The following is a 60,624-nucleotide window of genomic DNA, read 5'->3' as shown; positions in this document are numbered from 1 at the left end:
AGCACTTTATTTGAATATTAAATTGATTTTAACTAACATAATTAGTATCTGCTGAGTTTTATATGATTTATGTTATTTTGTGTTGGCATGTTCGTTATTTCACAAAATTGTCGTTAAGTAATATAGTGTTAGTTTTAAATTTATTTATTTTTTGGATAAAAGCTGAAAAACTGAAACAGAATTGAAAACCAAAAGGAAGGGGGGGGGGGTACATATGTAATCTACATATAGATATTCTATTTGGATCCGCGGTTGAGCCGGTAAATCCGAAACCTATATAATTTGGATATACATATGTTTTTCATGTTTATCATAAGCTCTATTTTATTAATTTAAGAATCGGTAAAAAAACCAGGAAAAACTGATAACATTTTTTTAAAAAACTTCTGATGTATTTTATAGTAATACCTAAAACTATAAACTATTTGATTTGTCCTATTAAAACCCTAGAAAATCTGATAATAGTTTTTTTAAAAATGAGATTAATGAGACTTGTTTAGGGGGGGAGGGGGGGGGTACATATGTAATCTACATATAGATATTCTATTTGGATCCGCGGTTGAGCCGGTAAATCCGAAACCTATATAATTTGGATATGCATATGTTTTTCATGTTTATCATAAGCTCTATTTTATTAATTTAAGAATCGGTAAAAAAACCAGGAAAAACTGATAACATTTTTTTTAAAAACTTCTGATGTATTTTATAGTAATACATAAAACTATAAACTATTTGATTTGTCCTATTAAAACCCTAGAAAATCTGATAATAGTTTATTAAAAAATGAGATTAATGAGACTTGTTTAGGGTAAAGACTATAATAAAATATATACTCTATATTGTGTATATCATTTTCGTGTAGAACATGATATGGTCTAATAAATAACAGTTTATATGCCGTATAACTTTGTTATGTAAAAAAAAATGTGACGTAAAAAATTATTGTTAGAGCCGCGGTTGAGCCGGTAAATCCGAAACCTATATAATTTGGATATGCATATGTTTTCATGTTTATCATAAGCTCTATTTTATTAATTTAAAAATCGGTAAAATTACCAGGAAAAACTGATAACATCTTTTTTAAAAACTTCTGATGTATTTTATAGTAATTCATAAAACTATAAACTATTTGATTTGTCTTGTTAAAACCCTAGAAAATCTGATAATAGTTTTTAAAAAAATGAGATTAAAGAGACTTGTTTAGAGAAAATAGTATAATAAAATATATACTATATATTGTGTATATCATTTTCGTGTAGAACATGGCCTAATAAATAAAAGTTTATATGCCGTATAACTTTGTTATATACAAAAAAAATATGACGTAATAAATTATTGTTAGAGAAATTTTAGGTTACGAATCGTTAGTCAAATATTATGGTAAGACCAAAAATATTACTAATTAATGAAAGGGTGCAACAACTTTGTTTAGGTATATTTTTCAGAATGTTTCTCTTTTAATAGTTTAGATAAATATAAATGTTATTTTAAAGCATTTTATTTAAATTTTACTAAATATCTATGGTCTCTTAAATTTCACGGTCGACACTATCAAAATGACACATCAATTTCAAACCCATTTTATTAGCACTCCAGTTTCTACTGCCAACAAAGTGAATCTTCCATTTACATGACTTATATCTTTTATCCCGTATTTTTTAATAATTATGAATCAGTTTCTTTCTGCTAAAATAACTTCACACCATTTGAATTACCAATGCTAGAGTACTTCTGACAATTTATTGTCGCAGCATATGGTCATTGGTCCATCATGTGGTAGACCAAGTTCAGAGAGAAGTCCTCTGATCCAAATGAGTTCCTTAGTGATTGCTTTCATTGCACAGAACTCAGCTTCAGTGGAAGAGAGTGAAATAGCATCTTGTTTCTTTATTTTCTAACAAATAGGCGAAGTCCCAAACTGTATAATCCAGCCGGTTAGTGATCGACATGTGACCGGACATGCGCCCTAATCAGCATCACAATCCAGTTACATGAAGCGTAGTGTTGGCGCAAAAAATAACCCCTTTATATATTTGTTAATGTCCCTTAGAATTTCCGAAGTGGAATATATATCTCTAATACTCTTTTTCGAGATGATGGCTCTTATCGGCCAGAAATCTCGGAACTTTAGGACAGTTATACTCGGTCGAGCAAGTTAATTACGATCTTTTATACCCGGTCGGGAAGGGTTAAGTACGCCCTATAAACCCGGTCGGAATGGTATATTAATTAGGAGCTTAGGGTATTTTCGGATATAGGCTTTGATACCGTGTTAGATTCAAGTTTATTATGGGTTTCCTTCCGACTTAAAATCAATTTGCAATTAGTGGATTGACCCTAACCCTTTATATATTAGTTAATGTCTCTTAGAATTCGTGGGATATATATATCCCTAATAACTTCCGTTTTATAGAATAAGTTTTGAAATGAAAAAGATACAAAATTTTAAAGTGAATTCTAACCAAGAATTCGATTTTTTTTTGTTAGGGTAGCATCATCTATATTGGAAGGTAAATTTAAAATCTCTTATGATTTTGTTAATCATAAATATTCTGATTTCTGTTTTAATATAATACAAGTCCCGACTGCAAAAAATTACTCATGCACCGGTTACATCATATGACAAGTCATAAAACATACGAAAACTTAATATTTAAACAACCAAATGTTAACCCTGAATCGGAGTTAATAAAAATAAGATCAGACTGATAACTTAAGTCATAACTCCTCTACAAAGGAGCTTTCTTGAACCGCTTGCTCTCTGGAAAATGATGCCTCTACAATATGGAAAAACATGGAGTTAGTAAGAAATGGCATGCCTACAGTTTTTGTCTCTTGTAAAATCTATCAAATTAGTCATTAATAAAAAAGCTTGCCTGTACCCAGAAGAGTTGTAGGTTCTCGGAACGTTCAAAATGATCAAAAAAAAACAAATCATAACATGGGAGGTAACTGTGGAATAGAAGTAGTAAAACCTCCTAACTCTACTTAGAGAATTACCTTTTCTTCTTCTACACCACTTTGAGAGTTCTTCAAGCTGTCTCTTCTTATGTTTTCTTACTTTGACCAAAGCACCTTCAGCCTCTACACCACATTACCCTATGTATTACTTTCCATAATTTAACTATTAAAGAACTCTATAAACTTGAATACGGTAACTCACACGTTTAATCTCCCTCTTGCAAATATGTTTTCGGTAACCATCACTAGGGTTCATCACTTTCCCTACTTTTTTTTGGGTAAAACACTTTCCCTACTTTCGTCGTCTTCATCTTTTTTCTCTTCCTTCACTCTCTCGATCAATCTATCTCCGTTACATGAGTTAGTTCATGATATCAAAATAGGCTACTAGTGGGCTTTTATTTGTAAAAATGCCCATTACTGATTTTAGTTAGTTCATGATTTTAAAGTAAACATGCTAATAATAGTGGGCTTTTATTGTTAAAAGACCTTTATTTATTTTAATTTTACTTTATTGGTTAAACATGCAGCAAGAGAACTAAGAGATAGATAATCCTAAATGTGGTTGGGCCTTCTTTGTAGGCTTTAAATGTGATTACAAACCTGAAATCCATCATTTGACCCAAAAGAAAAAAAGTTATGATGAAAGTTTATGTTTTTAAAATTTGAAGAAAGTATCATATATTAGAGAATTTGAAAACAAAGATAAACTGAACCAGTTGATAAAAAAAAAGATAAACTGAACCATTTGTATACATTATTAATTCACTAGAGCTGGAAAAAAAAATTATAAGACGTCGGAAACAAAAGAGGAAGGAAAGAAAGAAGTAAAGAGAAAAAAATCATCAATGTAGTGGAAAACACTACCTCTTTACGGACAGGTACCGTACGGAATTCAATTGGTGGTACCTTTTTACAAAAATAAGATAAAATAAAAAGATCCTTTTATTAATTGAAAAGAATAAAACACAACAACAAAGGTCGCTTCACGTGGGTTGTGTTTTTGTTTCTTGGCTTGTGTGTGGTAAACTGTGAACTGTTTCTTCCCCTTGACACGTGTCGCTTTACGATGCTGACATCATATGGCTACAATTTTTTATGCACATGGGACATATAGCTGTTTCTCGGCCCATTCGCATTTATTCACCCATCTAGTATTATTATTTTTGTAATGAAATTGTTTTTTTACCAATGGTCATTTTCAACTCCTGCAGTTTACAAAGCTGTACTCTAAAGGTTGTACTCTTTTAAATGGCAACTAATTCTCACCAAAATATAAACTTGATTTAACGTTTTATCCGCTTACATTGTTGTCTTTATGTAATGATCTTTTTAAGTGTGTTAGTTGGGACAAAACTACTTCAATTAAATGTATTTGTATATGAATTTGAATCACAAGAAACATGTATGGGTTTCGTGTACGTTACTTGTTTTTGACCTATTTGCATGAAAGTTGGAGGCTTACACAAATGAAACATCTAACATAATAATGGTGTTTTGTTCTAAAAGTAATAATGGAGTTTTGGTTTTACTGATTTTTTTTGTCTAAATGTTAATTTTTACTGGATTTTTGTATTCAAGTACCTAAATATAAAGAGATCATTATTATTTTTTTATGAATCTGCCAAACATACTAGTAGCCAATAATTGCAAAGGTATAACGTTTAAAATAATCTAGCACCTACACACCATAGCACTTAATAGTTACAGCTGTGAAGACTGTAGTTACTGCTATTCCAAATAATAATCATATTTACTGCATTTCAAATAAAACCATTTCCTCTATCAAAAAGATAAAAATAAATTTACCTTAACCAAATTTATTTGAAGGACCACTTAATAATTAATTAATTAGTTAATTACCCATTGTAGTTAAAGATTTTGACGTAAAGGAGTAAAAATGTTGAAAAAGGCAAGACTTAAATTAATTAAATAGGAGAAAAAGGAAAGGATATTACAGTGGGGGCAGAGTGTGTGTGTTAGCTTCCCATACTGCCACTAACCTTTAGCGGTTTCCTCATCTTCTCCACTCTTCTTTCATTTCTTGTTTCTCTCAAACCCAAGAACACAAACAAGAAGGCCTTAACAATTACAGGTTCCTCTACACATCTAACATTTTTTTTTCTTGGTACTGAAGTTTTCTTCTAGTGTTTGCTTTTTCTGATAATTTGTCTGTTTCTTTTTTTGTTTTTTTCTTGGAGTAAGCAGAAGAATATGGGAGACAAGGAAGAGGTCCTTGAGGCTGTTCTGAAAGAAACAGTGGATCTGGTAACAGATCTACACTTTGTTCTGTTTCTATAATGTTTAAATTCTCTTGGACAAAAAGAGTCTTAAAGGTTTTTTTTTTATTTTATTTTAAGGAAAATGTGCCAATTGAAGAAGTTTTTGAGAGTCTGAGATGTAGCAGAGAAGGTCTCACTACAGCTGCTGCTGATGAGAGGCTTGCCCTCTTTGGTCACAACAAGCTTGAAGAGAAAAAGGTTATAGCTTTATGTGTCTTTTATCAATTTGAGAAAAAAAGGGTGTAACTTTGGATTCTATAGGTTCTGTTCTTGAATATTCCATGGCATATAGCTCCAAAAGGATTATACTTTCTATGTCTTAAGGAATAAAGTTTTCTTTTTTATTTTTGTAGGAAAGCAAATTTCTGAAGTTTCTAGGATTCATGTGGAACCCTCTCTCATGGGTGATGGAAGCTGCTGCCATTATGGCTATTGCACTTGCTAATGGAGGAGTGAGCATATTCTACACCCTCCTACATGTTTTCACTTTTTAAAGTTTAACTCTTTATTTATTTTCATTTTGTGTTCATGATTCCTCAGGGGAAGCCTCCTGATTGGCAAGACTTTGTTGGTATCATCACTCTGCTTGTGATAAACTCCACCATCAGTTTCATTGAGGAGAACAACGCTGGTAATGCTGCTGCTGCTCTCATGGCACGTCTTGCTCCCAAAGCAAAGGTTTGGTTTATCATTCTTGCTTAATGCTACCACTTGTTTTTTAAGCGTCTTTTAAGCATCTCTTGTCACAAACCTTTTGTGAAGGTACTGAGAGATGGAAGGTGGGGTGAGCAGGATGCTGCAATTCTTGTCCCTGGAGACATTATCAGCATCAAGCTTGGTGACATTGTTCCTGCTGATGCTCGCCTTCTCGAAGGAGACCCTCTTAAGATAGATCAGGTTCACCAATGTGTTACTTAATTACTTTAAGAATAATAATTTGTTACTGAAGCTTTTGTGAACCTTTTTGTTCTGTAGTCTTCTCTCACCGGTGAGTCTCTCCCAGTAACCAAAGGTCCAGGTGATGGAGTCTACTCAGGCTCCACTTGCAAACAAGGAGAGCTTGAAGCAGTTGTGATTGCAACTGGAGTCCATACCTTCTTTGGAAAAGCTGCTCATCTTGTTGATACAACCAACCAAGTTGGCCATTTTCAACAGGCAAGTATTCTTCTTCATATGGTATATGGTTTGGTTCAGAGTATATACTAATATGCTTTTGTTTTCTTGTGTTCAGGTCTTAACTGCCATTGGGAACTTCTGCATCTGCTCCATTGCAGTAGGGATGTTAATTGAGATTGTTGTCATGTATCCAATTCAACACCGAGCATACCGCCCTGGGATTGATAACCTCCTTGTCCTTCTCATTGGTGGTATCCCAATCGCCATGCCAACGGTTCTGTCTGTGACCATGGCCATTGGCTCTCATAGATTGTCTCAGCAGGGAGCAATCACCAAGAGGATGACAGCTATTGAGGAAATGGCTGGCATGGATGTGCTTTGCAGTGACAAGACCGGAACATTAACATTGAATAAACTCACTGTTGACAAGAATCTCATAGAGGTAACTTTTGGTTTGTTGCTTATTCTATGCACATTTTCTGAATGTGCACAAGTTTCTTGTAGGTGCAGATGAATGCTTATTACATGACATTTTCTGAATAAGCACAAGTTTTTTTTGTGTATAGGTTTTCACAAAAGGAGTGGATGCGGATGCTGTTGTCCTAATGGCAGCTCAAGCGTCTAGACTCGAGAACCAAGATGCTATAGATGCTGCTATAGTAGGGATGCTTGCAGACCCTAAAGAGGCAAGAGCTGGTGTTAGAGAGGTTCACTTTCTTCCATTCAACCCCACTGATAAGAGGACGGCTCTGACTTATATTGACAGTGATGGTAAAATGCATAGAGTCAGCAAAGGTGCACCTGAGCAAGTAAGCTATCTATTGGTTACTATTTATACCTTCTTTCTTAACAGTTTCTTGGTGCAAATAGCTGATTATGTTGACAATGTCTCAGATTCTAAGTCTTGCCCACAATAAGTCAGAGATTGAGAGGAGAGTTCATGCTGTTATCGACAAGTTTGCTGAAAGGGGTTTGAGGTCTCTTGCCGTGGCATACCAGGTAACTGGAGATACTTGCTCCTCAAGTTTGATACAAGATTCTAAATTTGGAAGCCTTTTTGCAGGAAGTTCCTGAAGGGACAAAGGAAAGTGCTGGAGGCCCTTGGCAATTTGTGGGCCTCATGCCTCTCTTTGACCCACCTAGACATGACAGTGCAGAGACAATCAGAAGAGCCTTAAACCTTGGTGTGAATGTCAAAATGATCACAGGTGAATACTTGGTTTCTTTGGCGTTTAAGAGCTTTGTGTTATGAACAAACGCAAATCAACTCGAAGAAAGCAAAGAAACTTAAGAGGAAAACCAATATATTGATTATGTGAATAAATAAATTTACAATCCTTTAGTCCGGTATTTATAGTAGCCTCAAAACCCGATTTATTAGTTTAAGAAACTTCCAGAATTAATACTTTGCTTCTCTCTTTTTTTTTATTAATTTATGTGTCATTGCTAAAGCCTCATGACACTCTGCAGGTGATCAGTTAGCTATAGGAAAAGAAACAGGACGCCGTTTAGGGATGGGAACCAACATGTACCCTTCATCTGCTTTGCTTGGACAGAACAAGGATGAGTCTATAGGTGCTTTACCAGTAGATGATCTCATAGAAAAAGCTGATGGCTTCGCTGGCGTCTTCCCTGGTAAGGTTTCTTTGCTTTTATCCTGCATATTCAACTCAGAACTAAACCATTTTGTCATGAAACTGCAGAGCATAAGTATGAGATAGTGAAGAGACTGCAAGCCAGGAAGCATATATGTGGGATGACTGGTGATGGAGTAAACGATGCTCCTGCTCTTAAAAAGGCTGACATTGGCATTGCAGTTGCTGATGCAACTGACGCAGCTCGTAGTGCTTCGGATATTGTTTTGACTGAGCCTGGTCTAAGTGTTATCATCAGTGCTGTCTTGACCAGCCGAGCTATCTTCCAGAGAATGAAAAACTATACTGTGAGTATAACCTTTCTTCTTAATCTCAATTGTTACTTTGTTTGGTAAAACCAATTAACTTGTGCTACCTTCTTGTTTTTATGGACAGATCTATGCTGTTTCCATCACAATCCGTATTGTTGTAAGTTACCATTTGAATATTTTTTTGTTTTTTTCCCACTTTCTATTACAAGTTGATGTTCATATGTATGCTACTTACTTGTTTCAGCTTGGCTTCATGCTGCTGGCTCTCATATGGAAGTTTGACTTCCCTCCCTTCATGGTTCTTATCATAGCAATCCTTAACGATGGTTCGTTCATTACTTTTTACATTCTTCAATCTAAATATCTTTAGAAGTGTTGTATTAATCAACCCTTGTGGCATTGACTCTTGTAGGAACTATTATGACAATATCAAAGGATAGGGTGAAACCTTCCCCTCTTCCAGATAGCTGGAAACTGTCAGAGATTTTTGCAACTGGTGTTGTGTTTGGGAGCTACATGGCAATGATGACAGTTATATTCTTCTGGGTTGCATATAAAACCGACTTCTTCCCGGTATAAATCTCTCTCTACTCTTCAGTGTTATATTTCTATGTGCCTCATTAACACATCAAACGCTTGTTTCAGAGAACGTTTGGAGTTTCAACCTTGGAGAAAACAGCACATGATGATTTCAGGAAGCTTGCCTCAGCAATATACTTACAAGTCAGCATTATAAGTCAGGCGCTTATCTTTGTGACTCGGTCAAGGAGCTGGTCCTATGTGGAACGTCCTGGGATGTTGCTTGTGATAGCTTTTATGCTTGCACAATTGGTCAGTGGTCAGCACTCAAGTTTATAAACTGCTGTTATGTTTTCTTGAAACCATTTTCTTGCAAACAGGTGGCTACTCTAATTGCAGTCTATGCAAATTGGAGCTTTGCTGCTATTGAAGGGATAGGGTGGGGGTGGGCTGGAGTCATTTGGCTTTACAACATTGTCTTCTACATTCCTCTTGACATCATCAAGTTCTTGATTCGGTATGCACTTAGTGGCAGAGCTTGGGATCTTGTTATTGAACAAAGGGTATGTATATCAAAGATTCTTTCCATTTATGATAGCTTTTTCTACACGTTTGATTATAATGGTCTCTGTGTATGTTTCCATAGATTGCATTCACTAGGAAGAAAGATTTTGGGAAAGAGCAAAGGGAGTTACAATGGGCACATGCGCAGAGGACGCTGCATGGGTTGCAAGCACCAGATGCTAAGATGTTCCCAGAGCGAACCCATTTCAACGAGCTGTCTCAAATGGCTGAAGAAGCTAAGAGAAGAGCAGAGATCGCTAGGTAAAAGACTCATCTACTCTACTCAAAACCTGAACATTGTTATATATCTCAGTGTCTTTTACACTTTGATAGGTTGAGGGAGCTTCACACACTCAAGGGTCACGTTGAATCTGTGGTGAGACTTAAAGGTCTTGACATTGAAACCATTCAACAGTCCTACACAGTCTGATAGAAGCCTAGAGAGAGCCTCTCAATGTCATTCAAGAAAGTGATGTCTCTGTTTGAAACTTTGATACAAAGTTGTTATGCATATAAGTATCAATTTCCTAAGTAGTGTTTTGTTGTGTTTGCTTTCCTTTTTAAGTTTGTTCTGTTGTGGTAATGATCAGAAGTAGAAAACATAATCCTTAAAATGCAAAACAAATTGTTATTCTGTAATACATCTGAACTTATGATCTCCTTCTCCTCCACAGTGATAGAAAAAAAAGAGATGTGATGTAATATAGCAAATCAGGAAAAAAGAAAAAGAGCTATAACAAGTATATGATTACTTAGCTTATTTCAAAGAGTCCAAAGAGTTGTAAATGGTATGAAGCTGACCAAAAACTAAGTCTAAAAGCTTCCAGAAGATGAGAAACCACATGATCATTAGACTTTGTTCTTGTCTTGTTGTTTGATCACATCTCCATTTGTTTCATAAGCTGTCACTTCATCATCACTTCCTTTGTACCTATACCATCTTGACATCACCAAGAAGTAAGCAAAATTAACCGCCAAGATTCCAGCGATCATGAAGTAAAACAAATCCAATCTTCCTTTGTTCAAATCTTCAGCCAACCAGTTACCGCCAGCCGAGTTCTGCGTCGTCCTGTGTACCGTTGCAATCAAGAAGCTGCCGAGGTAACTAGAAACTCCTCCTCCCACATAGAAGATGGAGCCGGCGAAACTCCTCATGTTCTCGGGGAACTGCTTGTAGTAAAACTCCATCTGTCCAATAGCTCCAAATGCCTCGGCTACACCCGCGAGTGTGAGCTGCGGTATCAGCCACATAGCTGACATTGAGGAGATTTCTCCCTTCCGTGGCGCCATACCGAGTGTTGGTTTAGTCAATGCGAAAGTCCTCCTCCGTTCCTCGACGAAACCAGACACTACCAAGCTCAAAAAGGCGAAGAAAATCCCGGTTCCTATCCTTTGCAAGAGCGTGATCCCGGTGTCTATACCGGTGATTCTTCTCAAGGTAGGCACGAGGACGCGGTCGTAGATTATGATGAAAACAGTCATTCCTGTCATCAAGAAGACCACATAGGTGGCTGCAGGGATCACAAACCCTCCAGAGCCTAAGCGACGATCGCTCTGGAGGGCTTGAAAGACAGGATAGGTCATCTGTTGCGTGATGGTCAAGTAATAGATCGATGAAGCAAACCATATAGGAAGCACTCTCACAATGCACTTCACTTCTTCAACTTGTTGCATTGTACATAGCTTCCATGGATCCGTAGGCTTACCATCAGCATCCAACTTGTCTTCAGGAGCCAAGATCGCCGCCTTATCAAGAAACCTACCAAAAACAGAAAGCTTGCTTTCTAAGTAAACAAAAGTGGAAAGATATTATTTATAACCGTGTGTCTTTACCTGAACTGGTCGGTGTACTTGAGCTTAGAGTTTGCGTAGTTTAGTGGGTAGTAATTGTAAAGGTTAACCCAAGGCTGCTTCACAGCCTTTAACCCACGTTTCTTGATAGCAACCGTTATAACTTGAGCTATACTAGCCAATGGACTACCTGAGGCTTTGATCTTGACATACAACTTATCACCCGCAAAGAAGATCACGCAGGCCAAGAACATTAACACGACAGGTATGGTTAAACCGATGGTCCAACTGACGTTAGACTGGATGTAGACAACTAGTGTCAGCGACAAGATCTGCGCGAACGTGAAGGTGAAGAAGTACCAGTTAAAGAAACTATCAATCCCTCTCTTCCCTGACTCGCTTTTAGGGTTAAACTGATCAGCTCCAAAAGCAAGATTACACGGTCTAATCCCACCTGCTCCCACCACAAGAAAGGCAAGACCCATTAGTAGAAAGGCTATCTGGCCGCCACTTGGGCCTGTACACGTGAGGGCTGTTCCGCATGGAGCTGGATGCAGTTGTGGTACTGCAGCAGTTAATAGTATCACAAGTGATCCCTACCAAAACAAGAACCAGATTTTTTTTTTTAGGTTTATAAACCAAGATTGCTTGTGGAGGAAGAAAAGGTTATAGAGGATGGATTATTACAAGAAAACATGCGATGACCGCGACGGTTAGTGTCTTGTAACGACCGAAGTAAGTGTCGCAAAGGAAGGCGGCAACGAAGGTTCCGAAGTTGATTGTGCCACTAAAGGCGTTGATGATTGTAGCAGCTGTGATACTCTTCATGTTGAAGACAGCAGTTAAGTAAACCAGAAGGTTTGATAGTGTTCCAATGATCCCAAGCTTCTCAAATGTCTCGTTTCCTGGTAATAACAACATGCAAGAAGAAAAGATCATAAGACTTTGACCTTAGCAACCAAACGAAGAATCAAACAAGAGATTCTTGATCATTTATGTGTTCTGAAACATCTTCAAACTCAAGATCTCACTCTTTTGGGTTAAATTACTGTTTGACTAAGTCAAAGCTTAAGACAACAACACAAAGAATCTCACCAATAATAAAATCAAACCAACAAAATATAGTTTCTAGAAACAGAGAAGAAAATTGTCAAAATTTAATTACAGGAAATTTCTAGAAATATAGTTTCTAAAACTTTGGAAATATACCAATCAAAGAAAATGATATATATTTTTTTTATCAAAAATTTATATTTTTTATATGTTTAAAACATATGCGTTACCTATGATGAAAGGCATGACTTTCCAGCCTCTATAAACGAGTTTGGTTTCCTGAACTTCTTCTTCAACAGAATCAACCGCCGTAGCAGAGCCGTCGTACACGGCGGAGGAAGGTTTCTGATGATCGGTGGACTCAACTTCCAGAGGCTTTCTCTCCATTTTGCTACTACTGAAGCAGTTTAAAGTTGTATTTTCTTTATTTTGTATTGTTGTCTCAAAAGGCTAATAATGATGACTCTGTTTTTTCTTCATCTTGGAGTTGTCTCTATATATAGTGGTAAAGAGGATGGTGGATGTGTCGGAATATAGACAAATTGGTAATTTGTGAATATGGCCGTGAAAGAGAACTGTGTTAGTGATTATAATATTGGTTTTAAATTAGTCAATTAAAGTATTTTTGTTTACAGAATTAAGCTTAAAAAAAAAAGAAGGTGAAAATGTAGATTCCATTACAAGTGTTGTGGCCCCATCATAATCACTCACTCTTTAATAACGGCACGTTCTTTTAAGCTCTCAATTTGTTTTCCATCATCCATTTTCGTATTTCTTTTTTTCTTTTTTTTTTTCATTTTCGTATTTCATTTATCTCTTCTTCTTCTATTTTTATGCTTTTTATTTGTCTTCATTTAATTTTAACAAATATATCATTAATATAAGAAATATCTCAAGAACATGCTCCATCTTATGAAAATTGGCTGTTTTAGTTTCCTTTTTATTTCATATAATATAATGTTATATATATTTCAGTTAGTCCTTGAAAAAATGCTGAAGTAAATGAAACTAAATTCAAATTATAAGGAGTAAATACTAACAAATAAGGTTGAAAACAATTCTTAGATATTTTTTGTATATATGAAAACTTAAATCATGAAACAACAATACTTTCAGAATCATTTAGTTAAGCAATGTAAATTTTTAACATCGTTTGCAGCTAACGCAAATATATGAAATAAATGATGGTAAACAACAAATTTTTTTGTAGTGAGCTAACCTGAAACACACATACAAATCTGTACTTAATTTCTATTCAATAGCGAATCTTCCACTATCTGATCGGTCCACCATGATTGGTTTAGTCAAATTAGTTGGTAAGAGATTATGATCTTCTAAAATTTGTATCTGCTAAAATTTAATGTTGGTGGATTGCGGGAGACAAAGTCAGACAAAATTTCTTTTAAAATCCACTAATTTTTTTTAGCCCGATTTATTGGTTCTTATTTTAATTTTAATTTTTTCTCAAATCATTTATTGGTTCTGTTCATTTGAAAAAGTCAAATTTTGTGTAATTAATAACCCATTTGAGCTTGGTTTTATTTGAGTTGAGTTACTTCCTGTTTTTTTTTTCCACTAAAAGGCAATGAAAATTTTAATTGTTTTTTCTCTATTTTTGAATACATTCATAAAAAGGCCAGTTCTCTACATTTTTCAGGAAATTGATGAAAATTAAATTAGTATCCTGGGAGATGTTAGTAAAAGTAGACCAGAATGAAAAAGAGAAAAACTGAGATGTTAGTAAAATTAATTAGACATGACACCAATAAGGATGGTCTCAATTTCCTCAACTTTAGCTTCCACAATTCAACTTTAATTTCTTCCATTTTACCAATTTGGTTCACAACTAAAATCCTCAAGCAAGAAATGCAGTTAACAAAAAAAATTTAAAAAAAACTTCTGACTAAGTTCAAGTATTTTGGCCTGTAAAATAATTTTATAAACATAGCGTTGTTTCATATTTATAGTTAGATAACAAAATATGATCAAAGAAAAACTTAATAATCTTCGTTTTATTTTCATTTAGGGCATCTCCATCCCTACTCCATTTTTTCCTCTAAAATGAAGTAAAAGTGAATATGGAGTAAGGAATGCTCCAACCCAACTCTATATATCACTCCATAATGGAATTTACTCCATAAATAGAGTAATCTATTTTTTGTTTGTTCATCACTCCATTATAGAGTAAGAAATGGAGTAAGGTTACATCAATTTTACTTCATATTCACTTTTACTCTATTTTAGAAGAAAAAATGGAGTTTTAGACCGAAGATGCTCTTAGTATCTTTTGGACCCAAAAATATGTTGTGATTGTCAGTTTGGAAAAATTCTATAGTACTTGGCCTCGTATTATTTTTCATAAAAGAAAACTGAAATTATAGATAAACGAAGCCATAGAGTATGATTATGCATTTGTGAAAGAAAAAAAACTTCTCGAATCCATCTTAATAATGCGTCTCTTGTGTTCCCCAAAAAAAAAAAGATAATGCGTCTCTAAGTAGCTAAATCAATTAATCATGTCTGCGACACCATCGTTACCTAATTAAAAGATAATGCGAATAAGATTTGAGAAAATGACGTTTGGAAAATGGTTTTTCTAAGTCGAAATGCATTTTATTTTAAAGCCCCAATTTACATTAGATTTTTTATATGTACAACTGAATTCTAGAATACCCAAGTTTAAGGCTAGCTAAACATAACTAATCCAACCAAGTCACGATACTTTGTTTCTTTGGTCGCCTTGTAAACTAATAAACAAAAATGTTTAAGATTTAAAACAAAAATGGTCGTATCATTTGATCGATTTTTTGCAGTTTTATTATTACTTTATACTAAATATATTTTAATTTCAGCAAGAAGAAAAAAACCTTGATTGACTCGGGAAAACGGTCATGTCCACTCTAGTACAAATAATTTTGTATAGTTTGTGAATTTTGAGAGTTGATAGATTTAAAAAAGTTATGTGGATTGTGAAAATTTATATACATTGACTTATGAAATTTTATCATAACTTTTCTAGATTGATATAGATTTTCATGAATTTGTATTACCTCTTTTTATCATTTTTTTGTAAGATAAATATAGAATATATTTATTTTCTAAATCATATAACATGATTTTTTTATTTTTTTGTTTTCAAATTAAAAAAAAAAATACTGATACATACAAAATTGAACAATTTTCTTAAATAGCCATTTTAAAAGATTTTGTCACAAAAAGAATATTAAAAAAAGAAAATAACCAAAAGAAGTTTCATTAAAAATATAAAAGACTATTTTACCCCTTACGGTATATAGATGTATAAGTAATAAAAAATAAAAAAATAAAAAGTTGTTTTATATGTATTTTTTCAAATTCGAACATTTTTATAATATTTGTAATTTTCCTATTTAAAAATAAATATTTTTTTCAAATATTTTTTTCAAATATTTTTTTTTGAAATTCGAATTTTTTTGAAACTATTTAAAAAAATATTTTAAAATTATTAAGATTTGTAAATGTAATTATTATTCTTTATATTAAAAATATAATATTTTTAAAAATAATTATATGTTCAAAAATGTAAAAGTATATAAATGTAATGAATTATAGTTTTGAACATATAATTTGAATTTAAGGTGCAATAAATATTTGGTAAGAATGATTATTTTGTTTCTTTTAGTATTTTTATCACAAGGATTTTGAAAATCACATGGATACATATAATATTTTGAAAGTTGAGTCTTATGAGTAAAAATGAATAGAATTCATCTCCCAATAACACTAGATTTAGTTAGAATTAGAGAATCAATAATAACTAAACTTTTTTTAATAACAAGAGATTTGAATGGATTTTAAAAATTCTTAAACCAATAATAATGAATTCTACTAAGATTTTTGAAATCCAAAAACCAATAATTCTCTCAATAACCCTCCCCCCCCCTAGTATTTGAAGTCAACTAGGTGGTTAGCTTGGTAGGCCGTTACACTTAGGATGAAATATATTGAGTATATAAGCAAACATGTGGAGCAAGGGATCTACTCCCTCCGTTCCATTAAGATAGATTTTTCTGAAAAAAAAAGTTTATTTTATAAAGATGTATTTTTGTGTTTTCTATGAAAAAATTGTACACTTCAAGAAAATTAATTGACTTTACTGAATTACTATTGATTAAAAATTAAAAATTACATAAAATAATGCATTTATAATGGTAGTTTAATGTGTTTTCTTAATATGTGTAAAAATATTAAAAAATCTATCTTTGTGAAACAGAGGGAGTATACAATAAGAAAATAGCAAAAGCGTTATTTCTTCAACTACTAAGAGCATATTCAATGTAAAATTCTATTTTTTCCTCCAAAATAGAGTAAAAGTGAAAATGAAATAAAATTGCTTCAACCCTACTCAATTTTCCACTCCATAATAGAGTGATGAACACAACAAAAAATAGATTACTCCATTTATGGAATAAATTTCATTATGGAAAGAGATATGCAATTGGGTTGGAGTATTTTTTACTCCATATTTACTTTTAATCTAATTTAGAAGAAAAAATGGAGTAAGGAAGAATATACCCTATACCGCCGATCAGATAAAAGAGTTGGAACGTGACTTGATAGTAAGTGGTATACCGTATACGTATCTACAAATCAAGTTCTTGCTCAATTTGAATTGTTGAATCAGACTGCTAGAAATGTTCCAAAACAAAAACGAATCGGACTACTAGCTCAAAAATAATAATAACAACGGTGTAGTTTGAGAGCAGACCACACACAGACACACTCGAACACATACGTATATACATGTAGGAAATAATCGTGTAAGCAACTACGCATGCGTTACATATGAAAAAGACCACCGCAAGCGTTGAAAACTTCGCTCATTTAAAGACTCTCTTTAGTTAGTAGCATTAATGTGTTTAAAAAAATTTTTAGTAGCATTAATAATTATATTAGTAACTAATACCATGAGGTTATGCTTGATCTATATTATTATATATACATACCCATTGTTTTTCACATTTTGTTTTTCCTTTGCTAGCTTGAAGATTCGTTTTAATACATTAAAAGTTTCACACTCCAAGATAAATTAGTGTCGTTTTGCGAAATGATATTTATGGACGATTTATAGGAAATACTTGAGTTGAATAGTTTCAAGTTCTGATCACGACTCTCGCTGTGTACGCAACAGTAATTCTTATTCCTGTTGAAATATTGTGGACTCACCCCAGGCTCCAATTTACTTGTAGATGAAATTCATGGGAATGATAATTACATTTTTAAAGATCTACTGACAATAATAAATTCATTTCAGTTCGATTTAAAGATTTGTCTATTGAAAAGCCGAGAAACTGTATATAGTCGTAGACCAAAATATTTCAATGAAGAGATCGTTCTTATTTTAACAAACCCTCTTTTATAGTAATGTCATTTTTTTTTTTTTGCTGTACAAAATATCGTTTTATGCTGTCAAGGCAATATGTTTAACCCTATTAATTTATCCTTTTATTTACAACAACGTAAACAGATTTAACACTCGGCTAATCAAGAGGGGGAGTCCCTATTAATTTATCTTATTAACTGGAAATATACTATTTAACATGCATCATACATTTTTCAAACTACCTCATTCAAACTCACAAATGGTTCCCAGTTTAACATGTATTGTACAAGATTCTCTTAAAATATATAATGTATTCAATTCATAGGCTGTATAGTATTGTTTACTCTGAATTTTGGCACTATCGAGTCAATGCTACAGCTACAATATTGAATCTGTTTCTTAAATAAAACCATAGTAAAACATAAATTCTTTGATGAAAGCTAACACGGGGGACATTGTTTTGTTTTCTTGGGCTAACCAGCTAACACGGGTTAAACATTTAAATCGTTTTTTTTTCATGACACATACGGTATTATATTACATTGTATAACAAGAAAAGGACAAATGTATTAAAATTGAATAAACAAAGACAATGGGTTCGGCACTGACGCGGTTACAATAATCTGAAGTGAGACCAAAATTGTACAAGCAATTATGCAAGAGTCAACCTTCATGCTCATTACATACGCATAACTGCCCAGACCTTTTTCATATAGGGCCATTTTCACGTGGTCAATGATGAAAAGTACGTATGAAACATTATCCTAATACATATGATATTATATGTAGAGCTCGGCACAAATGCTTGATACTCGGTTTATACTTGCTATTTGATTCGGTTTGGTTTAAAAACACAAGTATTTACTCCAATCAAATCGAGTAACAAGTAAACGGATTTTATTACTCGTAACTACAAGTCAAGTATCAAGTTTATTTTAATTTTTAGCCATTTGGTTTGTTACTTGGTTTATTACTTGTTATCTTTTACTAATTCAGTTATTTGTTATATATTATTTAGTTTATTAAATACTTAGTATATATTTTATTAGTTAATTAAAATTTATGTATTTTATGAGTGGTTACAATTGCTTGTTACTTGCCTATGTTCACTACTTGGTTGGTTGGTATTTGATTTTTAAAGTTGAATACTTGTTTTGACCAAGATGCGTATCAAGTAGTCTATTTAAACTACTTGCGAATACATACAAATACAAAATCATAAAATAAAACTAATTATTTGGTTTATTACTCATTTTTTAGTTGAATAAAGATATATTTTTCTAAATTATAGTAAAACAACTCGTTTATATTTTTTTATAAGTGAATCAAACATAAATGATATATTTATATAAGCATTTTGGAATTTTTCTTTCTTAATATAATCTATTTACGAATGACTAAAAAAAGGAAAAACAATGACACAATAAAAACAAAGACATATTATTTATATATAATAAATTTATTTACTTTTAAATTTCAAATAATTATCAAATAATTATTAAATAATTTACCAATAATTATAAAATAATTTACCAATAATTATCAAGTAATTTGTAAATAATTTACAACTAACAAGTAATAAAACAAGACAAGTAACTATCAAGTCTATCAATTTTTTCGCAAGTACTTGAAACTATAAGTACTCGTTTTTAACAAACTAAGTATAAGTCCTAAATTTTAATACTCGTACAAGCCAAGCCCAGTACTAAGTATACCGAAAATACCAAGTATTCGGCTTGTGCTTACCTCTAATTATATGGTCTGTCAAATAAAAATTACCTATATTTTGTATTTCTTTGATTTGAGTGATTTCAACCTGTAGATGAAGGGGATCGCAATGAAAAGCAGTACACCCTAGTGACAAGTGACAACTTGTTTTTAGGCTAATAGTTGAATATCAAAAGTCAAGAATAAAGTGAAAAACAATCTATTAATTTTTGTATACGGCTGGATTTTTAATCATATAACATTTCGTACTTATACGTCATCTCTGTAAGTCTTTAATCGGTTTTGTATAAGTGTATCGTATACAGTATGTAGTGTTCCAGTAAACTACAATCATTTGTTTCAAATGCACACTTGTCTTGTCTATGGATTCGTATTTTTTATGATGTTTAGTTTAATTATATAATTGACAAAGCAAGCATCTGAACGCAAAAAAAAAAATTATCATAAACGTTCAAATATTTGGTATAAATTATGATTTTACAGAGTTCTGTGTGACTACAAAGATTTTTTTTGTTTACTTCTACAAAGTAATCAAAACTTTAAACCGTTGACGATTAGTCCACCATATGTTTTTAGTTTGAGCGGTTCACACATTTCCTTGATTTTATATGTATGCAATGATTTACAAAGAAAGTGACTGGCATATTTTCAACCCTTCTTGTAGAAGAACAAGAAAATACTACTAAAAAATACAATCATACCACAAGGTTCAGGAGAAACCTATACAGTATATAGGACTGGGCATGAAATCCGTAATCTAAAATCCGAATCGAATCCAAACCGAAAAACCCGATCTGTACCTGATCCGAAATGTAAAAATACCTCAATGGATTTTGTAGGGTGTTACAAAACATAACCGAACCGAAAGTGTTATTAACCGAACCCGAACGGATAATCTGAAAATCCGAAAAAATATTCGAAGAAATCGATCCGAATGTCTATATTAATATACAATATAAATATTTGAAACATAAATATGTACTTCAAATATTCAATTTCATATTTATTTGGATATGATATCTAACAATAAATATTTAAATTTAAATAAATACCTTAAATACTCCATTATATACAAAGAAGTATATATTTCTTATGTTTTACTTTTAAATTTTAGATTTTACTTTGGATATATCCGAACCGATCTGATGTAACCCGAATCTGAATGATATATATGGTTACTTCAGATCCGAACCGATCCGAAACCGAAGTGTTATATCCGAATCCGATCCGTACTTGTAAATTTACTAGAATGGGATCTATGAAGTGTTACAAAATAGAACCGAAATCCGAAAAACCCGATCCGAACCCGAACGCCAAGGCCTAGGCTGTGATCTTATTAAGCTTTCTTGCAAAGTGCAGTTAATGATAAAATTGCAATCCAACAGAAGTTGAGTATCAATCTTTTCGCTATTGATTTTCAATCATCAATCTTTTTTGTTGGAAACACACTAATCATGATGTGGTTTCTTCCCAAGTATATGGCTCTTTTTAGGAAACATAAAATAATACTCATTACAAAATTAGCATAATCTGATTTAAGTTTCAATAAATACTGCTTTACATTGTAAACGTACCGATAGTATTATTCGTTGTCCGCATTTAACTTTATGATAATGTTTTTTTTTTGTAAAACTTTACAATAATGTTGTATTGATTAAATAGAGGCATCGATCTATTCAAATATTTCAAGGTTTTTCTAAAAATAAGTTTTCAGAACCCTCATGTGTCATCTATAATTGATTTTTTTTTTTTTGGTTACCTTTTTGAATCTAATAATCTAAGGTTTATTTAAATTAAAGATAATATTTACTGCCTTGCAAATTTTTAAAAAATTTATAATTTGTTTATTTTATTAGGCTATATTAAGTGTATTATTATATATTCTATCTCAATTACTATATATATATATATATATATAACATCTCATTAAGGTATCCAAACCTACCCCAAGGAGGAAAAAGATATAAAATTATGATCGTGGCAATGAAAAAGGCAAGAAACTGGTGTCAGCTTTTTGTAATGCACATCAAAGATCCGATCAGTATTATTTTAGGTGTGATTTATAATGCTAGCTTTTGATATTTTTGGGTCGGTTGGTGTTCTTGTCCGATGATGTTCTTGCCCACATTTTAGTACCATACCCCCCAACCACAATGTTATATTGCTTCTTTTTCTTTCTGATTTCGGGTATAACAACGCAACATCCCTTTAAAATATAGAACATGATTATGTGAAAAAAATGATTTTGATTCTACTAAATCATCAACCAATATTCTCTGGGGACAAATTATGAAACTCTTACAGAAGCTGGTAGAACAAATTTATAATTGACAAAACAATATTATCTTAAGTATACGCACCTGATTAAATATCACATTTTATTTACATTAGCTCACTAGTCTGATTTGTAAAAAGGATCAGTGACTTGTGTTTTAGTCAATTTCGCCATCTATATTGCTTTCACCTGCCATTTAAAACATCACTAATTCACTACACCTTTCACCACAAACAAGATGGGAATCAAGTTGTCGGGTTTTGCATATTAATAAATTACAGAATTCCTAAATGCTAAAGAAAACGCACTACACATTCTACCCTAAGAAAACTTAAAAGCAACCAAATAACATTAACATAATATTAAACCAAATAGAATAATAATGTATATATACATTTTTATTTGTATAAATGCATAGTATCACGTGAATCACGTTGTAAATGCAGTAAAAGCGCATTACGTTTAGATGTGGATGCATTTAGCCCGTTTAAGTTAATTTTAGAGTTGATTATGTCGACGAGTACGTTAACCAGTGTATCAGATAATAAGTGGGAGTAGTTTAATAAACCATAAAGTGAGAGGAAGAGGATCGCAATGCGTCACGTTTTAGCAATACAAATGGTATGGGAGAGAAGAAGAAGTGCGAGTCGTTTTCACCAATCCACTAAAAGTGATTCTAAGTCAAAATATTCAAAAAAGCGAGTGCGATTACGTTTATCCAACGCCCAACGCGTTTCCATTACCTTTTTCACCTTTCTCTTAATTTTCTCCATATTTTTGGTGGAACATTTTTTTGTGACAATTTGATTATTGCTAAAAATTATATACTACTATAGATGGGAACGTAGTCTAAATTAAATGTATTTTACAATGTATATACGTGTTTAGTCTGTCGTTTACTTAAGAAGTTAAGATGACAAGTTGGAAAGTTAATGAGCGGATGCCCTTCAGAAAATGGTGAAAATAAAAGTAAAAAATAGGTTTATCTATTGCAAAAAGCGATAGAACCTTCGACATGTGCTTTCTCTGCAACTTTTTATAATAAAGACTCAATTTGCCTGTTTCAGGGTACGTTTCTACAGTTGTCCAATAAGACCACCACTTGTTAGAGCCTTTTTATTTCCATTTATTTATGTTCATCTTATGCGTCTAAGAAAAAAACACTTAAATGGTATTGCAACCGAAAGTGTATACCAAGTATAAATACCCTTCAGTCAGAGATCTCTAGCATCAAAATTCATAAATATTATTGATATAAATTTTACCAAAAAAGATAATAGGTCCAATGAAATGTTGCGAATATATGCTTAAAAGTAAGGTTATATTTTCTAATATGCAGTTTGAAATAGAACGGGTAGCAATGTTCTATTATGGTTGAACACGAAACATAAGCACGACGTTTTCTTTCTTTTTTTTTTCTTTTTTCTTTAACATAAGCACGACGTTATCTAGTATGTTAGGCATAACCCGCATGACCTAATGTAAAATATCGAACCTTTGAATTATTAAATACATATATTTCCAAAACACAATACAAAACCAATACGTTGTTCGTTAGGCCCCATATGAGATATGACCCGGCATAATCGGGTCAAAAAGACTCCAAAATCTACTGGGTTTTAAATATATCCTAGAGAATTTCTTGTTAACAAAGTTGGCGTGTAGAGATAATGCTGAGAGATAGAGTAGATTGGTCCATATTTTGATTGATACTCTTGTATATGAAAATGTCACTAAAGATATATACAACCACACTTACAAATGATGAGTAGTGAGTGGAAGTTCGAGTTGTATAAATTTGAAATTCGAACAAATATTAAAATTGTAAATAACCATTTTAAATTGCATGTTGATAAGATTCTAACTTTTATGATATTTAAATCTTAGCTATGCTCATTTATCTCAATCGCCGCATAGCAAGCGATAAAGAGTTTATTAGATCGGTGACTTGTATACGGTTGTATCTGATCATCCATTTGAAAATTCTTGAATTATTATATTATTAAGATCATTATCGTTATTGCTATTAGTAAGTGCCCTGATTTAGTAATAAAATTAACAATACCAAACGAACATGTTCTTGATTCCTAAAGTGATGGTTGATATATGTTTACTTCAGTCTTTTATGGAATCACTTCACCTTTCACTTTAATGGTTTTAGTATCATGAATTCTTTTTGACAGCCGAAAAGCTAGTTCTAATAATTTCATTTTCCTAATGTTCTGATGCTTGCCCTAATTATTGTCTCTCTGAATAATCAAGACCACAGAAAATTTAATCACTTTGCACTTATCTGATTTATTTTATCTAAAGGTGAATCCACATGTCGAGTTATAATTAGTAATTATTGTGTTGTATAGTGCATACTCCATTAAGACTGGTCCAAAAACTCTATGCTTCGCTGCCGTCCTTGGTCCAGTTTGATGAAGAACAAATTCTTAAGCAACTATAATTATCAATCAAATCGATTACATGAAAGTAAAATTTGTTTAAATCACAAAGGAAGCAATGTATTTATTTAAGAAATGCGTGTAACTTTCACGTGCAAGCACTTCCAGAGGTTCAAAATGTAATGGAACAATGCTTTTATTTTTTTTGGACGTCCAGTAATGGTACAATGCTAGTTTAGGTTTCTTAACTCGTTTTTCCTTTTTCGTTTCTTTATTCTATAGCTTTATGTTTGTTCCAATTGAAAATGTGGTCGTTGTTTTGTCAACAAAAATCTGGTCTTTTCTAATATCACGAAAACGATATGTTTTAACATATCTCGTACTGTGTGACAAAAAGGAACATATATAACTTGTACTAATTGTTATAATAAAGTCCGATGTGTTGTTCTTCAACTTTGAATATGTGCCACTATTAGTTAATTTGTATAACAAACTCATAAAATATAGTGTCTGTAATCTATCCATACGAGTCAGCACTACGTGACTAATTTGAATTATAGTTACATAATCGAAAACTTAGACGAAAATATGCGGATCTCCAAAACGTAGAAGTAATAGGTTCAAATGTTTTGATTTTCCGACATCAACTATATATGGTTTTATGTAAAGTTCCACCCTACTTCTAATATATGTGTATTTCAATTACATATGTTGATATGTTTGCTGTTTGTCTGAAGATCAGTTTGTCAAGTTTAATAAAAAAACATTTGGTTAACACATGACCTGAGTTTTCACCCTCTGATATAAAAGTATATAATTGTTTTTTCCTCTATACAAAAGTATAAAACACTTCCAACTTGTACAAGTAATGGAATACTGAATATCATGTCACTATAACTTTAAATTAAAGCAAAGTGTAGGAGCAAAGAACCATGAATAGTAAACATATTGTAATTAAATATGTTTGAAAACGGATTGTAACGAATATTAAGATCAATAGAGTACTGGTAGTAGTAGCAACAGGCAGCAGCAGTGAGGTCCAGTCAAAATCATTTCCAAGAGAAAGTGATCGTGACGAATTACAGACAAAGTGATCGGAATATTTAAAAAAAAAGAAGAAGAAGAGAGGATTACGAATAAGTATGGTAAGTTTTGAACCCATTGTTTCTCAGTGGAGAATTTTAATTAATAATATTAAAAATAAATATTGATTTCAAATGAAATTATAGGCCAATTTTTTTCGCTTTCTAGGTGTACGTTAATACGGATTTGTAAAGTTTTTGTACGAGTAATCAGTTCATCGATCTATAGAATAACGAAAACAATTATCTAATAGGTCTTTTTATAAGTAATATAGCAAATATATTCCAAATGTTTTAAAAACCGGTACGTTAATCTTTACGTGATATGCATATACAATAACGAAAACAATGATCAACTTTGTTGCATATCGAAGAAAAACTGTTTTATAAAACATATACAATATAAAGACACTGAAACTGAAAGGAAAATTGCAGAAAATAACTTATAACTCAAAAAGAAAAGAACCTTATATAGTAAAAAAAAAACTAGAGTTCGAATTGTACCAAAAAAAAACTAGAGTTCGAATCTAACCGAATTATATTCCAATAACTTGGTTCGATACCTCGATTTTCACTAACCGAATTAACCGATTAGGCTACATGATTGATTCAACGAGTTAACTTTGTGTTGGACAATTAAAATGGGCCCAAACATGACCAATGTAATAACCTGAATGGACTTTTTCATTTGAATGAAACAAGTCCAACAAAAAAACAGCAAGTGCGTACCCGTGCAAGCCAAGCCTTGAGAGGTACAAGACGTGATGAAGCTTCGGTTATTTATTTTATACAAAGACTGCAAATGGAGCTTTATTTGGATAAATACTGAAGAAAAAAATAAAATCAATTGGTATGAATTTCTTTTTCAGATGTAAATTTAGAATATTCTTTGAGACCTCAATCTAACCTACTCAACAACAAAGAAAAAAACAGCATTGAGACCCAATGTTTATATTTATCACATATATAAGTTACATAACAGAAACTGTTGAAACCAATTATTATTCTTAATCTAGTTAAGAGCTAGTGAATAATTAATTACTTGCCATATTATTTTCGGTACCCTATTATTTTACGCAAGAGTCCTTGGGTTTTATTGTAAAACTTAAATTCACACCGACACATTGTGTAAACTTATAATAGATAAGCGGTAAAAATAGAAATAAAAATTAATCTTTACATTAGAAAAAAAAAACAGAAATAATCATATCAATACATAAAGATCTTCTCTGCCCTCTGAATATAAATCATATCAGCTCGCTGAGATTCTCTGTTCCTTGCAAACTCACGATAACTTTCGGTAAACCCTGAAAATTCTCTTTTGATCTTCTCTTCTCTTTTAGGGTTCTAAATTTTTAGGGTTACGTAAAACCTTTTGAATTCTCTAACGTTTAGTTTTTTTCTTTTTCTTAAAGGATTAGAGATTTGTGAAGAAAGAAGATGGGTAATTTATTCTGCTGTATCCAAGTCGACCAATCAACAGTAGCCATCAAAGAAACGTTTGGGAAGTTTGAAGATGTTCTTGAGCCTGGTTGTCACTTTCTTCCATGGTGCCTTGGTCAGCAAGTTGCTGGTCACCTCTCTCTAAGGCTTCAGCAGTTAGATGTTCGTTGCGAGACTAAGACAAAGGTTTCAACTTTTTTTTTATCTCTTGGCAGAGTCTTGATGGGTTTAGGTTTAGTACTAATCTTGTTTCGTGTGTTTGTGTTGTTGCAGGATAATGTGTTTGTTAATGTTGTTGCGTCTATTCAGTACCGTGCCTTGGCTAACAAGGCTAATGATGCGTTTTACAAGCTTAGTAACACTAGGAGTCAGATCCAAGCTTATGTCTTTGATGGTAAGTTTAAACAACGTTGATTTAGAAAGTAATGAATATGTTATTGAAAGTGAGTTTTATTTTTTTTCTTCAGTGATCAGAGCAAGTGTCCCCAAGCTGCTTCTTGATGATGTCTTTGAGCAGAAGAATGAAATTGCCAAAGCTGTTGAAGAGGAGCTCGAGAAGGCAATGTCTGCTTACGGTTTTGAGATTGTGCAAACTCTCATTGTTGATATTGAGCCTGATGAACATGTCAAACGAGCCATGAACGAAATCAACGCTGGTAACAAAACCTTCTCATCATTTGATTTATAGAATTATTATTTCTTTCTTGTCTAAAAATTCATATCTAATGGTTCAATTTACACGCTTAAAATTTACGCAAATTTTGTAACTAATAATCTATTATTTTTAGTCCAAATCTAAATTGTTTAGTATAAAATATGAAACAATTAGAAGTTTCACTTATTTTTAAAATCTAAATAGAACAAAAAAAAACTAGAGAATATTAAATTGCCATATTATTTATACTTATTCTTCTTTCTTGTATATTTGACTTCTTGCTTCTTGTTTATAGCTGCAAGGATGAGAGTGGCTGCAAACGAAAAGGCAGAAGCTGAGAAAATCCTGCAGATTAAGAGAGCTGAAGGTGAAGCTGAGGCCAAGTATCTATCTGGTCTAGGTATAGCTCGTCAGAGGCAAGCTATTGTTGACGGTTTACGCGACAGTGTCTTGGGATTCTCTGTGAATGTGCCTGGGACAACTGCTAAAGATGTGATGGACATGGTGCTTGTTACGCAGTACTTTGACACGATGAAGGAGATTGGTGCCAGTTCCAAATCTTCCGCTGTGTTCATACCTCACGGACCAGGAGCGGTTCGTGATGTGGCTACTCAGATCAGAGATGGGCTCCTTCAAGGGTCCTTTGCTGAGCAGTCTTGAATGTGGATGTATTGAGTTTATGTTCTTGTTGCTTTTGCTAAGCTTATGGGTGTGTTAAGACTTAAGATTGGAGTGCTAACTTAGCTTTATGTTTTTTTTTATTAATTTTTATTTCAACTATTTGTGTGGATTGAAAACATATATTATCATATTAGTAACAATGTTCTTTTTTCTTCTTATTCTGTCAATTTAATTTCTATTTTCTAGACAAATCAGATAAGATAAGCAAAGTCAACAACGAAGGCGTTGAATGGTGTCCATGACCATGTACTTAAGAACTTGAATGATTTTATCTCAAATTGTGGACCATTCACATATTCATATAAGTGTAATGCGTCAAACACGTTATTTTCCAAATGAAGCTTTTTGATATGATCTAACGGCTAATCTGATCAGTTTCAGTTGAATCGCACTTGGTGCTAAAAAGTAAAGAGTAGACGACTTCTCAACATCCGTTTTGTTGTGTTTATATTTTACTATATAAGTTACTAAAATTAACGCAATAAAATGCGTTTATCCAAGTACTTTCACCGCAGCTCTAACTTATTATTGTTGATAAATTCTATAGCTAATATGTTTCTTTCACGTGTAGTCATTGGCATTGCCGAGGTGATGATTAAGATGTTTTGTTTCATTATCTCATAGGAAACTTCATTCACCATGCCCACGCGCTATTAGTGCCATTTCCTTATAATGGCAACTAGACATTGGCATTGTCATAGGATTTGCAGGGGCTTATAAATAGGATCAATAATACATCTCAGAAAGACAAAAGGTTTCTTTTCACATGGTGAGAATCATATTGATATGAAATGATTCTGAAACTTTAATAGTTATATGATGGTGATGTATGAAGTTGGCACGATGCTACCTACTAGACCTAATAATAAACGATTATAGAGGCTAGCTAGAAGTAGAAATTTCAGCTTTTTGGTTATTAGACATTGAAGTGTGTTATTGTTTCCATTTTCATAGTGTAATAATTAAGTTGCCATCTTGTCCTTCAATATTACTCTATATTTCAATTCAATTTCCGTCGGAATTATTTTACCATCTTGCATGGTAAAATATTTTCTTGCTTAAAAAAAAAAAGATTTTCTTACTTTGTTCTTTTTATCAATTATCACCACTTTTGTTTTGTTAACGTACCAAAGTATCATTCTATTGAGTTCGTTTAAATATAAAGAAAATATCATCTTTCTTAGATTCACTAGTTGTAAGATCAGCTGATCCGTCCATACGAATGCATTGTAATGGACTTAATGGTCTTGAATTACTAAAAACAGAAACCTAAAGTTTACAGACTTACGAATGTTGATATCAGAATTACCAAAATATATTAAGCTGAAAAGCATTATATTACAAACATATGGTTTTTGTACAATTTACAACACGTAAAATATACAAGCAACTCTGATTGGTAATAAAACTACTTTAATAGACTCCAAAACCCCAAAAGGTGCATCTGTTGCTACTGCACTACCTTTAGCTTGTTCAGCCTCGTGAACAAGTTTCACGATCTCATCTTTCTCTAAGGCCATAGCTTGAATCTTATCTTTTATCAGCCTTGTTGTGTTCCCCATCGCTATCACCATGATTCTTGACTTCCTTTTTGTAACGACCCGGATTTTTCTGGTGGGCCAGTTTGGCCTTTATTAAAAATTAAAGTCTAATTCTCTCTTTTTACTTTGTCCCACATTGGATGTTTAGAAAACCTACCTCCCTTCCCTTCTCCTATATAAGAAACTCCATCATTTCTCTTTATTCTCATCAAGTCAAAGTATTTCTTTGCGTGTGACGAGTTGTTGTTGAATTATTCGACGACCAGTCACTAGTGAATTTTCCGGTGGGATTTCCGGGTGAGCTTCCGGCGAGATTTCTGGACGAGCTTCCGGTGAGATTTCTAGACGAGCTTCCGGCGGGTTTTCTAGTAAGTTTGTTGCCTCCTTATTTCTAGTTATAGGAATATTTTAGGAAAGTTTCTAATTTAGGAAATAAGTTATATTAGGAAAGTTTCTATTTTAGGAAAGTTGCCATTTTAGGAAAGTTGCTATTTTAGGAAAGTTTCTATTTTAGGAGAGGTTTCATTTTAGGAAAGTTTCCATTTTAGGAAACTTATTTCCAGAGAAGCTGAGCTTAAGTCGTTGATTCTCGTGTTGCAGTTGACCTCAGCTGACCGCATCTTCCGTTGTTCATTTCAGCCTGTGGCTAAGGTGAGGGCTATCCCATTAAATCCCGAGCTAGTTTAGTACTACTATTATGGAAAGTTTAGTTTCGAAACATGATCCGTCTCTGTGAATTGAGTCTGTTTGAGAGTCTTGTTTGTTTATTATTACTATTGATTGTTAAACCGAAAATAGGATAATAGAGGATTCAACGGTTGACTGAATTGAATGAATTAAGAACTGTTATTTACATATGTATATACATAAGTCTGTTATGAGATTGCGGGGCACAAAGATGTTGTGCTAACGGCGCATTGTGTGGAGATTGCGGGACACAGAGACGTTTGTGTTAGCGGCGCATTGTATGGAGATTGCGGGGCATATGGACGTCTATGCTAGCGGCGCATTGTATGAGGGATTGCGGGGTACAAAGACGTTTGTAGTAGCGGCGCATAGGTGATTGCGGGGTACAAGGATGGACTCTTGTACTAGCGGCGCATAGAGTTATATATTTATATCCGTATAAGGAGAATGCGGGGTGTGTGATCTAGTTAAGAACTATCAGCGCATTTGATGTTTTTATGTGGTGTATTAGACACTGTGTTTGTTTTATGCTAGAACTAGGCCTACATAGTCGTAGTGCTATGTACTGAGTCAGTGGTTTGTGGTTTAGCATCCCATACCTCACGGAGTAACTCCCCTGTTACTCACCCCTCCTTCTTTCCCCCTTTCAGGTGAGACTGACGAGCAGGAGTGATTGCTATCGGATTGGTGCTTTGGGAGTTTTATTTCTTTCTTTTTCAAACTTGCGGATTTTATGCTTTTATCGATACTCTCGAGATTTATTATGTTATTTGGATTTATGGCTATTTATTGGATTTACGACTTTGGAGTTGACTTTTGAGAAGTAATAAATGGAGATTTCAGAATTTTATTTGTTTATTTTATTTTGGAAATTACGGGTGTTACAATTTTGGTATCAGAGCGGGGTTCCGTCCCGGCTCTGACCCGGGATGGCGATTTGTTGGGACGTGGTTTCGACTCGGTTTTAATCGGTTTTAGACAATTTTTAAAATATTTTGGGAATATGGGGATTTTAAAAATAAAAGTAAATAGCACCTTTCTGTTTGGTATTGTGTCTAGAATCGTTGGTGTTCGATTTCAGCAGAAGTTTATTGAGGTGCTTTTTCCTTTCAGATGCCGCCGCGTAAGAGAGTTGTTCGCACTCAGTCCGCTAGTGCTTCACGAGAGGGTGGAGATGAGAATGTGCCGCCACCGGTTCCACCGATTGATCAGGATGCCCTTAGGCAGATGGTGCAGGATGCTGCCAGACAGGCTGCACATGAGGCAGTTCAGCAAGCTGTCCAGGAGGCTGCTAGAGTAGCTGCACAGGAAGTGGTTAGGCAGATGGCTGAGGCTCAGCAGGTTCCGCCAGTTCAGGTTCAGGGGCAGCAGCAGCCCCCTATTCAGCAGGTTCCTGAGGTTGATGAGACGCTTATGCAGGTGATGAAACAGATGAAAACTGTGGATTTGGAGACTTTTGGGGGAACAGTAGACCCTTTTCAGGCTTATAATTGGAAGCATAGATTAGCTACGTGTCTGCAGACTATCAATTGTCCGTTGCGCCTTTGCCTTAATATCGCAGAGTTGTATCTGCGTGGGGATGCATTAGTATGGTGGGATGGAGTGCAATCGATGCGTGATGGCGATATGACTTATGAGGATTTCCTCATTGCGTTCGACAAGAAGTATTTTCCTAGAGAAGCATTGCACCAGAAGAAGAATGCTTTTGAGCATCTGAGGCAGGGTACTAGGAGTGTCAGAGAGTATGAGCGGGAGTTTTGCCAACTCCGCTTGTTTGCTGGTAATAATTTTGATGCGGAGGACTTGATCAGGAGATTCTTAGATGGGATGCGAGTTGATCTTCGCGGCAGGTGCAGTATGGTTACTTACACAAGCTTGGAGGATCTGGTAGAGAAGGCTGTTGTGCAGGAGGCATGTATTGCAGAGGAGCAGAAGTACTCTAAGGCCCAACCTAAGACTGAAAGAACTTCAGGGTCACCGAACATGGCAGGGGATCAGTCAGGAACACCCAGTTGTGAGCGCTGCCATCGCTACCATTTTGGAGATTGCGTCATGTGTTTTGCATGTGGGCGGTTAGGCCATGTGGCCAAGTATTGTCGATTTACAAAAGTGGATGGTACTGGTACCGGACAGGTTACAGCACCAACGACACTAGCAGCGGCTTCAAAGAAGTGTTATGGATGTGGCCAGCCTGGTCACATTTTCCGGGATTGCCCGGGGGGGGGACGTGTAGAGAATCCATTACCAGCTAAGCGCCAGGCTATCGCACCACGAGTATTTGCTGCAAGAGGCAACGAGAGAGTTGAGCCGGCTGATGGTATGTATCTTTTCACTTTGGTAGTTTACGTTTGTGCATGTTGTCTTTTGCGGTTATCATGTGTTTAAAAAAAAAGTTGTGCTTAAGATCAGTAGCGGCTGAGTATGAGAGATTTCACCTTATTTGATATGGGAGGACCACATAGTTTGGAGTGTCTACAGCGAACAAGCGTCTTTATAACAAAGTTAAGTCATGCTGAAGACATCTTATTCCTTTTCTCGGCTCAGGATTTGAATTCGGGGACGAATTCCTTCTTAGTGGGGAAGAATTGTAACGACCCGGATTTTTCTGGTGGGCCAGTTTGGCCTTTATTAAAAATTAAAGTCTAATTCTCTCTTTTTACTTTGTCCCACATTGGATGTTTAGAAAACCTACCTCCCTTCCCTTCTCCTATATAAGAAACTTCATCATTTCTCTTTATTCTCATCAAGTCAAAGTATTTCTTTGCGTGTGACGAGTTGTTGTTGAATTATTCGACGACCAGTCACTAGTGAATTTTCCGGTGGGATTTCCGGGTGAGCTTCCGGCGAGATTTCTGGACGAGCTTCCGGTGAGATTTCTAGACGAGCTTCCGGCGGGTTTTCTAGTAAGTTTGTTGCCTCCTTATTTCTAGTTATAGGAATATTTTAGGAAAGTTTCTAATTTAGGAAATAAGTTATATTAGGAAAGTTTCTATTTTAGGAAAGTTGCCATTTTAGGAAAGTTGCTATTTTAGGAAAGTTTCTATTTTAGGAGAGGTTTCATTTTAGGAAAGTTTCCATTTTAGGAAACTTATTTCCAGAGAAGCTGAGCTTAAGTCGTTGATTCTCGTGTTGCAGTTGACCTCAGCTGACCGCATCTTCCGTTGTTCATTTCAGCCTGTGGCTAAGGTGAGGGCTATCCCATTAAATCCCGAGCTAGTTTAGTACTACTATTATGGAAAGTTTAGTTTCGAAACATGATCCGTCTCTGTGAATTGAGTCTGTTTGAGAGTCTTGTTTGTTTATTATTACTATTGATTGTTAAACCGAAAATAGGATAATAGAGGATTCAACGGTTGACTGAATTGAATGAATTAAGAACTGTTATTTATATATGTATATACATAAGTCTGTTATGAGATTGCGGGGCACAAAGATGTTGTGCTAACGGCGCATTGTGTGGAGATTGCGGGACACAGAGACGTTTGTGTTAGCGGCGCATTGTATGGAGATTGCGGGGCATATGGACGTCTATGCTAGCGGCGCATTGTATGAGGGATTGCGGGGTACAAAGACGTTTGTACTAGCGGCGCATAGGTGATTGCGGGGTACAAGGATGGACTCTTGTACTAGCGGCGCATAGAGTTATATATTTATATCCGTATAAGGAGAATGCGGGGTGTGTGATCTAGTTATGCACTATCAGCGCATTTGATGTTTTTATGTGGTGTATTAGACACTGTGTTTGTTTTATGCTAGAACTAGGCCTACATAGTCGTAGTGCTATGTACTGAGTCAGTGGTTTGTGGTTTAGCATCCCATACCTCACGGAGTAACTCCCCTGTTACTCACCCCTCCTTCTTTCCCCCTTTCAGGTGAGACTGACGAGCAGGAGTGATTTCTATCGGATTGGTGCTTTGGGAGTTTTATTTCTTTCTTTTTCAAACTTGCGGATTTTATGCTTTTATCGATACTCTCGAGATTTATTATGTTATTTGGATTTATGGCTATTTATTGGATTTACGACTTTGGAGTTGACTTTTGAGAAGTAATAAATGGAGATTTCAGAATTTTATTTGTTTATTTTATTTTAGAAATTACGGGTGTTACAATTTAGATCAATTGGTGACAGCTTGTCCTGTGGGAATGCTGTTAAAGGGTGAGGTCCTGGGTTCGAGGCTCACCAACAACCTAATTATGGAGTTAGAGAGAACTCATAATAGAGGGGTTGGGGTCGGTGCGCTGCAGCGCTGTGAGCCTAGGGCCCATGGGCGGGTAGTTCCACGGGGCGGGTTGTCACACTTTTCTTTCGGTTTCTCATATTTTTCTCAATGAAACTCAGGTTTGATTTTCTTATTCCTAGATAGTGCTTAAAAGTCTAAAATGTTTCTTGTGGAACAAAGAATCGCCCTCTAATGCCAAAAGGATGTTCAGCTAATTTAGGCATTCTAATAACAGCCGTCGAAATTACTAATAACGAGACATGGATTTTGTTGGGGGTGGATTTACATCCTCTCTCAAAGCCCATTAGACAATAAATTAGACTCATTTTACTATGAAGCCCTAGCTTCTTCCTTGTATAAATAAAGAGAGACCTCTCTTTATCAAAGGATCTTTTCCTCTCCATTTTACACTAAGAACACATCTTGTAAAGAGTTTATGGATTATTAGATTTACTTTACACTAGTAATCATACTTGTAATACAATCTTTGATCAATAAACTCTTTTTATGTTCATTTTCCATTTGATTTCTATGTTGATTTCTCTTAAACCTCAAAAATCTAAGAAACTATTTCTTAAATTTTTCATTGTATGAATCCATCATAAACACCATTTTTGGATCAAACAATTGGCGCTAGAAGGAGGGGAGATTGACCGTAACAGGTCAAAGATCGTAGCTTTCTTCACCAACCACAAAGCTTTGCTTTGGACGTACCCACCAAAGATCCTCGTAGAGCTTGTAGTCTCGATCCTCATAGACGTGCCTGTGAAGCTCACGTCTCGATCCGCCGGCGAAGCTCCGTCTCGATCCGCCGGTGAAGACGTCTCGATCCGCCGGTGAAGTTGACGGCATCTCGCCCACTTCTGCGCAAAAGTCTCGTCCAGAGCTCCTCATCTCCAGATCAGAACTTCAAAAGATGAAGCTTTCTCCCCGACACGAGTTCATCCTCATCACATTCTCCGGCTGGATCCAAAAGTCTCGACTTTTTTCTTGGGATTTATTTCTCTCGGTGGAGTAAAACGGGAGGAGATGAAGGTGGCGAAGAAGCAGATCCATGCTGTCACGACATGGGTTCGCCAGCAACCACCGAAGCAGAGGCCTAAAAGCTTTCGCCGTCTGGTCGTGCTAAGAGGAGCTTTCGTGGAGAGGTCTGAGATCAATCGAAGCAAGAGGCATCAATCAAATGGTTCTGTCGAGAGGAGGTGGCGTCTCCGAGATCGCAGTCGCCGACAAAACCGACGAGTTGTCTGAACGGAGAGCTCAAGCTCAAGGCTAGCCGCCGGTGAGGTTTTCTCGGACGGAAAACTTGTGCCCACTCGACGCACAGATCTAACCACGAGTTTGATCTCATCCAATGCTACATACGGCTCGATCATGAAGGGGCGTGGTCATGCCGGACACGGTCTCTCTTTATTTATACAAGGAAGAAGCTAGGGCTTCATAATAAAATGGGTCTAATTTATTGTCTAATGGGCCTTGAGAGAGGATGTAAATTCACCCCTCGCTCAGGTACGAGTTACTGGCCGAGTCACTACTTCTAGGGATGATTTCATAGTAAACACTCCTAGCAAGAGTACAACTCGCGTCCTAGGCACGAGTTCTCCAGTCAACTCACCTAGTAAATGTACTCCTCGCTTGGGTCGTCAAATGTAAAAGCGCTGAGTCCATTCTCTTATAAACCCTATTCGTAAAATTCGTAGAGATTGATTTCATCTCTCTCAACAAACTGGGGGGCTTACTGTTGGACCTGGGCTTTGCTCCCAACAAGGCTTATAAAATAATGGGCTCAGCCCATTTAAAAAGAAGTCACTAGGAAACCTTAGACCTCTTCCTTCTATAAATAAGGAAACACTCATCTTCTAAAGAGGAGGGCTTTTAGCCTTTCTCCCATCTTTCTCTACTTCTAGAGAGAGAAACACCTCTCCACATGCTTTCATCTAGGCACTTGTGATCCCATCGTGGTAGAACTACGATTGGCTTGATCCCCATTTGGGATACGTAGGCATCCCTTCACCGGATCCAGCCATAATCTTTAAACCCCTTTTTCTCTCTTACTCTCCATTCATCCAGTTCAAGCTCAGCATGAAAACCTCTCCTAACCCCACCATCGAAATCTGTCTATCTCCTGCACAGCACCGATTTCGGTTCAAACAGATTTTCATATATTTCCAATTTTCTATCTTTTAGATTTTTGGTTTTGTGGAATAATGAATCTATTAGAGCATCTTCAACCCCACTCTATTTTTCACTCTAAAATAGAGTTTAGAGTAAAAAATGCTCCAATAGTACTCTATTTTTCACTCTATAATAGAGTAAAAAATAAGTTTACTCCAAATATATAGTAATTTTTTTTTTGTTCATCACTCTATTTTCTACTCTAATATAGAGTATCATTGGAGCAAACTCAAACTCTATTATAGAATTACTCTATTTTAGAGTAAAAAATAGAGTAAGCTATTGGAGATGGTCTTAAGCTCATCCATCGAGTCCCAACTTGCCACAATTTATAACTACTTCAAGTCCTTTGCTGCTTTGAGTGCGTTCTCTTACGCTAAAATAATAAATACCATTGAGTAATGTTTTTCAATCTCAAAAGATATTAATGTGTATATTCTCATAATGTAATACAATGTTATAAATACAGAAAAATAACAAATAAATTCACAATCCTTCCATTTTAAAAAACGAAAACCAAAGTTTCTAGCTAGTTTCATTGCTCGATGTGAATAAAAAGTGGGAACCTGCTAGTTTGATCACTCAACTAATAGAGATATCCAAAGCTGTTTTGACAAGAGCCACCTACCTTGATTTAATAATAGGTAATAAAAGAAAGCAAGTCAAACCTTGATCCACAAGTAAGCTCAGTCATTTGCTTGCTTGCCTTACTTAAAAATATTATTGAGATTTTTTATCACACAAAGGGTAGCAAGAATCATTACCATGCTGGTTTCTAAGCTATAAGATAGACTGTACAAAGACAAAAGAGTCATATCTGGTCTCAGACTCTCAGGCAACACACAAAAGAGGATATAACTAAGAGGAAGCATGAGTGAATAGCCTGTAAGAAGAAATCAAAGCGCTGACCGCAAACGCCCCAAACGCTACAAAAGAAACCGCGATGGACGTGGTTGCCATTTGAGTAAACTCATCTTTGCCCCAATTAGATATCCAATCATCAACTCGAGTAGCAGCACATGAAGAAGCCGACATCAGAAGATATGCAAGAAACTAAAAGCTCATTAGAATCAATATGCTTAGATTACAAATGCAAAACGTTAAAAGGCGCCACTCACTTGATCCATGAAGAAGACGAAGATGTTATGAAATCCACAGTTTAACATGTAATTCTCTTTCGCGATGTAGCAAGCAGCGTCACAAACTTCAAATGCAGAGTATACGAATGCTATAACGTTCACAAACAAACAATACCTGCAAAAGTTCGTGTTGTTAGCATGGTCTACCCAACAACACGAACCCTAAGATTTCAAAAACTTTAAACAACTTTAGTAAAGATTTCAAAATCCTTTTTAAATAATTGAGGAATATATATATTAACTCTAAAAATTTGGGGACTCAAATCAATCTATCAGTTAGTCATGTGGGTTCGGTTACTTCGAGTTTTTCGGATTGGTTAATTCGGTTCAACCGAAATCTTCCTAAATTGAAACGAAAATTTTTGGTTCGGTTCGGTTTTTGGTTAGCTCGAATTCAATAAATTTTCAAAAATTTGTACCAAATTTATTGAATTCAATTAAATTTTGATTTAAATAGGTTTAAAAATTCAAAATGATTAAAATAAGTTATTTGGGTTCAGAGTTTTGTTAGTTTGGTTGGTTACCATCGGTTTAACATGCTTACCAGCTCTTACCATCGCCGTTTTGATTTGAACTAACCAATTATCAAACCGAAAACTGATTTCTTAACTGCCTAATCGAATTGAACATCCTAACCGAACTAAACCGAAAATAGAACTCTTTGGTTCCTTTAAGAACCGCAGGCCTAGTTTCACTCGGTTCCTGGGACAGGTTTTGGTTGTTAGTTTCAATTTTTTCAACTCTAAACCCTAAAAAAATGTAAAGAAGAAGAGAGTGACGTGACCTGTACTCTTTGTAGTGATCATAGGAGTCACCGCTCCACCCTTTAGTTTTATCAGCCGCCATGATCGAAAACGATATCACGCACAAAACTACTTCACTCACTCTAAACCCTAGCGCCGCCATAGCCACCGATCCATCTCTTCTCACTCTGTTCGCCGTCGTAGCCGCCGCAGATTCTCCAGCCTTCCTCGCCGTAGTCTGCGGACCTTCCTCTCTCACCCAGCGGTTGAGCACCACCATAGACGACGGAGACTTATCGGAAGAAGAGTTCGTCGGAGCCGCTGCTCTCGCATTTCTCTGATACCGCGGCGGCGGCGGATACTGAGGAAGAGGCGGCGGAAGAGGCGGGAACTTGCCGTTGGGGTACTCGAGTTTGAAAGGAGAAGCCTCGGGGGAGACGTAACGGCTCTCCGGCGGTGGATCTCCGGCGTCTGAGAGAGGGGAGTGGAATCGAAGAGGAGAGAGTGGCGATTCGATGTAGCTCTGTGGTTCTGAGTTCGATGAGGTGGTTCGCTTCATGGTGGAGGAGATCGCCAGTTCGATACTCCGGCGACGAGCTTTTGTGTGTTTGTGTGTTTGTGCAGTGAGAAAGTGAATGAGAAAAAGAAACTTTTTTCTAATTTATTTTCGCGGCAATGGAAAAAGAGGAAAGGTGAGCGGGACCCACTTTCTTATTTCTTCGTGGAGAATTAAACGCCTCAGTGATCCACTGTGACGCTTCTATCAGTGCACCTGCACTTAGATATTGTTAACCAATAGTGATTCACCGCGTGTCACAATGGATAATCAGTGTGCACTCAGATGTTACTTATGACGCAATCATAAGATGTGTTAGCTGATTTTATTTGCTCTTTTTACTATCCATAAAGATTCCATATAGCAAAAGTAATATACCAGCTTACTAAATAAAAAGCACACGCATACGATATGCATTTTTCAGTTCTGTTTGAATTTTCTTACTAATCACGAATTTGTAGTCAATACATGTAATAGCATAAAGGGTATTTCATTAGATTATTTTTCGACTTATCATTCTATATATACATATATAATTATGTATAAATCCATCATTTTGGTAATATATAAAAAAACCAGAAACATAAGCCAATTCTCGAGTGAAAATCAGCACAAAAGTTAAAGGTAGTCTAAGAAAAACACATAAAGAATATACACCAAGACGAAAGCCAAGATAAAGTAGAGCGTCATTGATCTCTATCAATTATTTTTGTTTTCAGTCTTGTCAAATATTTTGTAGTTTTTGAGCATTCCCATTTGAATCAAATGTCTTCTCTCTTTAAAGTAACAAAAAAGTAAAATATTAAAAGCATTGTTTTGCCTTTTGCTCTTTGTTTAAAGCACAAAGCGATCCACCCACTCCTGCTTATTTTTTCTCTTTTTTTAAAAAAATTATGTCATTACCATATGAATTTTCAAAATCCATCGTCACAACTCTTTTTTTTTTCATCTTACAAGCATTTCTTTTTGTTTGGGATAATCGGTCGCAAAATTAAAGTTGTTCTTGAATCAGTTTAAACCAGATGGAAGCGATGATTTTAGCAGCCTGATAAGCTCCTAAGAGCATGTACAACGGTATAAATCAGGCAATCCTTAGGAAAAATCCTTAATGCTTTTTGATTAAAGCAATAATAAAAGAGGAAGGTAAAGTTAAGGATGATCCTTAATTAAGGATAAAAATACTGAAGTCCTTATCGTGCTGGCACACTTTGATTGGTCCGTTTATTATCCTAAAAGACTCGTTGAGTTCACTCTCTGTCTCTGTCTTCTTCGCTTGAGCTTGATCGATGCTCTTACATCCGCCGCAGTTCCGATCAGTAAGACATGAGGTACGTGTTTAAGACTTTAAACCCGAAGATGAAACTGATTCAGTTTGGTTGGTGTATAATCCACAAAAAAAGTTTCGTGTGATTTTGTGATCTAAGATTATAAAGTCATCATCTTTTAGTTAGTTTACTAGTGGGTTTTGCAATAGAAGATAAGAGTTAAGTTCCCAGAGGATAAGCTCGAATCTTGTGATCGTTCAGTTATAGAGAAATTGTATTATGCTTTGTGACGAGTAGAAGGTTATTTCACAAATCGTAGAACTTGTTTTTATAATGATTTACTTACAAAGGAATCATCTTTCACTTGATTGATACAATCCTTTTCAAAGTTTGCATTTTGATGTGCTTCAATGTTTCTTGAAACTCATCACAGAGAATTTATAAGTTTTTTTTTTTGGTGATGGATTTCTTGTGTAATTAGGTGGCAACACAGTATAGTTATGAGGTTGTTTTGTCATGTGTGCAGTCATAACCCGGAGGTTCTTTGAGCTCAGCGGTCTGATAAGGTTTACCTAACCGTCGCCTTACCTGATGCAAAGGACATTTCAGTCAAATGTGAGCCTCAGGGCCTATTCACTTTCTCTGCTCTTGGCGCCCAAGGCAAGCTCTTTGAGTTCAGCTTGGAGCTATATGGGAAGGTTGTGCCAGTAAGTGCCCATTTCTTCTCTTTTTAAATCATAAGAACTAGCACATACTTGTTTTTACAAGTTATTCCTATGCTATGTATGATGCAGGAGTATAGGAAGAACGTTACAAACTGGAACCTTACATCAAAGTAGACTGGAACAAATGGTGTGATGAGGATGAGGAGGTCAACTGTAAGTCGTTACAAACTTATTGTGCATACAAGTGATCTTAGTTTTCTCTAGTCTCCTTTGAGAAAGGCATATACAAATCTAAAGTATTCTCATCTCCTTGGTCATAAGTTGTTTCTAACTATAGAATCTCTATTTTTGCTTCTTCTTTGCAGCTGAGACAGCCTCTGATGATGAGAGTGCAGTAAGTGCTTTTTCATAATTGCTTTGGTTCTTTCTATTGTTGTTTAGCTAAGCCACTCTGATTGATAATCTTTCCTCTTTATTTTTATAGTTTGTTGATGAAGATTGTGAGAGCAGTGATGATGATGGATTGCTTAAGTTTCAACAACCTTAATCTTCTTACTTTTAAGGTTTTACAAATTTAATATTTTTTTTTCTTAAGGATTCTATATTGGGTAATACCATTGCACATACATTTTAGAGAAAAGTCTTTAACTATTTAAAAAGCAAAAATATATATATTATATAGCTAAGGACTCCAATGGTGGGTAACACCATTGGAGTTGCTCTAATATACGAGACTTGGTGAGTAAATACACTATTTGATTTCAGGTTCAAGGATCCTTAACCGGCCAGAACCAAAACAAAACCTAAGACAAGAGAACCTCTGTTACTCTGATCTTAAACATCAAACCGTAATCGACTAGTTTTTTTCTCCAAAAATGTTATAAAATAATCTAATAATGTAACAAAAATTACATAAGATTCACAACTTGTGAAAGTTATAATCATTTCAAATTTCAACAAAAAAAATGAAACCCCTTTCTTTCTTCGTACTCAAGAAACGTTACTTCAAGGGTGGTTCCTCTTCTTCATTATTTTTGTATTTTCGGTGGCATTTCTTCCGATACTAAACCTAACGATGATGCTGGTCTTACCACTCGATGATGGCACTTCTTGTAAAACATAAGAAAAATGGGAAAGTAATCCGTAGCTGCAATTATCAAGCTTGGGAAAGCTCGATTTCAGCATTCAAATTGCTCTTTTCTTTATCTTCATCATCGTCGCTCCAGTTAGTTGTTTTATAGTAAAGTGCGTATAATATAAATTGTATTGTTCCTGATAGGCATCCAAGAGCATTTGGGATCTGTTTTCATGAAAAAAATCAGCACATCACCGCTTTTTAGTAAATAAAAAAGATATATCGACTGAGTTGAACATCAAAAAGGTGAAAATGGAACTTACCAAAATATAGAGGTCAAATTTTAGACATGCATAAACAATCCAAATAGCTCCATTCATGAAGTTGGCTAATGACAAGAAGAACGGCATGTACTTCACGCTCTTTGTCTTTATTACAAGTGCCTGTTCCACATTAATGAAACACATTAGTTCACAAGAAAGCAAGAAATAAAAACAACGATAGAGAAAGAAGAATAGCATACCATGACGGTTAAAGGAGAAGCATACATGATAATATTGAAAATAATGCATAAGATCCCAACAAGCATAGATCTCTGTTTTGTTGTATGCAAAAAATACAATGTGCAGAAGACCACCACAGCCATGAATATCACCTCAATCACCATAGCTATTGTGATCCTTTTCTGTTATATAAAAATAAAATTTCATCAAATACGGATTCAGAAACCATCTTTCTAGAGATTTTTCATAGCTACAATTAAAATCGATCCTGGACACAGCCGAATGAATCATTCGATTTGACTCCAAATTTTTAAAAACTTTTATATATGTTGACCTTCAAATTATCAAAAAAATTTATTAAGATTACCTAAAAATATATATAGCCGCATATATCTCAGTTTCGGCCAAGGTTACAAAAAAATGTATTATTGTGCATGCATGTTCATATTGGGGGTTTAGATACTTACGCGGACAGGCGAGGTAGCAAAGATGAAGAAGATGACGACATACACGAGTTCCATGACAAGACCAGCCCCATTAATGGTGATGACGAGGAGACTATCAGGTTGGACAAAAGGAAGTCCGTAAAAGGTCCACATCATGCAGTTTAAAACTGTAGCTACGTATGGATCTGGCTTAAACTCTGATACCGATTTCATCTTACATATCTTCACCATCGTTGGTCTGCATAATTGAACATATATACATACATTATTGCGTGCATTAATTTAACATCTTTTCACAAAAACAGAACATATAAAATGTTAATTTATCTTACATTGGAGCAGAAAACAAGCCGAAGGCGATCACGTTTCCTTAACATAGCCAACAATGAATTCATTGATTAGCAACGTTTTTGTTTTATTGATTGACATAATTTGTATGTTTGGTTAAATTTTGAGGACTTACCGATGATTCCGACGATCGTCCGGGCAGTGTTGGTGTCCGTCATGTTGCTATGTATCTCGCCAAATTCTTGTCTTTTTATAAATTTTTTCAAAGATCTTATCGAAATCTATAGAAAAAGAATATTAAATTTACTAATTTGATTTTTCTTTCTTCTTTATGTAAATATATTTCTTTAGAGTCTTGTCATTCTTGTTTCTGATATTTGATAGGTTAGGTTTGATTGATGAAACAACTCCTTTTTTGCCTTTTCCTAGTATTTGGATATATTTTGGTTTACGTTTTATCAACAACAGAAAATTTTGGAGTTTAATAGCAAAGTTCGTGAATCAGTAGAATCTGGGTAGACTAACAAAATGCGTAACACGTGTTTAATATATGAACCAGGAAAACCGTTGACTCCGCTCATACCTCATGCATGAGAAACATCCGGCTCTTCGTTCACATTCATATATATACTCTTTTCGGTCAACAAAAACAAAATATCCTTTCTCAACTTTCCAATCATATTAACAGCATGATTTACAGTTAAAGCTAAAATTTCATTCCAAGCCTTTTGTTTCTTTTTATATTTATAAATTATTTAAAATTTGAAAAGATAATAGTACACTCGAAAATCTCATTGTTGGTTGGTTCGATGATATTTTCCTTTTATGTGGATTGGATTTTCAAAACCTATAGTCGATCATAAAACTATGCTGCTTCCAAACTCTTGTTTTTCCTTTACGTAATCTCCCAACAGAATTATAACAAAGAAAAAAAGGAAAAGTCATGTAGTTCAACAAAAAAATGTTAAAAAAGGAAAATCATAAACCTAGTGGTAATAAGTTTTGTTTTCATTTCATATATATATATATATTGTATTCTCCTCGTTTAAGACCCACAGATGACAAACCTGACACCATGAAGAGCCAACAGAAGAAGAGCTCACTATCTCCAAAACTACAACATCACCAGCCAGATCTCAACCATAGAAAAGAATATAGTATCCACATCCCTTTTGATCTAACCTAGGAGATACTCTCGAGACTCCCGGTGAAGTCATTTGTGAAGTTCCATTGTGTATCTAAGCAATGGTCATCTCTTATCACGAACTCGATCATATACTTGGTCTTTGGCTACACGCCTCCTTGTCATCTTCGACCGTTGGACGCTGGACGCTTGAATCTTCGGTAATCTCTTTGTCTAGTTACCCTCTCAGCACAAACAAAGAATCAGTATCTGCGGAACAAGACGGTCACCGGGTCACGCATTAGTCCGTGGGATAGAATATTGCAATATTATGTATCAATATATCCGCGGATTAATCTGTCGTTTAACAAGATCAAGTCAGTTTTTAATACACAACACTTCAACGAGACAACCCCTTGTATTACCAAAGATCAAATTAGAGATACTCGCAAGCTTTATGGACGAGTTCTTTGGTTATGATCCCGTTGAGAATCAATACAAAGTGTTTTGCAAGTTAGAGCGTCGCAAACCTTTGAAGAATCTTATCAAGATTTCACATTGGGAGATCCAAAGAAACAGTGGAGGATCAATGGCGGACCTAAGAAGGCTAATGGGGTGTCACCTGACACCCCTTAAATATGTATAAATACCATTTTGTTCATATAAACAATTAATAATCGGTAGCTCACTTGGTAAAGTGCATCACTTGACCCCCCTAAACCACGCTTCGAATTTCCATGGTGACACCCATATCTTGTTTTTCCTTTTTATGTATATAGTTTGACCCAGGTAAAATTTAATCATGGGTCCGCCATTATTCGAGGCTTTGGAACATTGTTATCTCCAACAATGACCACTAGGTTATGCATCAATTTTGACCTGAATAACGTGACGAATTATTAACAGAGGTATAAAAACATACGGTAGAACCTCAATAAATTAATACTCGATAAATTAATAATCGTTATAAATTAATAAATATTGTCGGTTCTAACTTGGATTGTTATACAATTTAACACAAATCGATAAAATGATAAGATAATATTTTTTAAGAAAATTCTAAGTAAATATTTGGTCTCATTAAAATTATAAATTAATAATTTATACATACACATATTTTATATAAGTAAGAACCTATTATTATATTATTTGTTTTATATTCGCAATGAAATTATCTTTATATTTTCTTAACACTTAGTACATTTTTGATGAGATTTAGTACTTTTATATCTAAAACCTCATTTAAGTTCTATGCAATATATATTATATACACCAAATAATATAATAAATTAATATAAATGTCAAATTTCAAAAATAACAATTAATGTATACACTAAAATCAAATGTTTTTCTTATCTTAGAATAAATATATTTTAAAATAAGAAATCTAAATAAGATTTTTTTTTTGTAAATTAATACCTTTATAAATAATAAAATTTCAAAGTTCTAACATTATTAATTTATAGAGGTTCTACGGTAATTTATAAGGTAACATGTTCATGGATCTTTTGGATCTCTGGTTTGTTTTTGAGTAATCTGACTTCTGATCTTTCTTACCTAGTTTCATGTTGGCCTTTTCCACCTTTTTTTGGACCTCATGAAACTATTATAGGCTTATAGTTTTACCAAGCTAATGTAAACAAAACTGTTCTTTTTGGTATAAATTCACAATTTATCAACAAAAGAAAAAGTAAAAGATTAAAAGCATTGTTTTTGCCTCTTGCTCTATGTTTTAAGCACAAAGCAATCCACCCACTCCTATTTATTTTCTCTCTTTTTTTTATGTCATTACCATATATGAATCTTTCAAAATCCATCGTCACAACTCTTTCTTTTTTCATCTTACAAGCATTCTTTTTGTTTGGAATAAACGATCTCAAAAGTCGTTCTTGAATCAGTTTAAACAAGATTGAAGCGATAATTTTAGCAGCCAGATAAGCTCTCTGTGTAGTAGAAGGCCAGAACCAGCAGTTTCGGTCACAGACTCCTAAAATACTAGACCTGGGGCTGGTGAGCAAATATGATATTTGATTTCAGGTTCAAGGATCCTTAACCGGACAAAACCAAAACAAACCTAAAACAAGAGGACCTCTGTTTATTTATTAATCTGGTTTTTCTTTTGGTAAAATTTTTATTTATTACTCTGATCTTAAACATAAAACCGTAATGGACAAGTTTTTTTTTCAAAAAACAACGTTATAAAATAATCTAATAATGTAACAAAAATTACAAAAGATTCAACTTGTCAAAGTTATAATCATTTCAATTTTCAACCAAAAAGAAAATGAAACCCCTTTCTTTCTTAATTCGTACTCAAGAATTGACGTTTAACTTCAAGGGTTCCTCTTCTTCACTTTTTTTTTTTGTATTTTCGTTGGCATTTCTTCTGATACTAACCTGGTCTCACCACTCGATGATGGTACTTCTTGTAAAACAGAAGAAAAAAATGGGAAAGTGCAATCCGTAGCTGCAATTATCAAGCTTGGGAATGCTCGATTTCAGCATTTGAATTGCTATTTTCGTTATCTTCATCATCGTCTTTCCAGTTAGTTGTTTTATAGTAAATTGCGTATAATATTAATTGTATTGTTCCTGATAGGCATCCAAGAACATTTGGGATCTGTTTTCATGAAACAAATCAACATATCACTCCTTTTTAGTAAATACTAAACGATATATCGATTGGGTTGAACATTAAAGAGGTGAAAATGGAAGTTTACCAAAATATAGAGGTCAAATTTAAGACATGAATAAACGATCCAAATGGCTCCGTTCATGAAGTTGGCTAAAGACAGGGAGAACGGCATGTACTTCACGCTCTTTGTCTTTATCACTTGTGCCTGTTCCACATTTAATGAAACACATTAGTTCACAAGACAACAAGAAAAAAAAAGACAATGATATAGAAATGAGAAAGAAGAATAGCATACCATGGCGGTTAAAGGAGCCGCATACATGATAACATTGAAAATAATGCATAAGATCCCAACAAGCATAGATCTCTGTTTTGTTGTATGCAAAAAATACAATGTGCAGAAGACCACCACAGCCATGAATAGCACCTCAATCACGATAGCTATTGTGATCTTTTTCTGTTATATAAAATAAAATTTCATCAAATACGCATTTCAGAAACCATATTTCTAGAGATTTTTCATAGCTACAATTAAAATCGATTCTGGATACAGCCGGGTGAATCAATCGATTTGACTCAAAATTTTTAAAAACTTTTATATATGTATGACCTTCAATTTATCAAATTTTTTTTATTAAGATTAACCAAAGAATATTTATAGCCTCATATATCTCAGATTTGGCCATGGTTACAAAAAAGAAGAAATGTATTATTGTGCATGTATATTCATATTGGGGGTTTAGATACTTACGCGGACAGGCGAGGTAGCAAAGGTGAAGAAGATGATGACATACACGAGTTCCATGGCAAGACCAACTCCATTATTGGTGATGACGAGGATATTATCAGGTGTAACAAAAGGAAGTCCGTAAAAGGCCCACATCATGCAGTTTATAACTGTAGCTATATATGGATCTGGCTTAAACTCTGCCACCGATTTCATCTTACATATCTTCACCATCGTTGGTCTGCATAATTGAACAAATATACATACATTATATCGTATGCATTAATTTAACATCTTTTTTTTTTGTAACTGTAATTTAATTTAACATCATTTGACAACAACAGAACATATAATATATGAAGGTATCTTACATTGGAGCGGAGTACAAGCCGAAGGCGATCACGTTTCCTTTAACATAAGCGAAAAAAAAAAGAATTCATTGATTAGCAACGTTTTGTTTTGTTGATGGACATAATTTGTATGTTTGGTTAAATTTGAGGACTTACCGATGGCTCCGACGATCGTCCGAGCAGTTTTGATGTCCGTCATGTTGCTATGTACCTCGACGAATTCTTGTCAGTTTATAAACTTTCTCAAATAATATTAGATTAATTAATTCGATTCTTCTTTCTTCTTTATAAATATATAAATATATTTCTTTAGAATCTTGTCACTCTTGTTTCTGGTATGTGATAGGTTAGGTTTGATTTATGAAACAACTTCTTTTTTTGCTTTTTCCTAGTATTTGGATTATTTTTGGTTTACGTTTTATCAACAACAGTAAAATTTGGAGTTTAATAGCAAAGTTTGTGAGTCAGTAGAAGCTGGGTAGACTGACAAATGCGTAACACGTGTTTAGTATATGAACAAGGAAAGCCGTTGACTGCGCTCGTACCCCATGCCTGAGAAACATCCGGCTCATCGTTCACATTCGCAACTTCTTATTACTCTCATTCTTTTTTTCTCAAGCATAAATACATATTGTCAATAAAGATAGTATTTAATTCCAAGCATATATATATGTAAGACCATTCTCTCGTATAGCCCTTTTAAAATTTTGTCACAAAAATAGCATTGAGAAAGAAAATGACCAAAATAATTTCTTTTAATTTTCAAAATTTTAATATTTATTTTTTACTTTTTAAAAATTTGAAACCTTATACTCAAAACTCTACCGCTTAACTCTAAACTCTAAGTCTAGATTAGTTAACCATAGGATATAAATGTATTTTTAACTTTTAAATATTTTTTTTTGGTTATTTCCTCTTTAAAATTATTTTTGTGACAAAAACTTAAAAAAATATCTTAAAAACTTTTTCATTTATATATATATATATATATATATATACTCTTTTCAGTCAACAAAAATAAAATATGCTTTCTCAACTTTCCAATCGTTAAATGCACTAATTTCTGTTAAAGCTAAAATTTCATTCCAAGCCTTTTGTTTTTATATTTAAAATTTATTTCAAAATTTGAAAAGATAATATTACACTCGATTACTCGAAAATCTCTTGTTTGCTGGTTCAATGATTATCATTTTCTGTGGATTGAGTTTTCAGTGTCTAAAACTTATAGTCGATCATAAAACTATACTGTTTGCAAACTCTTGTTTATCCTTTACGTATTAAAATTTCCAACAGAATTATAACAAAGAAAAAATGAAAAGTCATGTAGTTCAACAAAATTTTGTTAAAAAGGAAACTCATAAACCTAGTGGTAATCGTCTTATTTCTCTTCGTATATATGCATGTTGTATTGACATATTGTCCTCGTTTAAGATCCCCAAAATACAAACCTGACACCATGAAGAGCCAAGAGAAGAAGAACTCACTATCTCCAAAACGACAACATGACAGCCAGATCTCCACCATAGAAAAGAATTCAGACGTTATCTACATCCCTTTCGATCTAACCGAGGAGATACTCTCGAAACTCCCGGTGAAGTCACTTGCGAGGTTCCAATGTGTATCGAAGCTATGGTCATCTCTTATCACCAACTCCATCATGAGTTGGGCTTTGGCTAAGCCACGTCTACTAGTCATCTTCGACCGTCGGATGTTTGCATCTTCGGTTATATCTCTTTCTAGTTACCCTCTAAGCACATACGAAGAATCAGTACCCGCGGAACAAGACGGTCACGCATTAGTCAGTGTATTAAATTGCAATATTATGTATCAATATATCCGCGGATTAATCTGTTGTTTAACAAGCTCAAGTCAGTTTTTAATATACAACACTACAACGAGAGAATCCCTTTTATTACCAAAGATCGAATCAGAGATACCCGCAAGCTTTATGGACGGATTCTTCGGTTATGATCCCGTTGAGAATCAATACAAAGTGTTTTGCATGATTAGAGCTCGAGCGTCACAAACCTTTGAAGAGTCGTATAAAGTTTTCACATTGGGAGATCCAAAGAAACAGTGGAGGATTATTCAAGGCTTTGAAACATTCTTATCTCCAACAATGACCACTAGGGTATGCATCAACGGAAAAATCTACTTCAGAGCTAGTGTAGGAAGGTATGGTAACATTCCAAAACCTAATGATTCTCAGAATATGTTGTTGAGCTTCGACGTTAGGTCAGAGAGATTTTATCACGCAGAGCTACCGGATCAGTCTAGGAGTTTGACTTTGGTAAACTACAAAGGGATGTTTGATCTCGGGAAGATCATGCCGAGAAACAAGAATGGTGTAAGATTGTATTGTTCATGTCTTCTCCTATATTAAAGAGTTTAATTAGGATATAGCACTCGTATCGCTGGCGTCACTCCTAATGGTGAGATTATGATAATGCCGAAGAGATTGGATCGTGCTAAACCATTATACGCAGAGTATTATGATCCGAAGCAAAAAAAGACTACAAAGAGTTGAACTGGAAAGCACCTTCAAGGGACCAAAAATGGATGTTCATATCTTTAGCTTCCCGGGGCATGTGTAGAATGCATGTCTTTGTTGGACCTTACTTATACGCATTAATCGAAACATCAGTATATTACTTTGAATCTTCTATAATAACATACCGATTTTGATTTAGTTGAATTTTAGCTTTGGTTATTATGCATCTATATATTCTTTTTTTTTTTGACAAAGGGCTTTTTACACTATATATTCTTTTTGGTAAACATCTAACAACAGCATTTATTTTTTGCGCACAAATTAATATACATGGCCATATCTAACTACCAAACCAATTTATATTTTTTAAATTCTAAAGAGTACGTACAAATATCTCGTAATACTCGAATTTTTATTATAGAACTTCCTCTACAGCAAATAAATATTTTAGCATATGTTATTATCACTCTGGCTTTGTAACTTCACAAACTAATTACTATTGTGGCCATATGGGTTTAAATCATATCAGAGTCTGTAGCTTTAGTGTCTCTGTTCACAAGCGAATACACTATCTCTGTTTTAGACTTTTAGGTATATATCCTCCTTAAACATTGTATCATAGTTTAAGTTTTCTTTATTCTTTTGGGTTGTATTTTAGACATATTTCTGTTTTCTAACATGTTATGATTTTTATTATATAGTCATCAGAACCATAAGAGCATTTGGAGCTTGATGATTGGATGGAAGGTTGAATTAACTTGCGGTTCATTGCTTCATGTCAAAATCACATACTATCATTAGTATTCGTATCTTTTATGAACATCCATATGAATATTTTTTTTTGTAGGACCCGTTTATTTTTTCTCCATTGTTCGTCGCAATGACGAGGAAGAAAAAAAAAAGCTTCTATCTCAAAATATTGTCAGAAAATCCGAAAACAAGAAAAAGTGTATACAAATTCAATAATTGAGGCTGGCCAAAAAAAAAAATCAATGATTGAGGACTATATGGTGCCATGTCTTTTCCTAACTCCTAAGAGCATCTCCAATATATTACTCCATATTTTATTTCAAAATGGTGCAACACCAAAATAGAGTAAGATTTTACTCCAATGTATTACTCCATTTTATACACCAAAAAATAATATATTTTATTAATAATAGTTAATAATACCTTATACTTGTAAAAATTTACTAATTAACCCCAAATATTTTATGTTTACAAAAATTCCTTAAAATATAATTTATTTAAATTAAACATTTATTATTAAAAAGTACAAGAAATCATAAAATAAAATAAAAGACAATATATATGTTGGTTTAATAATGGCACTAGAATATTTTTTCTCACAAATGATCAACTAATACATTTCGTAGTGAAACATAAGCTTATTTATCTTTGATATTCTTAAATCGAACAAAAAAATTTTGAAACGGACATTTTCATCTTCTGCAATTTTGGTATCTGGAGGTGTAGCTTTTCTTCCAAGTTCAGTTGGTGTAGTGAATTCACGCTCATCCTCAATTATCATGTTATGTAAAATTATACATGTAGTCATGATGTCATGTAACATATTTTTTTTCTAAAACCGAACATGTTTTTTCACAATAGCGAAACACAACTGTAGATCATTTTATGTTATATTTATTTTATATTATTATTATTATTTTTAATTATAGTATATATTTTTATGCAAAATTATTAAATAATGGAATATCTTGTTTATTTATGTTATTGTATCATTTTAATGTATTAGTTAAGTGAAAAATAAAAACATTAAAAATTTAAAGGATCATTTCACAAATAAAAAAAATTCAACACCAAAATGGAGTAATTGGTAAGATTACTCCATGAATGGAGTAACCCTAGCAATTACTCCATTTTGAAGTTGAAAATGAAGTAGGATTGGAGAAAATTTTACTCCAAAATGATGTTTGGAGTAGAAAATGGAGTAGGGTTGGAGATGTTCTAAGGTGCACTAGTTGTATTAGTTGCAACTTATAAGTATGACTGTTTTTTTTTAATTAGTTGTTATATGACTGTTTAATTATATTTTAAAATTTTTGAAATTCATATAACCTTAATAATACCAAACAGAGTACAAATTAATAATCTGAGTTTATTTATTTTTGAAATTATTGGCAGACATGATTCAGGGATTGGTCGCACACACTTGTTTAATTTAATTGAGAAACAATCGTTGACTTCATAAATACAAACAAAACTAGGATAAGACCCGCGCCTTGCGTGGAATTAAGTTATTATTTTTATTATATTTTGGAGAATGAAACAATAGTTTGGCTTCATTTGGATTACGGATGTTCAACTCGGATATCGGGTTGGTTTCGGTTCGGTTCGGTTTTTTTCGGTATTTGGTTAGTAAAATATAACTACTATTCTAAATCCATATTTACTTTGACTTTAGTCTTTCACATACTTTTGAAAGATTTCAACTGGACGACTAAATTGATAAGCCAATCTTGTTGCTTTAAATCATTAGTGTTTATATATATTATTTAGTTTGAATATTTATTAAATAAAAATTCATATGCGTTATATTTTATGATCATTTGTAACTTATTATAACAAAAAAATAATCTATTGATCACAAAATTTTCAGAGTGGGAATATTCAAATTTCTAATAATATATAGACGTTTTGAAAAATTCAAATATAACATATAAGAAAAAATATAAATGTTTTTATTATATATTTAATGTGATTTTTAATATCTTTCAATAATATAAAATTAAAAAAAAAGAACTAAGATACCAAAATTGTTATCAAATATTTATTATTCATAATAATTAATTTTCATATATACGTTAATCATATTAGGTAATTTCGTAGCTTCTAATTAAGGAAAGTGCAAAAAACATTTGGTAGATTATTTATCAATTCGATAGTTAGTTTAATAAAAAATATAATGTAAGTCAAGATGGACCAACCTATTTTTCTAAGAATAGTATATTTTATATAGTCATTTATTAAATGAGAATTTATAATCATACAGTTCTATGATCATTCATATCATTTTATAACTGAATATTTAAATCATCGATAACAAAATTTTCAATGTGAAATCTTTAATAAGTTTATAATTTATAAATGTTTTTGAAAATTCATTGAAAGTTTTAATATTAAAATATTTATGTAATCTTATGGTATATAGTATAATCTATATATATATATAATATATATGTTTTATTATTAAATGATATTTTTTACTCATATGGTTTTAAAATAATGTGTATCTTCTTATAATAATAAATAAAAGTTCATATTAATACAATTTTATGATCATTTGTAACTTATTATGACAAAAAAATAATCTATTGATCACAAAATTTTCAGAGTGGGGATCTTCAAATTTCTAATAATTTATAGACGTTTTGAAAAATTCAAAATATAACATATAAGAAAAATTATAAATGTTTTTATTATATATTTAATGTGATTTTAAATATATTTTAATAATATAAAATTAAAAAAAGAACTAAGATACAAAAATTGTTATCAAATATTTATTATTCATTATAATTAATTTTCACATATACGTTAATCATATTAGGTAATTTCGTAGCTTTTATTTAAGGAAAGTGCAAAACATTTTTTGGTACGTTATTTATCAATTCGATGGTTAGTTTAATAAAAAGTGTAATATAAGTTAAGATGGACCAACCTATTTTTCTAAGAATAGTATATTTTGTATAGTTATTTATTAAATAAGAATTTATAATCATACGGTTCTATGATCGTTCATATCGTTTTATAAAAAAATATTTAAATCATCGATAACAAATTTTCAATCTGAAATCTTTAATAAGTTTATAATTTATAAATGTTCTTGAAAATTCATTGAAAGTTTTAATATTAAAATATTTATGTAATCTTATGGTATATAGTGTTTAATATATATATATATATTTATTTATTTATTTATTTTATTATTAAATGATATTTTTTACTCATATGGTTTTAAAATCATGTGTATCTTCTTATAATAAAAATGTTAAACCATTGATCATTAATTTTTAACATAATAATTTTAATAGTTTTAGTCATTTATTGTCGTTTTTAAAAATTCAAAATATAACATATACGAAAAAATCTAAATTTTATTTTTATAGCTAATTTGATTGTTTAATTTATTTAATAATATAAAATTAAACAAAAAATGATGGAAGGGATATACGTTGTTATCAAATCTTTATCATTAAACTCATTAATTGTCATATATATATTAGTCATTTATGGTAATTCCGTAGGTTTTATTTAAGGAAAGAAAATATCATATCATATCATTATATCATATAGTTTGACCAACTTATGTATCTAACAACATATAAAAATCGAATGTGGACCTACTTATTTTTCAATTGAATGTAATTGAATACCTAATTAAGTGCCACCTATGCATTGGGGTCTCTTTTAATTAATACAAAATTGAGGTTACATCTTTTCAAATGTTCATCAATTAATATATAAGGGATACTGCAATAACATTATACCAAAATTCGATGATTTCTATGAAAAATTATATATTAATATAAGAACTGTTTTTTTTTAAATGTTAGAAGTATATATATGCTGCCAATACGTTAGTTTCCACCACTATTGACCCAAAACGCTTCTCTCTCTAAGTTTCGGGGACATGGAGGTAGTTCATTCTGACCCGGCCCATGATCCGGAAACCCGATACGATCCACGCTGCTGCTCCTGCTTCCCCAGCTTCCGGTCGAGAAGCTCAACCGCCCTCGGATACTCCTCCTGGGGACGAATCCGCACCGCCGACGATAACAACAATCACGGCCCCGACGAGCCGCGGTGGTGGAAACGCGCGGCTCTGAAGGTCCGAGAGTGGTCGGAGATCGCGGCCGGTCCGCGGTGGAAGACGTTCATCCGGCGGTTCAACCGCGATCCGCGGCGGGGACGCGACTGGGACGCGGGGGAGAAGTTTCAGTACGATCCGTTGAGCTACGCTCTGAACTTCGACGACGACGACGAGGACGAGTACGTCGGGTTGGGAGGATTCAGAAGCTTCTCGACGCGATACGCTGCCGTTCCGGTGCAGTCAGGGAAGGCTCCGGCGGTTTCTCCGTCTGCGTTGACGCCGCGTAAGGAGATAACGGAGAGTTAGTGGGCGCGTGTGGCAAACGCGTATGCGCGTGGTGGAAAAGCTGTCAAAATGGTTGACTGTTTACGTTTTTTTTTGTTTCCTTTTTGTTTTGTGATAATTAAGAATACGATCAACTCTCAATTATTTATTTATTATCATTGATTTTTTTTGTTTTGTTTTAAGACGTTTTCTGGCGATATAATGATGTAAATTAGCTGTACAGCATATAATGTGGAGAAGTAATGTTTAAGTTAATTATATGATTAGTTGCTTGGCATGATTTGTTCATTTTAATATTCTACGTTAGCTTTTTGATTCCTTTTTTCAAATCTCTTTATAATTCGAAAAATCAGTGACAGTTGGTTTTGTAAGTCTATTAACTTTACAGGGTTGGTTGATCATAGATTTCCATCGTGTTTATTAAATAAATTGACAATAATTAGCAGCCGGGTTCGTCTTCGTCTGTTTTTGAACTAATGTTACATATACTAGCTGTTTTATCCGCATATGCGGACATAATCATCTTACGAATACTTATTATTCTATGTTTTATTAGTTTAAAATCAGTATTAGAAAACTCTAATTGGTGAACATGGTGAAAGAAAAAAGTTATGGTGAATTTTTTGTTTATCATAATTTATATAGTTAAGTTGAAATTTTAGTCAAATTATTGAAAGGTAGATCTCACTTTTTCCTTCTAAATTCTCCATGGAGGAATGAATTTATAAGAAAAAATTTCACTATGCAATTTTGATAAGGAACAAACTGAACAAAAATTCGTTTTTTTTCCAATTCTTCAAATGAAATTTTATTTTTTATTTTATTCATTTTTCATTCTTCTAGTGGTCACTAACTCAAGCTATAATGTTTCACGGATTAAACTTAAACTCATTTAAAGTAAAAGTAAGAAAAATTATTTTGAACTCAGTCACAAGTTAAATTATTATTTATGGTTTTAAATAGTTGAATCAAACATCAAATTATTTATATATGTCAAAAAACATTCACCAAACTATGTAGTTATTATTGTATTAAAAGTTTTAAAACACTCATATATTAAAAATAGTTTAGAAAATATCTTTATATAAATATTTTTGTTTAACTAATATTTAATTATAAACTGCTTTATATCTTAGTTTTTTAACTTTATAATAAAAAATATTGTTTTCAGATAGTAGCACAATATATATAAGAATTATCTTAATTTTTAAATATATTTTCACAATTTTATATATTAGTTTATAATTAATTATTTAATATAACATATAAATTTAATATTATTAAAATATAATGTGTGTTTTATTATATATAAAATTCATTACGGGTTTTGTGAAAATTAATAAACACTCAGTTAAAAACTAATAATAAATCAATGATATATATAAAAGCTTAAACCCTAATAAAATATGACAAATAAGAAAATAAGAGTTTTAATATAACATATAGATTTAAATATTATTAAATAGAAATTCGTTTTTAATTATATATAAAATTCATTACAGATATTTTTTTAAATTAATAAATTAGTGATTCGGCTAAAAATTATTAATAAATCAATGACTCAGCTAAAACCTAACAAAAACATGACAAATAAACAATATTGACTAAAATCATGGAAAACATGACAAATAAGCAAAATCAAAATAATCATATATCTAATTACATATTTTATTATATTATTTAAATTAATAAATTATGGACTCAACTAAAAACTATTAATAAATTAATAAATTAATGACTCAGCTTAACTCTAATTAAAACATGACAAATAAACAAAATTACCTAAAATCATGGAAATCATGACAAATAAGCTAGATCACTTCATAAATAATAGTATAGATATACATTATGATAGATATATATATATAAGTATATAAATACGAAAAGAGCTCCCGTACATATATAAACCTAAAACGACTAGAAAAATTATAAAATGTTCAACTTAAAATATTTTTGATAGCTGTAGATTTCAAAGTATTTATCAAATAGCAAGTTCAATAGTAATAGATTTATTATATTTTTACAAATAATGATAATAATAAATTCATCATTTTAATATAAATATCTAAAATATATCAATGTTTTTTTAAAATAAAATTAATTTTTATTAGTTATTTTATTTTGATTTGATTATTGAGAATATAAGTCTAATTAAGATAAATAATAGAGTAATCTTTTCAACTAAAAAATGGTAAATTTTTTATAAGTATAAGATTTTATTTGCAATTATTAATAAAACAAAAATGAAATCATTTAAGAAATATTATTTTTGGAGTAGAAAATGGAGTAATACATTGGAGTAAAACCTTTCTCCATTTTGGTGTTGCACCATTTTGGAGTAAAAAATGGGGTAATACATTGCTCTAAGGGCATCTCCAACCCCACTCCATATTTTACTCCAAAATTGAGAAAATGGAGTGGGAAATGGAGTAATGAACAAAAAAATAAAAGGATTACTCCATTTATAGAGTAATGCTTTTATTTTTTGTTCATCACTCTATTTCTCACTCCATTTTTTCTATTTTGGAGTAAAATATGGAGTGGGGTTGGAGATACTCTTAGATAGGCGCATAGGGTAAACTCGCAACGAACGAGGTTCAGGATCATAGTCTGTGGCGGCATTGATCCCTACTTCTTGAGAGGTAAACTTAGGAATACAATCTTAATCATCCTTTGATTCGACTATTTTCATTATTCTAAGCTTATCTTGATAGGTATAGTTCTGAAAGTGTATCATTACATTGTCGTCTTATTTACAGTGTGGTTTAACAAATGCATTAATGTTCTAATTAATTAGATCAGCAATATTGTTTCAGAATTTGGATTTCATTTCTACCAGTTTCTTGAAACTAGATTCATCAAAACAAAAATCCATTGACTTCTCTATCTGGTTCGTGGTGGGTTTTTCAACAGTTACATACTTAAAAGGGCGAGCAGCTCAAGACAATGGTGCATGATGGCAACAAGCAATATGGATGGACCAATATTGAGCCTAAGTACACTTCAACAGCTCCTGAGTTGTATAGGCATCTTCTTGCTGAAGAGCGGTGTGCCATTTAATTAGTTTGATAGTGTAGTGTTGATTAAAACTTGACCCTTGTGGACAGTGGTATCTCTGCGATGGACACTTGTTTATTTGGGAATCCTCTTAATATCCATGATCTTCGTAAGGATGTGACAGATCTGATGCAGAACTTACATGGCAAAGCGGCTAAAGCCATCCCTTGGGACACTCGAAAAGAATGGGTCGACATTATCTGTGGCCGAGTAAGTTGTACCACACTCGAATCTCTCCCAGGTTTTGGAGCTTTCCAATTTTTCTGATAAACATCATTTTTGGTTGTTTTTTTTTTCCAACAGATCTTAACAGTTATACATCGGGTTACTATGGAAGGGATCTTCGAGATCAAGTTGCTAAGCTGAAAAATGATGCGTGGGACTTGCTCTACCAAGTTATAGATGAGAAAGTAAAAGTGATCAAGCGTGATTAAGAACTTTAAGTGTAGTATTGTAACATCCATCTCATCCTCTTTCGAGAGTGGTGTGCCATTTAGTTTGATAGTGTCTAGTGTTCATTAAAACCTGACCCTTTTGAGAATTGCTTCTTGTAAAACTCAGCATGTAGTTCATAAGTGTAAAATCATTTAAATTGTTAAATGTATGTTTGTCTTCATCTCTATTTACTTATTCCTTGATATTTGATCTATGCTAAGGCATGGTTCCAATTCTATCAATCACTAGACCACAAGACTTGCATTCTCATAAACTGGAAAAAGAACAATCAAATCATAATCATGTGTCATATAGCCAGAGGCAACTGAAATATTCTTTTGGAACAAATCTCAAACCTGTGCTCGATAGTACATTAATACGGGCAGCTCTGATTCAATACAAGTTTGATGGTCAACTATAAGACAATCAAATGCGGCCCGCTACACGTTTTAACTTCAAATCAATTGTTTCTTTAGTGACGTTATCCTTACTTACCAGCAGGACATATTAATTTAAAATTTAGCATAAAACTTTAATTACTATTTACGTTTAGTAATACGACTTTGTTCTGAATCATATGATATCTAGAATCGCATGATTAAGTACATGTATTTTCAATATAAAAATGTTTATGTATATACTCTATCTGTATCATTTTAAGAAGTGTTTAAAGTTTTTGCACAAATATTAAGAAAATACAAATTTTTATGTAATTGGCTTGGTTACATAAAATAACATTAAATAAAACTATTTCAACCAATAAAAAAGATATAGTATTTTATAATTGGTCAAAATTTTTAAATAACATTAAATTTTATCTAAAATTGTGAGAACATCACTTATTTGAAACAAAATCAAAATCACAAACATCAATTAAATTGATACGGAGGGAGTACATTTTATTATAGTCTAATGATAATTAGTTCCTTCCATTTTTCCATGTTTTATCATTTGATTGTATTACTAGACATCTACTTCTTATTTAAATTGTAGATCTTAATTTGGAAGTGTTGGGTGGGGATAACTTTTAAAATAATACACTTTTAGACTATAGAGCAATAAGCACCGTGGTCCTCTCCTTGTGAACACCTCTACTTTTGAAATTCATATTTATGGTAGTTGCGTCGATATAGTCGTAGGTATTACTCCAACTAAAATCACTCTAATTAACTAAATTATCTTATAAATTATATTACATGTGACTTGTTGATCATTTATACGCTTTGGTAGATGTATTCAGACAAGTTTGGCTCAAACACATGTAACATACACTTTTACTTTCTAAACAAGAACTGTTCAAACTATATTATATATCCTTTGGGAATGTTATTGCTGGTTGTTGCAACGAAACTCTTGTTGGCCGATTTTAACATTATTCAGTAAATTCCATGATAAGTTTCGGAAAAAATTCCATGATGCACACAATCAATATAAGAAATGAATATTTTTAAAATAAAATTATAAATTATAAAAATATATTTTTAATATCCATTTTTTTAGACCAACCCAAATCATCTAAAACGTATGAGATTATGGAGTGGGTTTAATATCAATATATCTTCTATTTGTATTTTTT

General features: G+C 33.2%; 9 protein-coding genes, 1 long non-coding RNA gene and 1 pseudogene across 16 annotated transcripts; 7 read left to right on the top strand and 4 right to left on the bottom strand.

The window, feature by feature from the left end:
- Positions 1-4,902: 4,902 nt before the first annotated feature.
- On the top strand, positions 4,903-10,008 carry LOC111198210 (ATPase 11, plasma membrane-type). 4 transcript variants are annotated; one of them, XM_048775179.1, is made up of 20 exons: positions 4,903-5,056; positions 5,170-5,229; positions 5,322-5,441; positions 5,597-5,695; positions 5,784-5,921; positions 6,006-6,140; positions 6,219-6,398; positions 6,475-6,801; positions 6,926-7,168; positions 7,254-7,358; positions 7,423-7,567; positions 7,830-7,994; positions 8,063-8,301; positions 8,390-8,422; positions 8,510-8,591; positions 8,678-8,838; positions 8,911-9,096; positions 9,165-9,347; positions 9,431-9,609; positions 9,682-10,008. In XM_048775179.1, exons 2-20 carry the CDS (start codon positions 5,176-5,178, stop codon positions 9,776-9,778), a joined length of 2,871 nt encoding a protein of 956 aa, XP_048631136.1. In that variant the 5' UTR covers positions 4,903-5,056; positions 5,170-5,175; the 3' UTR covers positions 9,779-10,008. The 4 variants fall into 4 exon arrangements, with proteins under 4 accessions (XP_048631136.1, XP_048631133.1, XP_048631134.1 ...); XM_048775176.1 differs by having other exon boundaries at positions 8,390-8,591; XM_048775177.1 differs by having other exon boundaries at positions 4,914-5,057; positions 5,167-5,229; positions 8,390-8,591.
- On the bottom strand, positions 9,940-12,679 carry LOC106369007 (protein NRT1/ PTR FAMILY 2.11). The gene is made up of 4 exons (XM_013809100.3): positions 12,423-12,679; positions 11,827-12,044; positions 11,182-11,735; positions 9,940-11,107 (listed from the first exon to the last, which is right to left on the bottom strand). Exons 1-4 carry the CDS (start codon positions 12,577-12,579, stop codon positions 10,198-10,200), a joined length of 1,839 nt encoding a protein of 612 aa, XP_013664554.2. The 5' UTR covers positions 12,580-12,679; the 3' UTR covers positions 9,940-10,197.
- Positions 12,680-26,201: 13,522 nt separating this feature from the next.
- Positions 26,202-27,938, top strand: LOC106405425 (hypersensitive-induced response protein 1). Of its 4 annotated transcripts, none has more exons than XM_013845978.3 (5): positions 26,203-26,329; positions 26,445-26,658; positions 26,746-26,866; positions 26,940-27,128; positions 27,423-27,938. In XM_013845978.3, exons 2-5 carry the CDS (start codon positions 26,470-26,472, stop codon positions 27,785-27,787), a joined length of 864 nt encoding a protein of 287 aa, XP_013701432.1. In that variant the 5' UTR covers positions 26,203-26,329; positions 26,445-26,469; the 3' UTR covers positions 27,788-27,938. The 4 variants fall into 4 exon arrangements, with proteins under 4 accessions (XP_048631146.1, XP_013701432.1, XP_048631147.1 ...); XM_048775191.1 differs by having other exon boundaries at positions 26,225-26,329; positions 26,451-26,658; XM_048775189.1 differs by having other exon boundaries at positions 26,202-26,329; positions 26,445-26,866.
- A 1,505-nt stretch (positions 27,939-29,443) lies between these two features.
- Positions 29,444-32,455, top strand: LOC106415587. The gene is made up of 3 exons (XM_048775172.1): positions 29,444-30,000; positions 31,150-32,353; positions 32,430-32,455. The coding sequence occupies exons 2-3, from the start codon at positions 31,150-31,152 to the stop codon at positions 32,453-32,455; spliced, it is 1,230 nt and encodes a 409-aa protein (XP_048631129.1). The 5' UTR covers positions 29,444-30,000.
- A 314-nt stretch (positions 32,456-32,769) lies between these two features.
- Positions 32,770-34,498, top strand: LOC125605303. The gene is made up of 3 exons (XR_007336799.1): positions 32,770-32,939; positions 33,172-33,222; positions 33,909-34,498. It is a non-coding gene; the product is annotated as an uncharacterized LOC125605303 (long non-coding RNA).
- A 2,566-nt stretch (positions 34,499-37,064) lies between these two features.
- LOC106405413 (CASP-like protein 4A2) lies at positions 37,065-38,965 on the bottom strand. Its single transcript, XM_013845973.3, has 3 exons — positions 38,355-38,965; positions 37,550-37,685; positions 37,065-37,484 (listed from the first exon to the last, which is right to left on the bottom strand). The coding sequence occupies exons 1-3, from the start codon at positions 38,870-38,872 to the stop codon at positions 37,290-37,292; spliced, it is 849 nt and encodes a 282-aa protein (XP_013701427.1). The 5' UTR covers positions 38,873-38,965; the 3' UTR covers positions 37,065-37,289.
- Positions 38,966-40,192: 1,227 nt separating this feature from the next.
- On the top strand, positions 40,193-41,458 carry LOC106425993 (annotated as a pseudogene).
- Positions 41,459-41,632: 174 nt separating this feature from the next.
- On the bottom strand, positions 41,633-43,542 carry LOC106425983 (bidirectional sugar transporter SWEET5). The gene is made up of 6 exons (XM_013866702.3): positions 43,287-43,542; positions 43,156-43,192; positions 42,845-43,061; positions 42,398-42,559; positions 42,198-42,317; positions 41,633-42,099 (listed from the first exon to the last, which is right to left on the bottom strand). The coding sequence occupies exons 1-6, from the start codon at positions 43,327-43,329 to the stop codon at positions 41,956-41,958; spliced, it is 723 nt and encodes a 240-aa protein (XP_013722156.2). The 5' UTR covers positions 43,330-43,542; the 3' UTR covers positions 41,633-41,955.
- A 2,848-nt stretch (positions 43,543-46,390) lies between these two features.
- LOC106425975 (bidirectional sugar transporter SWEET5-like) lies at positions 46,391-48,455 on the bottom strand. The gene is made up of 6 exons (XM_013866692.3): positions 48,103-48,455; positions 47,968-48,004; positions 47,621-47,837; positions 47,165-47,326; positions 46,955-47,074; positions 46,391-46,854 (listed from the first exon to the last, which is right to left on the bottom strand). Exons 1-6 carry the CDS (start codon positions 48,143-48,145, stop codon positions 46,711-46,713), a joined length of 723 nt encoding a protein of 240 aa, XP_013722146.2. The 5' UTR covers positions 48,146-48,455; the 3' UTR covers positions 46,391-46,710.
- A 947-nt stretch (positions 48,456-49,402) lies between these two features.
- LOC106415576 (putative F-box protein At5g62060) lies at positions 49,403-50,329 on the top strand. Its single transcript, XM_022696848.1, has 2 exons — positions 49,403-49,750; positions 49,868-50,329. The coding sequence occupies exons 1-2, from the start codon at positions 49,403-49,405 to the stop codon at positions 50,327-50,329; spliced, it is 810 nt and encodes a 269-aa protein (XP_022552569.1).
- Positions 50,330-55,035: 4,706 nt separating this feature from the next.
- LOC125605306 lies at positions 55,036-55,836 on the top strand. Its single transcript, XM_048775175.1, has one exon. It carries the CDS (start codon positions 55,092-55,094, stop codon positions 55,575-55,577), a length of 486 nt encoding a protein of 161 aa, XP_048631132.1. The 5' UTR covers positions 55,036-55,091; the 3' UTR covers positions 55,578-55,836.
- Positions 55,837-60,624: the final 4,788 nt, after the last annotated feature.

This window comes from Brassica napus, unplaced genomic scaffold (genome assembly GCF_020379485.1).
Source record: "Brassica napus cultivar Da-Ae unplaced genomic scaffold, Da-Ae ScsIHWf_741;HRSCAF=1074, whole genome shotgun sequence".
Classification (NCBI taxonomy): Eukaryota; Viridiplantae; Streptophyta; class Magnoliopsida; order Brassicales; family Brassicaceae; genus Brassica; species Brassica napus.
This window is presented reverse-complemented; position numbering and strand designations above follow the sequence as displayed.

What these genes read in the sequence shown, in the direction of transcription:
- LOC111198210 (XM_048775176.1), top strand. Translation starts at nt 5,176, where the DNA reads ATGGGAGACAAGGAAGAGGTCCTTGAGGCTGTTCTGAAAGAAACAGTG. An exon ending in TTGCACTTGCTAATGGAGGA is followed by an intron (nt 5,696 to 5,783) that starts GTGAGCATATTC and finishes ATGATTCCTCAG; the next exon opens with GGGAAGCCTCCTGATTGGCA. An exon ending in AAGTTGGCCATTTTCAACAG is followed by an intron (nt 6,399 to 6,474) that starts GCAAGTATTCTT and finishes TCTTGTGTTCAG; the next exon opens with GTCTTAACTGCCATTGGGAA.
- LOC106369007 (XM_013809100.3), bottom strand. Translation starts at nt 12,579, where the DNA reads ATGGAGAGAAAGCCTCTGGAAGTTGAGTCCACCGATCATCAGAAACCT. An exon ending in AGTCATGCCTTTCATCATAG is followed by an intron (nt 12,045 to 12,422) that starts GTAACGCATATG and finishes TGTTATTACCAG; the next exon opens with GAAACGAGACATTTGAGAAG. An exon ending in CGGTCATCGCATGTTTTCTT is followed by an intron (nt 11,736 to 11,826) that starts GTAATAATCCAT and finishes TTGTTTTGGTAG; the next exon opens with GGATCACTTGTGATACTATT.
- LOC106405425 (XM_048775189.1), top strand. Translation starts at nt 26,470, where the DNA reads ATGGGTAATTTATTCTGCTGTATCCAAGTCGACCAATCAACAGTAGCC. An exon ending in CCAAGCTTATGTCTTTGATG is followed by an intron (nt 26,867 to 26,939) that starts GTAAGTTTAAAC and finishes TTTTTTCTTCAG; the next exon opens with TGATCAGAGCAAGTGTCCCC. An exon ending in CATGAACGAAATCAACGCTG is followed by an intron (nt 27,129 to 27,422) that starts GTAACAAAACCT and finishes TCTTGTTTATAG; the next exon opens with CTGCAAGGATGAGAGTGGCT.
- LOC106415587 (XM_048775172.1), top strand. Translation starts at nt 31,150, where the DNA reads ATGCCGCCGCGTAAGAGAGTTGTTCGCACTCAGTCCGCTAGTGCTTCA. An exon ending in GAGAGTTGAGCCGGCTGATG is followed by an intron (nt 32,354 to 32,429) that starts GTATGTATCTTT and finishes TTAAAAAAAAAG; the next exon opens with TTGTGCTTAAGATCAGTAGC.
- LOC106405413 (XM_013845973.3), bottom strand. Translation starts at nt 38,872, where the DNA reads ATGAAGCGAACCACCTCATCGAACTCAGAACCACAGAGCTACATCGAA. An exon ending in GATCACTACAAAGAGTACAG is followed by an intron (nt 37,686 to 38,354) that starts GTCACGTCACTC and finishes GAACTTTTGCAG; the next exon opens with GTATTGTTTGTTTGTGAACG. An exon ending in TCGTCTTCTTCATGGATCAA is followed by an intron (nt 37,485 to 37,549) that starts GTGAGTGGCGCC and finishes ATGAGCTTTTAG; the next exon opens with TTTCTTGCATATCTTCTGAT.
- LOC106425983 (XM_013866702.3), bottom strand. Translation starts at nt 43,329, where the DNA reads ATGACGGACACCAACACTGCCCGGACGATCGTCGGAATCATCG. An exon ending in GGCTTGTTTTCTGCTCCAAT is followed by an intron (nt 43,062 to 43,155) that starts GTAAGATAAATT and finishes TCAATTATGCAG; the next exon opens with ACCAACGATGGTGAAGATAT. An exon ending in AATTTGACCTCTATATTTTG is followed by an intron (nt 42,100 to 42,197) that starts GTAAGTTCCATT and finishes TCATGAAAACAG; the next exon opens with ATCCCAAATGCTCTTGGATG.
- LOC106425975 (XM_013866692.3), bottom strand. Translation starts at nt 48,145, where the DNA reads ATGACGGACATCAAAACTGCTCGGACGATCGTCGGAGCCATCG. An exon ending in TTGCTACCTCGCCTGTCCGC is followed by an intron (nt 47,327 to 47,620) that starts GTAAGTATCTAA and finishes TTTATATAACAG; the next exon opens with AAAAAGATCACAATAGCTAT. An exon ending in AATTTGACCTCTATATTTTG is followed by an intron (nt 46,855 to 46,954) that starts GTAAACTTCCAT and finishes TCATGAAAACAG; the next exon opens with ATCCCAAATGTTCTTGGATG.
- LOC106415576 (XM_022696848.1), top strand. Translation starts at nt 49,403, where the DNA reads ATGAAGAGCCAAGAGAAGAAGAACTCACTATCTCCAAAACGACAACAT. An exon ending in ACGGTCACGCATTAGTCAGT is followed by an intron (nt 49,751 to 49,867) that starts GTATTAAATTGC and finishes TTATTACCAAAG; the next exon opens with ATCGAATCAGAGATACCCGC.
- LOC125605306 (XM_048775175.1), top strand. Translation starts at nt 55,092, where the DNA reads ATGGAGGTAGTTCATTCTGACCCGGCCCATGATCCGGAAACCCGATAC.